This window comes from Ursus arctos, unplaced genomic scaffold (assembly GCF_023065955.2).
Source record: "Ursus arctos isolate Adak ecotype North America unplaced genomic scaffold, UrsArc2.0 scaffold_18, whole genome shotgun sequence".
Taxonomy (NCBI): Eukaryota; Metazoa; Chordata; class Mammalia; order Carnivora; family Ursidae; genus Ursus; species Ursus arctos.
This window is the reverse complement of record NW_026622852.1, coordinates 54,567,823-54,620,430: the sequence shown is the minus strand read 5'-3', so window position 1 is coordinate 54,620,430 and position 52,608 is coordinate 54,567,823. Positions and strand designations below refer to the sequence as shown.

Sequence of the window (52,608 nt, the reverse complement as noted above, 5' to 3'; positions counted from 1 at the left end):
CAGTGCTTCTGCGGTGTGAACTAAGGGTTAAGAAGCTCTCTAACACACTCTTTGCAATACAGAAAAGAGTTACTGATGACCACAGATCTTCAGGACCTGGGGGACCGAGGGTGCAGTCACAGCTCAGGAAGGGGGCCGCTCCCTCACAGGGGACACGGCGGGGAGCAGGCACATTTTCTGTCTTTGAAGAGCTCTTTATGCAGTTGAGACACTGCACTGGCCTGCTCGCTCTGTTTCTCTATAAGGTTATTAGCCACAGGACAGAAAATACGCAGACGAGCGGATTGCAAGCCGCGATGAGCATTTAAATTATAATATTTACATTTGGGTTTGTGTGCTTCCCAGAGTTTTCACATTACATAGATGAATGTCTGCTAAACAGCTCAGCACATACTGGTGTTCCCCCCCAATGTTGGATTCCTTCTCGAAGTGGGGCTTTGAGATGGAATTACTGGTGACAGCATGTGAACGTTTTCACGACCCTTGGGACATTTTCCGGAAGGCTTGTGCCCATGTTGACGCTGTGACCCCTGCTGGTGATTTGGGATTTGCTCGTTTCTTCGTCTTTCGAGAGAAGGCTGGGTCAGGCGCGGCAGCGAGGCCGGATGGTCGCCCAGCTCTGCGCCCAGCTGTAATCCCACAGCGCCCTCCAGGGGTGGGTGACAGAGGTGCAGGGGCTGGGCCTGCCATTTTGCTGGGGTGCTCGCAGAGTGTGGGCACCAAAGGGCCCCTGAACTGTGTGTGCTGGGTTCTCGGGGCAGGAGATGTGCTCTTGCACCCCAGGACGGGAAGTATTATGACTTCCTCCAGCTCCAGTCTGTGCCTCTCCACCGTAAACACCAAGCGCTCGTTTATAGAAGGTGACTCTGTGCCCACAATCCCGGGAAGCGGCTTCGGTTCTTATTACCCGTTGTTAGCCCCATTTTACAGAGGAGGACACTGAGGCTCACAGGGTGCCTTGCCCCAGGTAAAACTGGTCTCTATCTCTCAGGTTTGGGGTTTTGCGAGAGCCCAGGCTGCCTTTTTTCTCTTTCTTCCAATCAAGTTCTTTTATTTTGCACAAACAAACAAAAAACCAAACAAACATTAGCAAAGGCAAGCAATGGCCTCTCCCAAGTGGGCGTGGCCAAATGGGCAGAGAGAGTCGGAAGGAGAAAGATTCCAAGTTCTCCCAGCCTGGGACGGGACCTTGGATACCTTATCCTCATAGAAAATTCTATCCCAGGACGGGGTGCCCAGGGGCCTGCCCATGCAGCTCTGCAATCAGGGGGACACTAGCGACAGCCTGTTACAGGGAGGGCTGCTGTGCCCCGGAGCAGCACGTGTAAACGATTAAGCCGGTTTGTTTTCTCTAGCATGCTTGGGAGGAAGTGACGTTGACATCCTTGTGGCCCAACGGCACTGCCAGTGCCTCCGTGGGAAACAGGTCTCCAGCTTTTTCTGAAGCTGGTGTTCTTGGGACCCGCCTTCTAGGCCCCAACCAGAGCCTTCTGCCCAGTGTGACCCCGTCTCTGCTGTGGGCCACCCCAACCTGGAGATGCTTCATGGCACCCTCCTTTTGGATGAGAAATAGAAAGACCGCCATGCCTCCATCTGAGCACTGGCGCTCTGGCCGGTGCCTGGGCTGGCCTGTCGCCTGCTTTCAGCTCAGTGCTTCTGGGGAGGAAAGAGGCCTGCCTGCCTGGCTGCCAGGAGGGCACTGCTCTGGTCCCCCATGGGCCACCGGCCTTCTGCTGGTGCGGATTCCTGGGTTGGGGGGAAATGGTAAGCTCCTCACGAGGGAGGAGGCTGCTCAGGCCAGGACGGCCCCCAGCTCTCGTCTTCATGGAAGAGCAGGCCAGCATCTTCCCGACACCCCTACCAGGCAGTTCCTGGTTCCAGGGTCTTCTTCGTCCCGGGCACTTCCATGTGCCTAAGCCAAATCCTGGCCACCACCTGGCCCCCCTCGTCTCCCTCAGCCCATCATCCGGTCCTTAACCCCTGCCCCTGCTGTGTTTGGGACACTTCCCAGACCTGCCCACTCCATCCCCATCTGGCCCAGGTGCTGCCGCTCCTCCCTGGACATCTGTCCTGGCCTCTGCAGGGGCCTCCCTGCCTCCACTCTTAGCCCTATGGCCACTCCTCCACACAGAACCCCGGGGGGCGGGGGTGTCCCTCCACCGAGCCAATCCCCTCCATGGCTCCCCACCACCAGGATAACATCCAAACTTCTAGATCTGGCCACACCGGCCCCACCTGAGCCAGCTTCTGCTTCTCTCCACCTTCATCCTGCACGGGGAGATCCAGCCCTGGAATTGTCCCCGCTGGCCCAAAGACACAGCTTTTGGCTTGACCCAGGGCCTTTACACAGAAACACTTCTGTGTAACATTCTTCACGGTTCCCTTAGCCAGAAACACTCTTCTCTCCCACTCTCTTTGTCTGGCCAACTCTTCATCCTTCCAGGACACCTCTTCCAGGAAGACTGCCCAGATGCCTTAGACTAGCTTTGGGGCTCCCTGTGTTTGGTGTGGCCTCTGCAGCAAGGGACCCCATATCAGTTCTCTGCTCTCTCATCAGGGCCCTGGAACACAGCAAGTGTGTCCTATTCATTCAGTGAATCAAAGGTAAATGGAGGCCCAGAAATCACTTAGCCAAGGCAGAGGCCAAACTGAGCAAGCCAAACCCCCCCCCACACACACACACCGTCCAGGGCACAGTTATCTCCCCTGCTCAGGCTCTCGTAGTTAGAGAATGCCCCCTCTCCACGCCTTCAGCCAGAGCCCCTGCCTCCCCCACCGTCACCGGCGCCTCACACTCTCCAATTGGCCAGCCACGAGGAAGTCACACGGTGAGCGTCTGGGGCTCGTGTGCACATGGGAAAAGGGCAAAGCTCAGTGCCCAAGAACCCGGTATTCACGGTGAAATCCCAGACAAAGTATGGGGAAGAAGATCTCGGGGTGAATGGGGGAGAATGGGGAGGGGTCCTCACCTCACCGAGAGGTGTAAGTACTGTACCTTCTAAAACAAAAATGGGGGTTGTCTCTCACGCAAGGGTTGTCACGAGGCTGTGACCTGTTTGAGGTGATCTAGGAGACGAAGCCACGGGGGGAGGGCTGACACTTTGGGGCGCTTTGCTGCAGCATGGGCAGGCAGACTGTGGGAGAAGAGGGCCCCCCGATTGGCTCCATTGGGGTGTGATCGCTGTGTCACAATGAGGGCCATCACCAGGAGGGGCTGGTCATCTTTGTGCCCTCTAGGGGTCGGAGAGTGCTGTCCTACTTGCTGGGGGCTGGTTGAGGTCACTATCCACAGAAATGCCTCTGAACTTCCCAGGAGAGTGTGTCCCACAGAAGGGGCCGTAGGGGGCCAGGCGGAAGGGGCTGGCTTCAGACCACTCCCTTCACCCCGGTTTCCTGCAAACTCCCTATGAGTGATGTCATTAGCTGGCGGTACGTGTGTCCTCTGTCACCCCCAGTTATCATTTTCAAAAGGTGGGTGAACTTGGATAAGGTCTTCTGGTGCCCTTGCCTGTTAGGACCACTCTTCTGTCTTTCGAAGCCGCGTGTGACCTCCACTCTGCACCCCCACTTCCTGGGCCACTTGCCTAGTAGGCCCCTCTACGATCAAATGCCCAGGAAGGTCCCATACCTTCTGCATGCCCAGAGATAAGGCGTTTAATTCCAGCATCTGCCCCCCCCCAGTCTGGCCAGCCCAGGAATCCATGGTCACCCACCCTGCCCCTCACCGTAGGGCAGAGGGGACACTCCCTGCCCAGACAGGGAAGGGATCCTGCCCAGGGTCACACAGCAGGGTTTCTCCTAAACACCTAGGTGCTATGGGGTCCAGGACAAGCCTCTGTCCTCCTCCCCGAGTCCCCACCCGTGGGGCTCTGCTGGATGATGGACGGCTTCATTCATAAAAAGGCTCAGACATGACGGCATCTGGCCCCGCCACGCCTGCTGGTCTGAGCTGGGCCCAGGGCGGTCCCTGAGCCTGCCGCAGGCCAGAGAGGCCCCCAGAAGGCCATCCACTCAATTGCTTTGCTGCCCTTATCCGCCCTCCCTCGAACTTTTTGGGGCTTAAAATTTTTTTTATTTCTTAAAGACGAAAGCTTTTCGGTTTTAAAACACAAAATAAATGCAGTCCTTCATGGCCTCCTGCTCCGCCTCTGGCCCAACCCCCCCGAAGGTCATGGGCCAAAGTCTCCCACGCTGTAGACAAGGAGCTGCCGGCATCTCAGTTGCCTCTTGGGCCCAGGAGTCCGGACTGGAGAGAGGGGCCAGGAGAGCCCAACCCACCTGTCCTGGAGACAGCGGACAGGAGAAGGTCACTTTCATGTCTGCCCTCTTTGCCGTTGCTCGACCAGGGAAGCAGCGGGGTCCTGGGGGGCCGGCCGTCAGTTCACCGTGGGCACCTGGCTGTGGTGCAGGCTGAACTCCTTGGCCTTGAGACGGAGGCTGGCGATACTGTTGGCCATGTTGACTCCCGGGGTCGCAGGGCCTGAGCCTCCAGGGCTGTAGGGCGGCACCGTGCTGGTGGCGACAGAAGGCACGAGGACATGTAGCTATGGCTGGCATGCTGCCCCAAGCTGACCACTTCTTGCTGCCAGCCCTGGACCCCAGCCTCCCCTCCTCACCTGACTCGCCTGGGAAGCCCTCCCCCCAGGGGCCGGGCATGACTGGGGCTGCAGGATTCGGGGAGGAGTCAGAAACACCCACAGCCGGCACCGGGACGCAGAGCAGCCTCTGTGCGCTTGTGGGCATCCCTCCCTGGATCAGGGGCTCCTGAGAGCAGAGCCTGGGTCCTGCCCACCCCCAGTGCCTGCGCTGGGCCTGGCACACAGCGGGATGCAGGTGGCGGGAACACACACCTGTACAGAAGGGTGCCTGTTCGTTCTCCTGCTCCAGGTAAGGACAGGGGGGAGAGCTGGCCACCACAGGCATCAGGAGGTCTCTGACCCCACAAGCCGGCCTGCTGGGTCTCGCCTCCCCCAAGACCGGGGCTCCAGCAGAGCGCCTCACACAGACTAAGGGGCAGGTGGCGCCCCCTGGCGTTGTGGGTACGGAAACATATCTCCCTGGCACATCTTCCCTCTTCCCTCCTGCCCTGCCTCCTTTTTCCAGCTTTGATCAGGGCAACACTGCCCAGAAGTTAGCACTGGACCCCGGCCAGGACCCCTGGGCTAGGGAGGCCATTCCCTCAGCCCTCCCAGCTAGGGAGGTCGACCCAGGGCCCTGGGGCTCTCCTGCCAGCCCAGAAATCTTCCTCCTGGTTTCCAGCGTCCTCAGGGTGACAAGGGTTCTTCCTGCCCCCTCCGGACGGGCTTCATCTTCTTGCCTCTACACATTCATGCACACAGGCGTGCACGCACAACCGTGCACACGCGTATCCCTACACACCCACACCCACGCAGGCACACTCATGAGCATGTGCACCTACTGATGTGGAAACACTCGTGTGCACACGTGCTCACACTCATGCAACACTCACACGCACACGCACACTGACTCACACACTGAGGCCGACCCGGGCTTCAGGGTGCCTGCGCACCGTTCACAGCTCCCCGCAGATCCTCAGAGGCATCTGGGCCCCAAGAGGCCCCGCCCCCTCCCGACCGGAAGGGGCTCCTGCTCTCACCTGTAGGGGGACGAGGCTGTCCAGGAAAGATAATCCGGACTCAGGGCGGTGGGCCGGGGAGCCACGGGCTGCTCGATGGCGGCCTCCTGGCTGTAGGACTTGAGCAGCGAGGCGGAGCGGTTGGCCAGCATGGCCCTCTCGTTTCGGCGGAACTTGGCCCGGCGGTTCTGAAACCAGACCTGGGGGCGGGGGAGGCGTGCTGAACCGGGTGCAGCAGGCGGCAAAGGGGACCCGCATCCTTTGGGAGGCAGTGCGTGCCCGCTCTGCCACCAACTCTGGGCTGGCAGCTTCCCCTCTCCGGGTCTCGCTTTCCTTGTCTGTAAAATGGGGATCTTCTGCTGCGGGGGGCGGGGGGGCGGTAGTGTGCGTCGGAGAAAGGGCGAGGGAACGCGTGCAGGAAGGCGAACACGAGCTCTTCGCTGTTACAAGGTGGTAACCAGAGAGGGGCGAGCTGAGCACTGGGCTCCGAGCCGGCACCGAGCAGCCCTTAGCCCTTGAACACGACTGTTCCGTATCACAGCCTTTCACACCAGGCACTGCTCTCCGTAAGCCCTTGACAAATATGTTACCTCCTTTAATTCTCCTAAGAGCCCTATAAAAGAGACCCACGTGGTCCTCACTTTCCAGGGAGGCACCTTCAACACAGAGAGGTTAAGTAACCTGCTCAAGGCCACACCGCTAAGTGGCAGGGCTTGGATTTGAACCTCAGTCCTGGCCTCAGATGCTCGGGCTCTTCCATGCGTCCCCCCCGCAGCTCCGTAGCCCCAAGTGAGAGGTGGCCGCGCGCTCTTCATCCCCACCCCCACCCCGCCCCAGGTGCGCCGAGCTCACCTGCACGCGCGCCTCGCTGAGGTTGACGCGCCGGGCCAGCTCCTCCCGCACGAAGGCGTCGGGGTAGTGCGTGCGCTCGAACACGCGCTCCAGCGCCTGCAGCTGGCTGCTGTTGAACGTGGTGCGGTTCCGCCGCTGCTTCTTCTTCCTCTTGGCGCCGCCGCCACGCCCCGGGCTGGGGCACTCACCTGCGGAGGGGCCGAGGGTCAGCAGGTGGGCGGCCGGCCGGCAGGGGCCCGCCCTGCGCCCGGAGGTGACGGTGCCCAGAGGCTCGGGACACAGGCAGTAGCTCGGCAGTTGGCACGAGTGCTTCCTGGTGTGTCCCCCTCGCGGATGGATGGATGGATGGCCCAGCCCCGGGAGCAGCAGCAGATCCCTTGAATCCACACCTCCCTTCATCCCTTCCACTCGTATTAACCGAGCACCTACGATGTGGCAGGTGCAGTGCCCACGGGAAATAGAATAGTGAACAAAAGCAGCCGGACCCCTATCCTGGAGCCAGGGCACAGGCTCCCGCTGCCATAAGGGACAACGGACCTGTCCAGGGAGGCCCAGGAGACCCCTGAGTGTCCTCGGCACCAGGCCCAGGCCCTGGGGCACGGTAAACCCTCCGCGGATATTGGTTGCGGACCTCGAACCCATAACCAAGAGCAGTAAGAGTCACAGTTCCGCGGGCCCACCGCTCACAGGCTCTTTAGCACCTGCGATCTTTGCCGGCAGCAATCCTATAGAGACAATGGCTGCCATCCTCATCACCCCCCAACTTACACGGGACGAGGGAGGGGGGTTCAGGGAGGCCAAGGTCTCTGGCACGAGTTCAAGCACCCAGTCAGTGGTAGAGGAGGGATTTGGACCATCAAGCTGGCACCAGAGTCCTGGTCCTATTCACCAAACCCACCTGGCCGGCTGCTGAGAGCAGCCTTCTAGAAGGCCCCCAGTGCAGAAGGGCATCTTTCTGCACCCTGAGCACCTGCTGTGTGCCAGGGGCTGTGCCGGGTACTGGGGAGAGATGGAGCAGACGGAGGGAGACAGGCCCCAAATAAGATGCCCAGTGCTGGGGGACAAAGGTTACACCAGGATGCAGGAGGGTACTCAGCTCTGGCGGGTGATGGGGAGATGATCAAGGAAGGCTCCTCAGAGGAGGTGATGCTTGAAGTGGGTTTTGAAGGACGTACAAGAATTTTCCAATCAGATCAGAGGGAGGAAGGGAAGGCATCTGAGGCAAGGCACAAGAAGTGGGAATGACGGGGGGGGGGGGGGGGAACAGCCACTATTGCCACATTTCCATTTTATCGGGGGCAGAACTGGACTCGACTATTTGTCCCTGAGGGCCCAGTTCATTGCCCACTCCTCCAGGGAGCCCTCCTGACCACCTGAGTCCACGTGGGATCCCCTGCAGCACTCATCCCCCACACACGCAACACCGCCAAGCTCAGCACTTCCTTATGTATCTGATTTTATTAAAAATGGATATTTTAATAACCAAGTAATGTCACTGCTTGTCACAGGAATAGATTCAAATACCAGAGAAGGCTGAGACGTAAAACAAAATACTCCCCTCTCCCCAGCTCCACTCCCCACGCTTTACAAGATTACAAATGTACATTTTTAAAAAATTTACAAGCATGAGATCATGCCGAACACCCTGGTGCTTCAACCTGCCTGTTTTGACCTGGTAATAGTCAGATGCCATTCCATCTCGGCACAACAAACATAACCCTCTTTATGGGGATTGTTCCCCACACTCTATTTTCTCTCGCGTTCCCTCCCTCCACCCGGAGGAACATATTTTTTATTTTATTTTTTCAAAAAATTTTATTTATCTGAGAGAAAGAGATATCACGAGCAGGCAGGAGGGGCAGAGGGGGAAGCAGGCTCCCCAGTGAGCAGGGAGCCCGGACGCAGGGCTCGATCCCAGGACCCTGGGATCGATCATGCCTTGAGCCAAAGGCAGACGCTTAACCCACTGAGCCACCCAGGCGCCCGGAACTTATTTTTTAAGGCAGTTTTTGCCTTATCCTTCCGGCATTGCTTTTTGCAAATATAATAAAATGCGTATAATATTTTCTCCCCCTCTTCTAGCAAAAAGGATAGCAAGTACTGCTCCACACCTCACTTTTTCCCACTTAGCAGTAGAACCCGGGGATCCCTCCATCCAGTGCGTGGAAATCATTCACACTCCTTTCCACAGCTCCCAAGCACTTGGCTGGGGGACTCCCCTGTGGTTTATTCTCCTGGAATCCTATCGATTGGCCCCTGGAGCGTTTCCAATCTTTTGCCACTAAAAGAATGCCACGATGAAGAACCACACGCAAACATGATTTTCTATTTTTGCCAGTGCATATTTGGGACAGATTCCTAGAAGCGGGATCACTGGGCCAGTGAGAAAAATGCCAGAAGTGGCCAGACTCCCCCCGCCCCCAAGGCTTCCCACCAGTGGTGTTTGGGAAGGTCTGTTTTGCCCAGTATGGACAACAGACCATACAGTCAACCTTTGGGCGTTGAGTCCATACTTTGTATTTTTGCCTCCCCAGTTACACATTCCCTTAACACATCCAATATTCTTCCAACAATGCTGGGTATGTGCTCTGCTGAGCATCTAGAATATTCCAGACCCAACAACAAATACCACTCAGTCCCTGTTTTCAAACAAGCTCCCACGTTAGCCGGGTTTATTGACTCTTGAGCGACAAGCTGATTCGACTGGAGGCCGAAGCGTTCCATGAGACTGGTAAATAATGATCGTGGGAGCAGATGGGGGTCTTGTCAGGCAGGATGCAGGGCGGGGCCTGGGGAAAGATGACCTTACAGCTGAGTTTGGACGGTAGCTCTCAACGGAGTGCAATTTTGCCTCCAGGGGACACCTGACAGTGCCTGGAGACATTTTTGATGGTCAGGACTGGGGGTGGGAGGTGCCACGGGGGTTGAACGGGTAGAGGCCGGGGCTCCTTCAAGACAAGGACAGGCCCCCACACCAAAGAATCGTCTCGTTCACAGTGCTTACGGCGCTGGTCTAGCGGGACGTTCAGGGCTGTTGCAAACATAGGAGTCACATGTGGGGGCAGGGGGGTGGGAGCGGTGGCAGGGAACCCGAGTGGCCCCAAGGGAGCCGCCTCGTCCCCTGGCCGGGCTCCAGCCTTCTCTCCTCACCCCTCTCCTCCAAGAAAAGGCGAAGATGGATGAGAATGTCTGGTGCCTGAGAATGTCTCTCTGCCCCGCATCCCTGCCCCCTGGAGCGGGAAGAAATCTAAACCAAAACAACAAACTGAAAACCGGGTGGTGATCAATAGCCCGAAAGCAGGATGGAAGCTTCTAGAACACCAGCCATCCCAGAGACGATTTCCGTCCCCCTCCAGGCAACACTGTTTGGGCACACGCCCAATGCAGAAAGCATTTCAGCCAAAAAAGGAGACTTTTTCGAGAAGTTTCTGAGCAATTCAAAACGGAGGGTGTTTAAATGAAAACCATTTTGCAGCTTTCGCCCCGCCAAGCGGGCGCCGGAAGAAACAACTCGGCTCTTTCGCCAGTTAAACTGTGTGGTGACTTGGAGCCTAAACCCTCACGCAGAGGCATTCAGCGCCGGGCCCCCCACAACCCCAGACCTCCCACACCAACACCAGCTGCTCTCCTCGCGGGTCTGGGGTCTGCTCTCTCCGGGGTCACACCAAGGGCGCTCCGATGGGGCACGCTCAGCAAAAGCTGGTTTGGCCCACGAGTGGTGACAAGCGTCGCCCATGCTTCCACCCACTGAGTCTTTGGGCCCGCAGGCGTTACCCCACTTCCCGCACAGGGAGACTGAGGCCGAGGTGGTACCTCTAGGTTGGAATTCCTGTTTGTCAGAAGGCTCCGCCGGCCCAGGCTGTGGGGGTCTCCTCCCTCACCCACCTTGCTCCTAGGGAAGGTGACACAGGGGTCTGTCGCAATCTCAGTCCTGGCTCTAGGAAGCCTACAGCCTCACGTCACCTCCCTGGTGTGGAAATGCCCCTGGATCTCCATCCCGGCCTGGGGCGGGGGGGGGGGGGGATAACAGAAGTAGGTCCCTCGTCCCTCGGCACCTCTTTGTTCCAAAGCAAGACCTCACCTCTGGGAGCTGTGAGGGACAATGGCTTGCCCAAAGTCACACAAAGTTCCCATGAGGAGCAGAGTTTAACTGGGTGCCAAGAGCAGAGGAATTGCTCGATACATGGTCACTGCCCTTAGCCTTGTTGCTTCTGTGCAAACGGCTTTGTGCCCAAGGTCAAGGGTCTTTCTCCCCGGCCCTTTGGTCCCCTCGCCCTAGTCCGTGGTCCCCGCTGCGCGCAGAGGCTGAGAGGCCGCCAAGGACACCTCAAGCAGCGTCCTGAAGGTGACCCAGGATTCGAACCCACGGGCTGGCCTCTGCTTCCCAGCGAATGTGCTGGACATTGGTGACCCGACGTTCCTGAGCCACCTCCGGAGAAGCGGATCGTGGTGGGCGTGTGTGGCCCTCGGGGGTGGGGGAGGCCCAAGTGAGGCCTTTCCAGCATTTGGAAAAGAAATACTCACTAAGCCTCCGGCCAGCGATTGCTGGGGCCCTGCTCTTTCCAAGTCGGGCTGTGCCCCAAATCTCCTTTTGTTCAGTAAAAGTCCTGCTTTTTTCCGGGGTTCAAAATTGAAGCCCGAACCCGCCCGCGGTTACAAGGGCTGCTTAGGTGCCATCGCGAGGGGCCGGATCGGGCGGGAGAGAAATGTATTCGGATGGGGGGAGGCCTGCCGCACTCTCTTTCCCTTAAAACCAAATTACTTCGTCCCCGATTACATTAGGATACAAAAAAATGACCTGTGCACAGTTTTCTGCCATTAAATTATTTCACACATACCATTTATTTGGCTGACTGCGGGCCAAAGACTTTTAAAAACTCTGCTTTCAGCCAAATGATCGAGTGTTCCTGGCTCCTCTCCCCTGCACCCATGGTTTTTCTTATTCCGTGTAATTTAAGGGTCTAAATAGTCTGGAGGGAATTAACTGCAAATTCTTCCTAAGACAAATAAACCCAGGCTCTTCGTTTCTGCCTTTCTCAAGCTGTTGAGAGACACTCTCTGTTTGTTTTTGCTTCAAATAGTCAGTTTGCGCCTGACCCCGGGGCCGCAGCGAGCTCCAACCCAAATAAATAACTTTTATTAATTAGCATTTATTCTGACCAAATAAGCAGCCCCTCTCCCCCCTCCGATGTGATCTCTGCCAACACGTTCACAAAAATAAACAGCGGGTCCCCAGGACCTTGATGTGGATTTAACAAATTAACACCGGGCCTTGGTCAAAGGAGCTCCAAGCTGCAGAAATATTTACAGCCAGGAAAGTCGGAGGAAGGAAGTGGAGGTGGAGGGCCCGGAGGGCCTGCAAAGGCTTCAGCCCCCACTCCCAGGTCTCCTGGAAGAGATGAGGGTTCCTTTGAAGGACCCCTGGTTCTGCCTGGTCGGGCTCAGACGGGAATTCTGGAAACTGCCCTGAGCTGTCACTGAGTGCCACTAGAGGGCGCTGAGGGTAACCGCTCACCTCCTTTGGGGGAGAAGGGAGAGGCCGGACTGCCCAGTGGTTGAGGCTGAGGCCCGGCTCAGCTCCCCAGCCGAGTGGCTGAGGGCAAACCTTTGAACAGCTCCCAGCCTCGGGAATCTCACTGAAAAATGGGAATAACAGGAACTACCTCTCTGGGTTTTACAGATAAGGAAACTGAGGCTCCCCGGCTTAAGCAACATGCCAAAGCCATCTGACTAGGAAAGGCTGGAGCTGGGATTTGAACCTACAGGTGGGCACAGAGCCCAGGCTCTTGGCCCCTTTGGCATGGGGCAGCCGGCCCTAAGAGAGCCTGCACCGCCATCCCCCCCTCCCCGTTCCTCCTGCAGGGGGGTTCTGACGGTCTCTCCACGGGCTTAGGGTGAATGGTACAGCCAGGAGGAGGGAGACTGAAGGCCGCAGAGGTGTTTCTGGAGCTGGGTGGGGTGTGTGCGGAGCTCCCGGGCACACAAGCTGGGGCCTGGAGTAGCACGCCGGAGGGAAAGGCATGCAGGCTGCCCAGCCGGTAAGACCTAACAGGGCAGGGCCAGGGTCAGGCATGGCACTGAGTCAGGCCAGCAACATTGGAAGGAAGAAAGGAAGGAGTGACAGGAGGAAGGGGGAAGGAGAAGAAGCATGGTCCCTGGAGCCCTTCCCGAGGCGGCCAGCCCCACTCCAGCCAGGATCCCAAGCAAGGAACGTAAGAGCTGGTTTCATGTCCAGCCAAGCTGGCCTTGGTCCCGAACACTGAGAGACCAGGCCTAAGACACAAAGGAGGGGCTCAGGTCCTCTGGGGAGATCACACAGGCAGACTTCCTAGCATCACCTCCCTGGGGGCCCCCAACAGCCTCCAGAGGGGCAGGCAGGGCTGTCTCTGTCTTAGAGAGAAGACAGAGGGAAGCCCAGAGAGGGGCCAGGACCTACCCAGGGTCACACAGCAAAGAAAGCCCATTCCCCTGGCCCTTTCTTTTCTGGATACATCCCTGGTAGCCCGTTTCCAGGGAAAATGGAGAGAGGAGGTAGGTCCAGCCTCCAGCCCAGCCCTGGGCATGGTGAACACAACAGACTGATGGAGCCTTTCTCTAGAAGGCCTTTCTGGCTCTATCCACTGGATGGGCCCGGTGCTCAGGAGGGCTCAGGGCTGCTGTCCTGGGTTTGTGGCCTCCTTGAAGTTGGCACTCACATTGGACATACACAACCCTCACTTGCAGACCCCGTGTATACCGTTCCTGGGCTCACAACCCTTCCTCTCTCCCTCCCTGACTCACCTTCATGTCTCAGCAGAATGCCACCTCCTCCGGGAAGGCCTCCCAGAGCCCCTGTCGTAGCTGTGTCACACTGTAGAGTAAATGTGGGGTCATTTGTCCAACAGGGCCTGGAACTTACTATTTTATGTCCCTCTGGAACCCAACACAGGGCCTGGCTTAAGGTAAACATTTCACAAATATTTTTTGAGTGTTGAGTAAATGAATGAATGAACAACCTGGGACTCTGACACCCAGACTCCCCTCCCCGCCCCCAGGCCAGTGACCCGGGTGGTTACCAGGGGACCTAAGCAGGCGTGGGCTGACCCTGGAGTCTGGAGGAGACTAGAAACCATGTGTTTGGGTCTCTCTGGGGTCTGGAGCCTGTCCCTTCCATCCACAAAGGCCACGATGTGCTGCATACACTTCCACAGGATGACCGGACCCCCTCAGAAAACCCAGTGGAGGGGCCAGAGCACCAATGGGATCTGCCTTACCAGACGGCATGGGCTCCTACCCACCGCAGGGCCTTTGCCCAAGCTCTTCCCTCTGCCTGGGGCACTGCACCAGTTCTGCCTGGCTCAGGCTTACCCAGTCTTTAGTCTGAGCCTAAATTCCCCGCCCTGAGAGGCTTTCCCAGCCCGCGGGGCAGGCCAGATCTCCTCGCTACAGGCTTCTGGGCCCTCTCCCTCTCCCACACATTTTGTAACAAAGTCGGTTTTCTGTTTTGGTTTATCTACCTCGTGCTTGTCTCTTCATTTAACTCAGCTCCAGGAAGGCAGGGACTGGGTTTGCCTTGTCACCTCTAGATTCCCAGGACCGGGCAAGAAGTTTGGTTTCAAACAATATTTCTGAATGCGTGATTCTTTAAATGAAGGAATGCCTCATTCCAGAAAACAACGGGAAATCCCAACATCCAAAGCCCGTTTGCCTTCCCCTCCGAAAGGCCGGACAACGGCTACTTAGATGTGACGCCCAAAGCACATGCAATTAAAGAAGGAAAGATGAATTGGACTTCATCCAAATTCAAACTTCAGTCAACACCAGCAAGAAACTGAAAAGACAACCCACAGAATGGGGAGAAGGTTCCCAAATCATATGGTTGGTGAGGGGCTTGTATTCAGATGATGTTAAGAACTCTAAGACTCAACAATAAAAAGACAAGTCACCCAATTAAAAATGAGCAAAGGATCGGGGCACCTGGGTGGCTCAGTCTCTTGATTTCGGCTCAGGTCATGGTCTCAGGGTCGTGGGATCGAGCCCCTTATTGGGCTCTGCTCAAGGTTCTCTCCCTCTCCCTCTGCCCCTCCCCTAGCTCATGCGCGCTCTCGCTCTCTCTCAAATAAGTAAAATAAATCTTCCAAAAAAGCGAGCAAAGGATCTGAATAGACATTTTTTCCAAAAAAGATAAATAAATGGCCAACGAGCATGTGGAAAGACGCTCAGCGTTAGTCACCAGGGAAATGCAAATCGAAACCACAATGAGACATCCCTTCACACCCAGTGGGTGGCTAGCATCGAAAGACAGATAATAACAAGTGTGGGCAAGAATTCGGAGAAATTGGAACCCTCGAGCACCGCTGGTGGGAACATAAGATGGTGAGGCCACTTTGGAAAAGAGTCGCGCAGGTCTTCAAAACGGTAAATAGAGAGTTAGCATCTGACCCAGAAATCCGGCTCGTGGGTATATACCCAAGAGAAGCGAGACACATATCCCCACGAAAACTTGAGTACGAATGAATGTCCCTCATAATAGCCCAAACCTGGAAATGACCCAAATGTCCATCAGCCGATGAATGGGTAAACAAACCGTAGTCTGTCCACACGAGGGAATGTTTCTCGACTGTGAAAAGGACTTAAGTGCTGATTCATGCTATGACATGGATGAACCCTTAAAAACATGACTTATGTTTAAAAATATGATACCAGGTGAAAGAAGTCAGTGCCGTGCATGAAAGACTGCATCATGTATGATCCCAATCTTAAGAAATGTCCAGGGGCGCCTGCGTGGCTCAGTGGGGGAAGCGTCTGCCTTTGGCTCAGGTCATGATCCCAGGGTCCTGGGATCGAGCCCCGCTTCGGGCTCTCTGGCTCAGCAGGGAGCCTGCTTCTGCTTCTCCCTCTGCCTGCTGCTCTCCCTGCTTGTGCTCTCTCTCTCTCTCTCTCTGTCAAATAAATAGATAAAATCTCAAAAAAAGAAAAGAAAAGAAATGTCCAGAAAAACTAAATCTATGGAGACAGAAAGTAGGTCAGTGGCTGCTAAGGCCTGGGGGCGGGGAGGGTTGGAGTGGGGAGGGAAGGAGGATGACTAAGGGGTGCAGGGGTTTTTTAGGGGCTGATGGAATCGCTCTAGTGATGGTTGCACAATTGAATATATTAAAATTCCCTGAAGGGCCCACTTTAAATGGTATGTGAATTATATCTCAATAAATTTTCTTTAAAAAGAAGTACACAGGAAAAGGCGGAGGGGCAGAGAGAGCCACTGGGATTAGCAGAGAGTGGCAAGGAAAGGAGCCCATCCCTGGACGTGTGAGGGGGCTCTGGGAGGGGCGTGAGAGTGGGGGACGGGGCTGGGTAAGGCCCAGACGATGGCTCCCCCATCTTTGCGGAAACCCTCAGTGGAAAGCTGCACAAAGCAGATTCCTGGGACAAAGCGTCTCCACAGGGGGGCTGCCACGAGCCAGGGGGCAGGTACAGGTGGGGCCAAAGCTTCTTTGGCCCAGGAGCTTTTGAAAAATGGGATCATTGGGCCCAACAGGGGGAGCAGAGACAAAGGTACAGGATAAAGAGTACCCGTGTCCCATTCTCAGGCACAGAAGAGGGCCAGGAGGTCAAGGCCAGCTACAGCTGACCATCTCAAAGGCTCTGGGTTTCCCGAGCCTCCCCTCGTGCCCCCCAGGCATCTGGGTTCCACCTCTGGCTTCAGCAGCCCAAGAGCCCAAGAATCCAAACTTCCAGGCTCCTCTGGACACATCTGTGGTCGGCCCAGGCTTCTTCACTCCCCAGACCCCAAAACCACCTCCAGAAAGTGGGGGCACCTGGCTGAAGTGGGGCCCCAGGGGGGTTGGGAGTCAGGAGGGAGAGGAGCAGCCCTCGGCTCAAAATTAGGTCTGAGAAGGAGGTTAGCGTCTGTCCGTCTGGTTTTAATCTAAGGTTGGTGGCCAAATGCCAAATTTATTGTAAGACCTACATTTTAATAAGGGGTTGGTATTTGGAGGAAAGCTGCCCCCGTTAACCATTTCCAGACCAGGGTGAAGTTGTTGTTCAGGGGCCAGCGTGGGGCTTTTGCCTCCCAGTTATGAGCCCGGTTCAGACGGCCTCTCGAGACCTGGGACCAGCACGTGCTGGGAGTCAGGGTGAGCGCTGGTGGCCGGGAAGCGAGATGTGCTGACTTCCCATAGCTTGGTTCTAAAACCCGCCAACAGCTCTTGGTGCTCAAGCCTGTGACTCTTGTTTTCTCAAGGACCCAGACCTGAAGGGACCTCACAGATCATGTGCCAAAACCCCTTATTTTTGCAGATGGGGAAACAGAGGCAAGGAGGAGGGGGCACTCCCAGCAAGGCAGTGGGATCCCAAGTTCTGCCCACTGCAGTCCCACAACTGAGGATACACATTTGTCTCCTTCCTGCTCCCTCTGTCCTGGGTTGGGGTGGCTGTGGGGGTTGGGGGGGACTTAGGAGCTGACCCTTGACCCAGCAATCGGGCATGCTTGGGGGCAGTGGGGGACAGGCAACCAGCAGCCCACCCAGAGAGCAAATGACTGCCTCCCCCTGCCCCCACATCTCGGAATGAGGAAACCCCCCTCCCTTTGGGGCCTCAGTTTTGCCACCTGTGCAGTGGGGTGACAACAGTGACTACTCCTCCCAGTCAGGGCGGCACAGACAGGACGGAACAGTCTAGGGCTTTCCTGAGAACGTGCTAGACGCGGTGGGGCTTTACACAGACAACCGTTCTCCCTCTAGGATTCTTCCCAAACGAAACCCAGGTCCTGGCTCGCTGGTTCTTCCCCTCTTTCGCTGCTGAACCCCTTGAGGAATCTGAGGAATTCTATGGGCCCGTCCCCCAGAAAAACACAGGTGCACACACCATTTCGCATGGAACGTTCGGTGATTCATAGACTCTGAATCCTGTCGGCAGACCCCGCCCTGTAAAGTCAGGTTTCTTTGGCCCCAGAAGAACCTGTCCCTCTGTCCCTGTTCCATCTGGGGGTCCCCAGCAGCTCCCCCCCAGCAATCAGCCAAGACTGAGGCCAGGGCCATGGGCCCCTCCTCGGGGCTGGCGGGAGCTGGCGGAACCCTGGCTCTGGGACCACGCTGTGCTCCCCGAGAGGTTGACCTTTAAAGCATCGCTGGAGGGTTTTTATGACCCGTTTGTGAGTTCCAGGCGCACTGGAAAATGTGTTTGAGGCTCGGCTCTGAGGAGCTCCAAGGGCCGTCTGGAGCGTTCCTGCCTCTCTCCTCACCACAGCTGGGCCTGCGGGTGAGACAGAGGACTCCTTCCCCACCCTTTTTTTTTTTTTTTTTCTGGCTTGGCCTCCATTTACTTGACTTTATTACGTGCCTGGCACTGGGTTAGAAAGTCCTGCCTTCTGAAATGGGGAAGGCACCGTCATTAAGCCTCGTTCTCAGCGGGGGACAGTGAGGTTCAGAGAGGTGAGGCAAATGACCCCAGGGTCACAGTCATGCAGCCAGGCGGTCCGCAGCTCTCTGGGGGAACGCGGCTCTGGTTAACCATTTCGAGACCAGGGTGAAGGGTGACGCAGGGCCCAGTGTGGTTCTTCTCTGCCGTGGTAGAGCCCGAGGGCCTGGCAAGGCCTGGAGCCAGCACCTGCTGGGGGTCAAGATGAGCTCCACTGGCCAGGCGCGGGGCTCTGAGGTGCTCCAGATTCCTGCAGCTCCGTGGGCCTCTCTGCTACGGGAACAAATCTGATCCCTCTGCCCACACCCGCTCACCTCAGGGGCCCTGGTGCCCGCAAGGCTGCCGATGCCCTGCCATGTGTCAGCGGGGCGCTGCCGGCCTGCACCCCAGCGTCCGCAGGCCTCACCAGCAGCGGGCACACTCAGCACCTGGGTGCAGAGCCACCTGCGACACCCCTAGCGTGTTCCTGGTCCCACCCCCGGACAGCCAAGCCTGACTCTAGAAAGTTCTCTGCTATGGTGCGCCGTAATCCGTCTCCCTGTGGGTCCTCCCAGTTGTCCGGGGTTTATGCACGTGGGGGCTCTTCTCCAGAAGGCTGCTAACCCTGGAAGGCAGTTTTTCCAGTGCCTTCACACATGACTCTGGGAACCTGCGGGCCCCTCCCTGCCGGGGTGCCCCGGGGAGGGGCGGCAGACGCCAGATCTTCCTAATTTCTCACAGGGGTGCCCGCTGACAGTTTGTTTCAGAACTTTCGGGAAGCTTGTTAAAAATGGACATTCCCAGGGGCACCTGGGTGGCTCCGTTGGTTAAACATCTGCCTTCGGCTCAGGTCATGATCTCAGGGTCCTGGGATCGAGCCCCACATCAGGCTCCCTGCTCAGCGGAGGGTCTGCTTGTGCCTTTCCCTCTGCCCCTCCCCCACTCATGCTCGCGCGCGCGCGCGCGCGCTCTCTCTCTCTCCCTTTCTCTCTCTCTTCAATAAATAAATAAAATCTTAAAAAAAAAAAAAAAAAAAAAGGACATTCCCATCCCATCCCACGAGATTCCAATCCAGCAGGTCCCAGTCCAGCTGGGAAACTGCAGCAGACTTTCTCTCACCCATGAGGTTAGCAACTGGGGACTTCAGGACCGCAAACGGGGAATGACACGGCCCGACATGAAAGCTACGGATTCAAGCTTTAGCTCTGCACTGTCCCATGCGGTAGCTGCTCCCTGCAGCTGTCTAAATTTACATTGATCGCATGATGACCGCATAAATCCCGTTCCTCAGTCTGCCTAGCCCCATTTCAAGGGTTCAATAGCCACAAGTGGCTAACGGCTCCTGCACCGGGCAGCGCAGATAGGGAATATTTTCACCAGTACAGAAAGTCCTATCGGATGGAACTGCTCTAGAATTCCAATTTTCCTTCTTCTTTTTTTAACGGAGAGGAAACAACCACAACAAAGACCAGCATTGGAAGACATTTGAGAGGAGAAAAATCATCCCTAAATCCGAAAATGTTGACACATCTGCTTAATTTTTTGTGGACTTTTCGGTCCATGTCCACATGTATCCAGCTTGCACATGAGTCTACGAACAGTGTGCATGAATATCATTTCCTTTTTTGGATGGGACATTGGTGAAAAGGCCAGCATTAAGATCAGACATACCCAGGGACAACATGTATGGTTGCACAGGCTGTGCACTGCACAACTCCAAGGGCACCATCTGCACAGATGATACTGTAGCTGGTGCCCCCTCTAGTTATGCAGTGGACAACCCTTTAGACCATACCTGCTTTCTGGAAATACCTGCATTCAAGTTCTGGCCTCATGTCCCTCCAGCTACGTGAGCTCTGCGGACAAGTGGCTTCACCTCTCTAAGTCTGGTTTCCTCACTGTAAATGGGGACGGCAGTACCTGCAGTGCTTAGACAATACCCGGCGCCTAGGAAGCACTCGAGTCTCTTCACTCTCATGTTGGTGACTATTACTACCTCACGATTTTTTTTAAGATTTTATTTATTTTATTTGATACGGAAAGTGAGAACACAAGCAGGGGGCAGAGGGAGAAGCAGGCTCCCCACTGAGCAGGGAGGTGATGTGGGCCTTGATCCCAGGACCCCAGGATCGTGACCCAAGCCAAAGGCAGACGCTTAACTGACCGAGCCACCCAGGTGCCCCTCTACCTCACGGATGTTATGGACCAGACCAGCGAGATAAGGCAGGTGCAATGCCCTTGGCGGGGAGTGGCACGGACCAGGGCTGAGCCCATGTTGCCTGATGTTCACTTAACCTCCACCGTCTTCAAGCCTCATCTCACCTGGGGGTACCAAAACTGCTTAACCGTCATTCCCCTCCTGTGGCCGTCTACGTTCTCTACAACTTTTCTCTATTGCAAACGATGTGGAAATGGCTGTTTCTTTGTCCTTCCATTGGCTTCCCAAACCCCACCTACTTTAAGAAGTTCTCACGGCCACATCCTCCTCTCTGCCAACACCTTCTGGCTCTTTCTTGCCACCGAGTCAGCCAGAACAGGCTCCCCACACAAGTATAAAGGCTGATTCATCCAGCACAATGGTTAAGAGCCGGACTCTGGAATCAGCCTGCCTGGGTTCTAATCCCCGCCTCACTGCTGTGTGACCCTGGGTAAGTTACAACCTTTCTGTGCTTCAGTTTTCCCATCAAGCAAATGGAGAAAATAACATAACCCTCATAGAGCTGGGATGAGGATTAAGTGAGTTAACGCACAAAGAATTCTTAAAACAATGCCTGGGACCTGGTAAAGGGCTAAATCACATTAGCGTGTTTATTTGGAGTCAGATGGGTCTAGGTTGGAGTCCCAGACTTGCCATATATTGGCTGTGCAACTTTCAGCAGGTTGCTTAACCTCTCATGTTTGTGTCTGTGAAGCGGAGTCTTTGGCTAATGAGAGGGTCACAGGCAACCGTGTGCCTGGCACACTGAAGTCTCACTCCGTAACAACAGCGGTAGGACACCTTTTCCCCAGAGCCAGTGCACACACACGCACACACACACACAGAACAGAGGCTGCCCTGAAGCTACCCCAGGAGTCTGTCCTTCGTGGATGCTTCCAGAGAAGCTGGGCTGGATCCAGCAGGAAGCCCTGCCAGTCACAGACTGAACTGGCACATAGTAGGTGCTCAATAAACACTGAAAGAAAAAATATATGAATGGCTGACTGCATGCATGCATGCCTGAATGAATGAATGGAATTTGGGTCCCAGGGGAGGTAATCCCAATTCTGCCCCCCCCAATACACGAAGATTTTTATGCACTATAGATTGGGATTACGTATTATAAGATTTCCCACTTTCTTGACCCTTCTATCTGTAGAAACTAATTTACTGAGTTTTTCTAAATGTAGGAGCCAGAGCATGATCCAGAGAACCCCACCCCCCACCCCGCCAAGGGAAAGGCTTCAGCCTGGCTTTGCTGGCACTCAAGGTCAAGGGAACAGGGGCATCATTCTTCTCATAGGGGAGGTGCGTAGTGGGGGGCTGCAGCCATATCTGCTTGCCCTGAAAGGCAGAGACAGCGGGACTGGACTGGAGGGGCAGGCAGCTGGCTATCCCGATGCCCTCTCCAACTGGGTCCAGCATCCTCCTTTCCTAAAATTTGGAGACCACCTTGTTCCTTGAGCCTCCAAACACAAAGGAGATTTGATCCCGAGCCCCAAGTTTGACCTCCAGAGTCCAACAGGCTGGGCTGGAATCCCACCTCCACGTCGCAGCTCTGTGGCCTTGAGCTCATCACTGCTCCTCTCTGGGCCTTGTTTTCTTCATGAGTGACGTGATGCGTTCCAACAGGATGGCAATATTGCACAAGGGAACGTCCACTGCAGCACTGGCCAACAGCCGGAGCTTTGGCCCTCTAGGTCTCACCCCCTCCACACCATCCTGAGCCCCTGGAGAGGGTGCAGGAGTCCCCACCCCACGGGCACGTACAGGGGATTCGCCTTCCAGCATTGATGGGCAGGGGCCTGACACTCCCTTCCCCCACTCAGCATCCCAGCTCCCCACTTCCAGAACAAGGAAGGCTGCAAGGCCTGGAACATCCACTCTTTCCACGTATCTTCAAAGGTTTTCTATGAAACACTCTTCCCACAAGTCCGGGAAGGACTGCAAACCAAGGGGACCACCCCAAACCCCAAGGCCCTGGGTGAGGCTGTCTCTTCTGCCAGACTGGGCTGGCTCAGACAGACAGCACCACCCTGTCCTGCGAGACCTCTCTGCTCTCAATGCGGCCTCCATCTAGGGGGACTAAAGTGCCCCCTTCCCATCCCCCCCTCCATCGTCCTAAACCCCCCTCCCCCCCCCCCCCCCCCCCCCGCTGCTGGAAGGGGTCCTCTCCTGCTGGGAGGGGTCGCTGCCAAGGCCCTCCTGGGAGCCCGCGGGGTGAGACTTGAGAGCTCTGAGCCCAGCTCCCTTGCTCACCACAGGACCCCAGAGGAGGCCCAGGGAGGGAAAGTGGTGGTCCGGAAGAGCAGGGCACCCCAAGCCGCCCCGAGAGGGGTGGGGCAAGGGCCTGACCCGCAGCCGGGGCTGAAGACCGTCGTGTATTTGACGCAGATTTGGTGCCAAGCTGGGACAGGCCTCGGTGAAATCCTTGTATTTACCCCGGTGGGTGAAAAAGCCCCCTTGCGAATCCATGCGTTTAAAAGCCGCCAACCCCTACATTTTCTTTGCCCCATTTCCTGCTCCCCTCCCCCTACTCTGGCATTTCTCAGTATGGCCCCAACTCCTCATCTTAAGGGAAGCTCTGACTCAGAACTTTAAAAATCTTACACACAAACTTAAGAAAACAAACTTGGGGGTGGGGGCGGGAAGAGTCCCCGGTCCTCGGGGGTGGGGTGGGGTGAGGGGGTTGGGCTGGGCTTTCCAAGAGGCCATCCTTTTCCTCCCGGGGATAAGGCCAGCGGGCTGGGCGGACCCCACCCGGGGAAGCCCAGCGTCCAGGGGGTCCGCCGGGGCGCGTCGGCGCGCTCGGCGGGCGGGTGGGGCCCAGGGGGTCGCTTGTACGCACACGCGGGTCGCGGGTCGCCCCGAAAGCCAGGGGGTGCCCGGCCCGGCGCGCCAGCCGCCGCCCGCCCCGCCCGGCCATGTGCGCGCCAGCCCGTGCGTGCGAGCGCGCCGCGCCGGTGGCGGCCAGAGCGGCGCCGCGGCACATCTGGTTCCAGGCGAGCCCCTGGCGCCTGCCTCGCCGCAGACCCGCGGCCCAGACACACAGACGTTAATAGATCGGCGCGCCCAGCCCCGCGCGGCCCGCGCCCGCCGCCGCCAAGCTGCTCAGTGGGAGTGCGAGGCGGCCGCCCGCGCTGGAGGGTGGGCGCGGGGCGCGCGGGGGCCGGGGCGCTGCGTCCGCCCTCCCTCCTCCTCCCTTCCCAGCCGCGGGTCTGCCCTCCAGCTCCGACACCTCCCTCCCACCTCCGCCCTCCAGCCTCCGCTAGGTCCCGACTTGGAACCGGGGCTGCCCTTTCCCATCCCGGGAACCCGAGTTCGCGGAAATCCACGCCCCGTTAGCGACAGGCATTGCCCGCTGGCCCCGCGCGCAAGGCGGGCCGAGCGCCGGGCCGGGCGCGGCGAGGGCGCATCTGCGCCCTCGATGGCCCTAGGACACAAGCTGCTGCCGCCATCGTCCACCCGTCTCACAGTCGGGAAGACTGAGGCTGGAGCGGCCACTCGCCCCGGGTCACCCAGCAAGAAGGCAACAGAGCTGGCCTTCAACGGGGCGGTTGGACTCCAGCCCCCCAGGCAGATCCGCTCCGGGTTTTGCCCTCTCCTCAACTCCTAACGCACACACCTGGAACTCAAGGTCACTCAAAGTCGGTGGCAACTGTAGGCCCTTACCTGGGGCTCCCCCCCACCCCTCCCCAGAAAACCTCTCGTCAGCTGCATCCCAGATCCTTTAGCTGAGGTCCCCCGACCCGAGCACCTGGAGGCGGTGAGACTGCCGGGGGACTCCCCCAGCAATTTAGGTGGATTCTTTCTCTTGGCAAGATTCCAAGACGGTTCGCATTCAGAATTGCTCCCGGGGCATCAAACCCTGCTCCGGAAGGGTGCACTCCAGGCCTACCTTGCCCTGGGGAACCGCTCTGCTTTGGAACCTCCTTTTTTATTACTCAAGGGTGTATGACACGACATGTTTTGCTTTTAAAGGAAATTCTGATCTTTAGAAACTGTCCGGGTACTAGATTAAAGGATCTCCATCTGAGTGGGCTGAAGGGGCTCAGTGAGTGGGTTTCTCTCCGTCTTTATACGAACGTACATACTACGCCTTTAGCCCCTAGGGGTGAGCACATGTGCTTGCAAATGGCAAGTAATTTGTTGGCTCCAGGTTAAATTTTAGCATTTCCCACCCCTCGGAGGGGACTTTATAAGAAAATGGACCCACATCAAAGGACCACACTCACCCTTAAAAGAGGAGAATAGCTTTTTTTTTCTGAGCTCCTTACACCATGGAGGAGTTCTGTTCAGAACTTTCCCATTAATACCTTCTGAATTCACTTGGGGGGCTTGTTAACTTGGGTCATCAGAAATTCTAGGATTTAGAAGAAAACCACGCTTTTGAAAAAGTTCCCAGCCGGAAGGTAATGGGCTCTATGGCCTTGGTGAATGTGTCCAGGCGTCGGAAGCCCGTCTGTTTTTACTTTCCAGCCAATTCCCATGTTAAAGTTCTGGGCTGGTGGGGCTCCCGCCCCCCACCCTCACCACCCAGAATGCGGGGCCAGGAGAAGAACAGCGTGGTGCAGGAAGGGGAGGTTCCAGCCAACTGGGGGCTCCTGACCCAGCTCCCAGGCCTTACTTCCCCCTCCGGTGGTGAGACACCCCCCCACCCCACCCCCCAGCCCCTGGTAAGACATGCTGAGTGGGCCTGGGAGCCGGCGAAGGCCAGGCCACTGGCCAGGACGAACCAACACTGCTTCCAGGTGTAAAACCCAAACCAAACAAGCAAACTGGCAAAGTAGGGCCTGGAAAGTGACAGCTGATTTGGGGGGAAGCTGGTTCTACCAAGCGTCTGCCCCCTCAGCGCCCTGTCCCTCCACAAACGCAGTTTCTCCTGCTCCTAGAGCTGGTGGCGTGCTCTGGTCACAGAACTCTGTCCCTTTGCCTTTCCTTCCATCTGGTCGCCTCCCCTTCCTCCTCCTCCGCCCGAAACCTGTGAAGGGGATGCCCCTTGCAGGGGCTCGGTCCATACTCCAGGGTCAGGGGTGGAGGTGGGAGTTCCAGAACTTTCAGGCCCTGGGACTTGGTGAGGCCCTGGCCCCAAGCAAGCCCAGCCAGCGGTCTGTGAGGTGTTGCGTTCCCCCCGGACTGCCGGGTGACCCCAAAAGATTTACTGTGGGACCCGCGGCCCTGCGCCTTGATTTGTGTGGCCTGTAGCATACCCCATGTCTTCTGTATGCTGAGCCCCTTCCATCTGGAAGCTGCAGGCACACAGAGGGTGCGGGGGGGCTGGTGGGAGAAGGAGGGTGTTGCTGGCAGTGGGGGAGGGGCACTGAACCTCCCCAAGCCAGAGGCTTGGCCCAGCCATGAGGCCTTTGCCTGACTACCAGAGGCTTCCCCAGACACGATACTAGTTATCACGATTCTGGAAGGGGCTCCCCAGCTGCCCTCCACGGAGACCCCGATGTTGCAGCTACTTTATGCACATGACATGGCAGAGTCCTCACACCCGCAACCCCAGGAGACAGATCCTTATCACCGACCCATCCTGCAGATGAAGAAACAGGGTCTGAGAGGACTAATAACTTCACTAAAGTCACACAGCCTATTAGTGGGGGACTAATCAGGCACTCACACCCCCCTGATACACCAGCCATCAGCACCCCAACTCCTAACCCCTGAACCACACTGCCTCCTGGTGGGACACGGTCCGTGTTCCTGCGGAGCACGGGTGAGTGTGCCCACACGTCCTCCCCAGGCAGCAGCCCGCACAGAGTCAGGGTTGCAAGGGGCTTCGGAGAGCACTCAGACCAGGGCTGACTCATGGTGGTGTCATCCCCACTCCCCACCCCCGGTTCTGATCACCTGCTAGTAACCGCTTGGAACACTGTGTTAAGGAGATTCGGAGGAGCCCTGGTGGGTCTGCCTGGTTTGCCACGGGCTCGGGAAGGGGGTGTTCCAACAAGAAGGTGAGTATTTGTCAATCCTGAGCCTGGTTCCAGTGTCCTGGCTTTATAGACGCAGAAGATGGAGCCCAGAAAGGAGGCACGACTTGCTCAAGGGGGCTGGGAGAGTTCCGAACAAAGGGGGGCATGGGTCTTGCTCCCCTCTTGGGGCTCTTTCCACCTCAAGAACAGTGTTACAAAGTGCCACCATCTCGCTGCCCCTTGGCCCCTGACACATTCTTTTGGGAAGTTCCACGTAAGTTGCAGAAGTACATTCGAAGAGAGAGATGTTCAGTTCTGCCTCTTTAAGGAAATAAACGAGCAGCAATCTGGCATCTCCAGGAAGCAAACTCTTGTCCGGGGCCTCCGTGGCGGCAAGAGAAATCATCCTACCTCCTTTGACATATTTATATGAGGGACAATATTCTGCCTCTCGTACAGAAATATCACACTGCTAGGTCACGTTGGCAAGGCAAGTTTTGCCCGGAGAGAACAATTATTTTTAAGATGCTACCATGAGAGGGGCGCCTGGGTGGCACAGCGGTTAAGCGTCTGCCTTCAGCTCTGGGCGTGATCCCCGCGTTATGGGATCGAGCCCCACATCAGACTCCTCTGCTATGAGCCTGCTTCTCCCTCTCCCTTTCCCCCTGCTTGTGTTCCCTCCCTCGCTGGCTGTCTCTATCTCTGTCGAATAAATAAATAAAATCTTAAAAAAAAAAAAAGATGCTACCATGAGAAAATCTTTTTACAAAACTAAATTAGAAAAAACCCGATTTTTTTTTTAATGGGCCAACGACCTTAACAGACACCTCACCACAGAAGGGATACAGATAGCAAATACGCGTAGGAAAAGATGCAGAACATTACGTGCCATTAGAAATCACAAGTTAAAACACCACCACCACCACCACCACACACTTACTAGAATGGTCAAAACCCAGGACACTGACGACATCAAATGCTGGCAAAGACGTGGAGCAACAGGAACTCTCGTTCATGCTGGTGAGCTTGCAGAACATACAGCCGCTTTGGAAGGCGGTTTGTCAGTTTCCCTATGAAACTAACCCTACTCTCGCCAGCAGTCATGCTTCATCGGTATTTACCCAAAGGAGTTGACAATGTACGTCCATACCAAAAGCTTCACGTGGATGTTTATAGCAGCTTTATTCATAATTGCCCAAACTGGGAGACAACCAAGACGTCCTCAGGATGCGAGCAGATAAACCGTGGTCCAGCCAGATAATAGAATAGTATTCAGTGTTAAAAGAAACGAGCAACTGGGGGCCCGGGTGCCTCAGTCGGTGAGCATCTGACTCTTGATTTTGGCTCAGGTCATGGTCTCAGGGTCCTGAGATCGGAGCCCCTTGGTCGGGCTCTGTGCTCATCAGGACGCGTACTTGAGATTTTCTCTCTCTCTCTCCCTTCCCCACCCCCGTTTGTGCTCTTTCTCTCTCTCTCTAAAAAAAAAGAAAAAGAAGAAGAAGAAAAGAAATGAGCTATCAAGCTATGAAAAGACATGAAGGAACTTTAAGTGCATGCTATTATGTAAAAGAGGCCAATCTGAAAAGGCCACGGGCCGTTTGATTCCAACTATATGACGTTCTGGAAAAAGGAAAACTCGGTAAACAGTAAAAAGGGGTTGGCAGCAGGGGAAGGATGAACAGGTGGGGCACAGGATTTTTTAAGGCAACGAAACTATTCTGTACGATACTATAATGGGGGATGTCTGTCATTATCCATTGGTCCAAACGCTACGGCCTGGGTGACAATGATGCCCCAATTTAGGTTCATGAATTGTTAACAAACGTGCCAGTCCCCCGCAGGGTGTTGATAGTGGGGCAGACTGTGGGCGTGAGGGGAGGGGTTATGGGAACGCTCTATACTTCCTGCTCGATTTTGCTGTGAACCTGAAACTTCTCTAAAAAAAATAATAAAGTCTATTTAAAAGGGAAAACAAAAAGGGGAAAAAAATTAACCATAGCCTGTGGTGTGCTGCTAAATGTTTAGCAACAGGTTCTCTATGAGGAGGGACCCTGGATTTATGTTTGCCAATTCCTGGGTTAGAAATACTTCCACCACAGCCAATTTCTAGCTACAGCGTGACACCAGTGAAGGCTAAATCGGGAGGACATGCGCAGAAGCACCCCAGGATTTAGTATTTGCACCGTCCAGATACCATAAATGCAAATAACCCCAAGCCTATAAATCATAGCAAATGTAGTAAAATGGTTAAGAGGTGAGTTTCCAGTATATATCGCCTTTGTTTCAAAGCTTGTGTCATGTAAATTTATATAATTTAACTTTTGATGACATCTGTATTTGACAACCAGCTTCCAAAATCCCACACGCTTCCTAGCGGGCACGCCACTGCAATTTTTTTTTTTTAAGATTTTATTTATTTATTTATTTGACAGAGAGAGAGACAGCCAGCGAGAGAGGGAACACGAGCAGGGGGAGTGGGAGAGGAAGAAGCAGGCTCATAGCGGAGGAGCCTGATCTGGGGCTCGATCCCATAACGCCGGGATCACGCCCTGAGCCAAAGGCAGACGCTTAACCGCTGTGCCACCCAGGCGCCCCGCCACTGCAATTTCTGAGCACCCAAGGGAGGTGGTCTCAGTTTGGCCGGTTTCCGCGAATCCTCGTCCATGCGCAGGCGTGTTTTGTCGGAGATGGCATCAGGGTGTGCAGCCCATTTCGGATTTGGAAACCAGGTATCGTATGGGTGGTGATAGCCGTGTCTGTCCCCCCAGAACTGCTGCCTTGGGTGGGGGGCTGTGATGCCCCCACCTCCTGCTTATAAGCTCGCCAGGGTTTAGAACCTTCCCACTGACCCGACGCCACCTGTGTGCCTAACGTCGCCTGCTCTGAACACCGAGGTCTTTTTTAAGTGACTCATTACCCTCAAGCGTGTGCCCAGAGGGCTGAAAAGTTCTTTCAGAGAAAACTCAGGTTTCATGCCAATTATCAGGGAAAGAGGATGCACCCCCCAAAACAGGGAAGGGGAGGATGTGCTGGGTAAGGCGGGGGGAGGGATGGAGACAGCAGGGGGGACCTGGGGTCCTCATGGTAGGTGCTCAGCGCAATCCCTAGGTGGGGATTCAAAAATAATATGCCAAGCCCCGCCCAGCCCTCCACCCTCAAGAATCTGACTCAGGGCTGCAGTCTGGCCATGAGCATTCATCCAGCATTCTCCAGGTAAAGTTATCGTGCAGCCGGGGGGGTTGAGAACCACTCACTGACAATGCCAAGTGCATGGTCTTGGGGCATCAGACTAGCCTAGTCGAGCCCCAGCACTATGGCCACAGGCCAATTGGCCAAAATGAGCCTATTTCTCCATCCGCAAAGTGGATCGTCACAGGCGGTAACTCAGGTTACCGAGCACCACGGGGCCGGGTATAAGGCGGGGAACGAGCAGTGATGGAATCTGTACGCGTGTGAGGAGCAATTCCCATGTGCAGGGCGCGGAGCCAAAGGCACCTGGGAGATCGCCACTATCATTGATGCCCCTTTTACAGACGGGGAAACCAAGGCTCAGGGACAGTGAGGACCTGCCTGAGGTCACCCAGCTCGCCAGTTGGCAGAGTCAGGATTCAGACCAGAGCGGGCAAGCTGATTGCTCTAGACGTGAGTGTCTTGGGAGGTCCGAGAAGACGGGGAAGCTGCAAGAGGAGAGATCTAGAGAGGCGTGGGGGTGTGGTGAGGTGTGCCACGGACCCAGCACCCCTAAGCCGTGGGCCTCTCAGAAAAACAACAAGGTGGAACATTCCTGCCCTGTGCACACTTCACCTCCTTCCTGGGAGACCCTCACTGTCCATCACTTCCGGGGAGTCTCGGCAGAGCGGACACTTTCTGTTCCGTTCTACGCATGAGAAGGGGGGGAGATGGTCTAGATCCAAAGCCACGGCGGCGGAGAGTGGTGTGGACCATCTACTCATCTTGTAAGAGTCCACATGAAAAGCGCCCCCCCCCCGATGCCCAGAACCCCTTATGCATATGTCGGCTTCAGCCTCTTCATGACTCGTTTCTAGGCTTGCGCCCCTGTCCCAAGTCCTACGAGGCTGTGAGCTCCCAGCTGCCTCTGTGGGTCCAGTGTGATTGAACGGAGCTAGGCGGAGCAGCTGAAATGTGGACCCAGGGAGCCCTCCCGGCCTTTCTCCTTCAGGGTCAGTTAGACCTCGTCCTGACGTCGATGGTGCTCCTTAGAGAAGACATGAGGTTGATGTCTGGGGAGGGGGCAGGAAGGCACAGAGGGAGGGGCAGAGCCGGGGGTGGGGGCAGCTCACCGTCTGGGCCCACGGCCTGGGTGGAGGCTCTCCAAACAACCCCCCTTCACATCAGGGGGCCCTTGAGCCCTCGAAACCCTCTCTCATCCACCCTTAGAGACGGTGCAAGGGGGATACAGTCATGAGCTTGCTTTTCCAGAGGGGAAACAGGTCCAGAGAGTCCCTGGGGCCTGCCCAAGCTTGCCCAGCTGGGATCTGTGCTAGAGTCTCCCTGCCCTTAGCTCCTGGGCCACACTACCTGGCTGCTTCCAAATCTTGAGTGGGGATAATACGAGGATACCCTCCCCACGGGGTTGCTATGAGGATTCCATGGACTCGGGTACAGTGGCCAAAAGGGGCTGCAAATCAGGCTGCTGGGTCTGTAACCTTGGCAAATCATTTCACAGCTTTGTGCCTCAGTTTCCCTGTCTGCGTAACACATGATTCATGGATTGTTGTGAGGATTCCGTGGGATGACGTCTGGAAAGCGGTCAAGATACAGGACCCACAAGTGTCACTATAGCTGACAAGCATGAGGTGGGCCCTCTGTACACCTCACCTATCCGGAGGGGGTGGGCTCTACAGGCCAAGCTCCCTGCCAAGCCACGAGGCCCATCTTTGCCCTTCCCTGCCACGAAGCAACCCTGAATGCCCGATATAAGCCACATCTGGCAGGCTCCCAGGAGTGAGGAAGCAACCTGCTCCCCCACCCTCAGTCATATGTCCCCATGCCCCCCTGCAGGGGGCTGCATTGCAGGGGGGGGGGGCTGTCCCCCAGCCAGTACCAATCAAATATGGAAAAGAGTGCCACGGGCTGGACACATTTGCTTAATTCTACCCTAGCCAGGGCCTGGCCCCCACCTGGGCAGCTCTGATTTCATTAGCATTCTGCTGAGACCCTCCCCCCCCCACCAGACCCACCAAGGCCCCACACTCACAAAATCAGGACACTGGAGTGTTCTCAAAGAGGAGGGGAGGGGAGGGGGCTGGGGAAGGGAGCAGGGGCTGCTGATTGTGAAGACAGTTTGAGGCTCCTGAGCCGGGGTGGGGAGCCCGCTCAGACATCCGCCCTGCCCTGGCTCAGCCCTGGCAGTGAGCGCCTCCTGATATCTTGCGCCCTGAGTGCCTCGCTCTCCTCACCCTGGTCCTGAGCGGGACCCAGGGAAGAGCCAAAACGCCAGACCAGTCCGGATCCCGGTCTCAGGACCTGCGCCCCCCCTTCCTGAGGCTCATCTGGTTCCTTGCCCGCCCCCCAGAAAACTCCCACCAGCCACACTCTGTCACTTCCTGTCTTTGTTCATGCTGTTCCCTCTGGCTAGAACACTTTTCCACCTTGCCTTGAAGCCCAGCCCAGTCTTCACCTCTCACCTTAGGCACCACTTCCGGTAGGAACCCTCCCCTCCCCACTGCACAAAGGCTTGGGGGTCTGTCTGCCTCCCCCAGACACGTCTCTATCACTGATTAAACTCCCCCGGACCGCACCAGCCTGTTTCCCTCCATCCCTCTCCAGGGCTGTGTTGACAGTGGTGCCTGACACAAGGCAGGTGCTCAGCAAACACTGGACTGAATACGGGGGTGACTCACAGCCCAGCTCTGTTTAGCCTTTAGACCCACAATGCCTAAGGCCCAGGAAAATGGAAGACCAGAAATACAGTTTTTTTATGGGTTCCAGAATACAGTGTGGGAGGGTAATGAACAAACGGGTAATGACATACCGATCACACATGATGGCATGTCAGCTGCACGACCCAAATCCACCAGTACTCCTGGCTGTGGAGAAAAATGTATTTGCCACGGAGAGTTTGATGTAATGGGAGGGGGATGCTGCGACTGGAAGGGGGGCCCATGCCCAGCAAGACCCTAAGGTGCCCAGCTCCCAGGCAAGGGCAGTGATCAGCCCCTTCTGAAGCTACCTCCATGGCTTCCTGCCACCAGCCTTCAGCCCAGGACACAGACTGCTCTGACTCTGAGGGAGCTGGACAGACCCGCGGGGCCACACCGACACACTCTGCCATGCGGGGCCTCAGTGACATAGCTGCCTGCCCTTGCGGCAGGGGACAAGATGGCAGAAGGGTGGTCCCAGGGCCAGCTGCCCAGATCACCTGGATGGGCGTTGGTTGCTTTGGAGGTCATGGTTGAGTTACGGCTCCTCCACCCACAAGCCAAGTGACCTTGGGAAAGTTACTTGACCTCTCTGAGCCTCGGCTGCCTCATCTATAAAGAGGGCATATAAAGGTCCGTCTGTGTTTGGTGAGATAATACATGTAAAGCACGTAAAGCAGTCCCCGGTGCTATTTGGGGGAACCCTTCCTTATAAACGTAAGCTCTGCGACGCCAGGCAGCAACCCCTTGGAGAGCAGCCTCTCTCTGTCCTGTGGGTCCGAGGGGTTCCGCTGAAGCCCAACCCACACAGCGCTGCCCTCGGCCAATCAGCACTCAGCTCCTCTGTGATTGGCTAGGGGATGGGCAGGGACCCAATCCCGGCAGAGCAAGAGATGCCGGCTGCCCCAATGTTCAACCCTGGATCGAGTAGCGCCTGAAGTCCCGCCCTGGATTTTTTAGGGATGCGCATCATTATTTTACTTTTGCTTAAGCCACTTGGGGCCGGTTTTCTCTCCTTTGTAGATGACAGCACTGACTAGCACACAGCTGGAGCCTCACCCGCACCTGGACCCTCGTCCTCACCCTGGCAGAACTAGAGCGCTGCGCCCCCCACTAGGGGAACCCCTCCCCCAAGTACAGCACCTGAGGGACTTGTGGACCCGCCTTTGGGATGCTGTCTCCTCTGCTCCCAGCCCTGACCCTGCCACATGTGCTGTCGTGGACCCCTCTCTCAACTAATCTAAGATGTGGATCTTTTCAGCTTGCTGGGAGGGGCTCTCATCAGCCACAGCGTGGCACCCCACCGTGGGGAGAGCAGGGATGGGAGGGCTCCGGGGTCTGATTTCACCTCTGCCACGTGCTGGCTGTGCAGCCTTGGGATGGCAACTCCTGTCTCGGAGCCCCAGGGGTCCCTGTGCTCCTCAGCTTGGTGGAATTTACTGGCACTGCAATTCATTACCCGTCTGTGTCATTATCAGCTAATCACCTGTCGCCTGTAACCTGGGAGCACCTAACGGCTGATGGGTGGGTGTCTGCCCGGTGTCTGCATTGAGTATGGGGCTCAAGAAATATATGTTGAGAAGAGGAACCTCTACTTCTCACCTGTGAAATGGGGATGTTGATGGCCTTCTATAAAGATCGGGGGGGGGGGAGATGTGTGCCCTGGTCTTAAGCCCAAGTGGGAGCTTCCTCGGGAGATGATCTGTTACTGTTATGAAAGGAGTCCCCACAGGGGCTCTCTTCCAACAGTGACTTCACCCAAAGAAGTGGCCTTAATGGGGAGCAGCGGGTGCTGGCACAGGCAGGGGAAGAGGGGGAAATGCAGGTAATGGGTCTCCAGAGGGGGCTAGAAGCTGTTACCCACCCCCACCTCCCTCCCCTGGCGCTGCTCCTGACCCCGCTGTGGTGGCCCAGGCTTCTGGTGGTCTGCTGTGTCCACAGCCGGGTAGCGCTGGTCCCCTGGGATGGACACAGACCCTGCTGAGAAAGGCGTGGAGAGGCTGCCCACACCCCCTCCCCTCCACCTCACCCCGAGGTGCCAGCAGACAGTGGGAATAAACAAGCCCCCTCGCGCCCTGCCCTGCCCACGGTGGGGCTCAGGGTGGAGGGGGCGTTGTTGCCTTAATATGGAACTAGTTTGGGCTGGGACAGTTTCTGCCCCTTGCGGGGGAGATGAGGGTCCCTGGGGACCAGCAGCTGCCAGGGGTGAGGCTGGGTCCTCGGCCCATGCTCTCAGGGACCCCCACGGGAGTCGCTGGCTATAGCCACGGCAGTAACAGTCCCGGGCCAAGGGCCTCCTACTTCTGCGTCCTCACAACCCACGTGTCACTATCCTTCCTTTGCGGATGAGGAAACTGAGGCCCAGGGGCACCTGGGTGGCACAGCGGTTAAGCGTCTGCCTTCGGCTCAGGGCGTGATCCCGGCGTTATGGGATCGAGCCCCACATCAGGCTTTTCTGCTGTGAGCCTGCTTCTTCCTCTCCCACTCCCCCTGCTTGTGTTCCCTCTCTCGCTGGCTGTCTCTATCTCTGTCGAATAAATAAATAAAATCTTTAAAAAAAAAAAAAAAGAAAAGAAACTGAGGCCCAAAAGGGGAAGCCCTTTGCCCCAGGGAGCCATGTGAGCTGGGTCTGACTCAACCGGCCCCACTCTGGACCTCCTCTCCGTGGGGCCCTTTGGACACACAAGGCCACCAGGCCCCAGCCCTTGGCTATGAACTCCTCAGAACTGCTGCCTTCCTAACGGGGGCCGTGCCCCCTCCTCAGAGGCCTGCCTGTAGCAGGGGAAGGTAGAGACAGAAATCTGCTGTGCAGAGGACACCGGTTTGAAGAGAGCAGGGAACACTCGCCACCATCTGCAAAGTCCAAGAAGCTGCTACGGAGCTCTCCAGAACCCTGAGGTTCTCCTCTGAGGATTCCAGGCCGGCCCCTGGGGACCAAAGGACACACACCCCACCTCTGGCCTCTTTGGAACGGGGCTTCCTCGGCTTTTCTCCCCCCTCCCTGCCTGGGGCCCCCTCCCACGCCATCTACCCTGTCCACGGACCCACCATTCACTTAGATTTCCATCTGGTTCTGGTTTTGCAGAGGCGGAGGGAGGAGAGGGTTTAGGGAGAAGCTGAGAGCTGGCACCCAGTGGAGGTAAACCTGATACCTTCCCTTCTTTTCTTGGCGCCCCAAGCTCTGTGCATTTCCCCCTGCCATCTGCCTACAAACCCAGATCCACCCGGAACCGGCTTCTGATGGCCGCTTGGACACTGGGGTCCTGGGCAGAGAAAGGAGCCAGCATCAAGATCAGCTTCCCCATGAGCGCAAACACCATGTCGACACCAGCTCTGCCGGAGCCCGGGATCAGTTGAGTGTGTGTGTGTGTGTGTGTGTGTGTGCGCACACTCATGCACACGGAAGTGTTCCAGCTATGTGGCAAGAACCCATCTGCAACCCCTGAGGGAGCATATCTGAATATCTCAGCCCTTCTCCCTGAGCCATCTTATGCACAGAACTTCTAGAAGTTGCATTTAATCGCTAATTTGAATTTTTAACCTCAAATGCCACGTTATAAAAATAGTTGTGTTGTGTTTTATAGGCGGTATTTGTCATGAAATTATACATGGTGACAGTTCGTGCCACAGAACATAAAGCAAGATGCTCGTTCCGCATGGGAGAAGCGGTCAGTACCAGCCAGGCTGGGGCTGCAGCAAACCCACGCTGTCCTTCCAGAGAGCGGACCCCAGGTCACCAGGCGGGGTCCTGCGGGGGTGGGGGAGGATGCCCAGGGCATCTGTCCCTAATCTGTCCCCTCTTTGGAAAGCAGAGTTAGGTACCAGCAGAGGCTGCTAGAGCTAGCTCGTGGGACCCGGAACTCTGTTCCTAACCTCAGCTGCTTTTCCTGTGGAGCCTTGGGAAGCTTCGCTCTCCTTGGTTTTTCCATCTGGGGGAGGGCCTGGCGGTCCGAAGCTGGGCATCTGGCCCCTCCTCCCAAGCGTCAGAGAGAGCAAAAGAGAAAACAAATTGGCCATGTGGGCGTAGCACTGAGCCCTTGCCTGCCTGATTTCATCAGCTCCTCTGAACAACCCAAGCTCCGGGTGTTATCATTACACCCATTTTGCAGATGCAGAGAGTTGAGGCTCAAGGAAATAAGGTGCTTTCCCAAGATCATCAGAAATCAGAGATGAGGTTGGGGCCAGAATCCCACGGCCAAGCCAGGCCCTAAGAGCAGCATGCCCTGCCCCCGAGAAGGTGAGGGACCCACTGGAACTCTCTGGGGCCAGCTCCGTTTCTATACCAGTGCCAGCACTGAGCTACACAGGGGACCAGGGAGACTGTCCCTATTCCAGGATCCCAGCCCCCCTGCCCGGGTCGAGCTGGAGCATCGGCTCCAGCATCATGGTGCCCCTCGTCCATCCCTTCCTAAGCAAGCCTGGAGAGTCCGGGTGAGGTTGGAGTGGGCGCAGCCCCGGAGGCTCTGGGCCAGCCAGGCTGAGGAGCGTGCCGAGGACAAGGGCCTCAGACCTGGCACCCCCATGTCCTCTCTACAGAGCCTGTCTTTCTGAGCCTCAGCCTCCTCGACTGGAAAATAGGGCCAGAGGACTACTGAGCTCCTGGAGTACCTGGGAGGAATCAATGAGATGAACCGTGGGCGGTTTAGCACGTATTAGCTGCACAATAAAAGGTCCTGATTGTTGGGATCTCGGTGATGATGACGATGAAGGTGAACAGACCTGTAAGTCAGCCAGCTCCACTGCCCCGACTCAGCCCCGAGCACCCCACATTCCCTCCATCCCTCCAGGGATGCGGGATTCGCAGCCAGGGGCCTGGGCCAACCTTCCTCGCCTACTTAACAGGTCTGCTAATGAAGCTTCCATCTCGGGGTCATCGTGCCCTGTGGCATGAAGCTCCAGTGGTGGGTCCATCCGGCAGATGGCAGGTTGTTGAGCCCGATGCTGGGAATAGGACCCGCCCCGAGTCTGGTTCTGAACGGCTCCTGGAGCCGCTCCTCCCCACCTTGGGATTTTTAGATCTCAGAGCTGCTAGCCCAGGGCAGCCAGTGAGGGCTTGTGATCAGCTTCTTTGGAGACAGGGGCACCCTGGAGGCTCTGGGCAGCTAGGACACATGCTGTTGCAAAGTTAGCCACCCATTTCCCACACGACAGGGAATACTGGCTCAGCGAGAAGCTACTGGGGAGGGTCCGGCTGCTCTGGACACTCCAGACACCCACAGACGAGCAGAAAGCACTCCCACTACTCTTAATACAACAGTGACAAGTCTTGGACCAGGCCTTGCTCATTGGCTCACTCCCACGGTGCTCCCTCCCACCCCTCTGCTCCTGGAACAGCCAATCTCTTTCTCACCTCCAAGCCTCTGCATCTGCTCTTCCCGACACCTGAAGCACCCTTCCCAACCTCTTCTTCTTCTTCTTTTTTTTTTTTAAAGATTTTATTTATCTATTTGACAGAGAGAGACAGCCAGCAAGAGAGGGAGCACAAGCAGGGGGAATGGGAGAGGAAGAAGCAGGCTCCCAGCGGGGAGCCCAATGCAGGGCTCAATCCCAGGACCCTGGGATCACATCCTGAGCCGAAGGTAGACGCTTAACAACTGATCCACCCAGGTGTCCCCCCAACCTCTTCTTTTGCCTCACTCATCCTTCAGGTCCCATCTGAAATTCCACTTCCTCCAGGAAGCCTTCCCTGAACCTCCAGACCAAGTAGGGGGCACCATTGTCTGTTCTCATAGCAGCCAGGACATCTCCTTCATGGCAGGGACCACACCTCCCTGATCCCCGCTGGGACCGCAATCTCCAGCCCACACCCGACACGGAGTAGGTGCTCAACGAAGCTCTGTGGAAGGAAGGAAGGAGGGCAGCGTTCATGGTGTGCTCCCCCATTCTTTCCCCCGAGATGGAAATCAGCCCCTTGAAAAGGCCGCTGTCTTGGGAGCTCTGCTCAGCCCAGACCTGAGTTCACGGCAACAGCAACAGTTGCCTGAAACAATGACCTTGCTTTCGGCCACGTTAGATCTTCGCCTTTCCTTTATTCCTTCCCAGTGAAACCAGAGCAGTCCGTTTTTCCTTCTTGTCTCCAGCAATTTCCCGCTTTGAGCCCTGACACTCTCCCCGCCCGGGGTTGTCGTGGCTGGGCAGCCGGGGGAGAGGCTGGCCTTCCAATTAAAACACGATGTCTCTGGAAACACGAGCTTCCCAAAGGCTGGGGTCCCTCCCCAGCCCCCAGCCCCAGCCCCTCCGTCACCGCACAGCCCCGGGGTCCTCCTGCCTGACTGCTACGGGGCAGGCTCTGAAAGACGGTGTCCCTGGAAAAGCAGTGCCTTCCTCGGGGCACCGCAGAAGTTTCTGGGTGAGAATAGGGAAGATGGGAGGCACAGTCCCTCCCTGGAAGGGCCTGGGATGCTTCCAGCAAGAGGTCACTGCGGCTCCTTGGCCATCTGGGGTCCTGGCATGGGGTGGCCAGCTTTGTCTCTAGACTCTGGGGATCACTGCATATTTCCTCAGTGGCTTTGGGCAAGTCACTTTGCCTTTCTGAGCCTCAGTTTCCCTATCTGTAAGGGGGAGGCAGGCAGAGAGGAAAGGCTGGACAGGACGGCGGCAGCAACACAGCCTTCTTGGTCCACTCCCTGGTAAGGGGCCAGCTCTCGCCTGTCCCCTGGTGTTTTCCCAGAACGATGTCTCAAAACAACACACGTGTGCACCGAATGAATGAGCAAATGAATGGATCCCATCCAGTGTTCTTGGAACCCCAAGGCAAGGTGTCTCTTGGAGGGGGAGGGGGACAGGGAGGCATGGGGTTGAGCAGTCTCTCAGGGAAGGCAAAAGGCCTGTTTTCTGTAGCTTCACCATGAGGAAAAACAGGGGACCGAGTGCCAAGCGGTCTTCTCTCCCACTCTTGGGATGTTTTTCTGGATGGCCGGCTCCTAGGGTGGGAGGCAGCCCTTCCTTCTCCAGGTCTGAGGCCAGAGGATGGCGCTCCAGGTCCCGGAGAGGCGGCCAGGTCTCCAGGCCCCCATCTGGGAAGACGTGGCGTCTGGAGGCCCCTTGGGCTTCCAAGCCCATGGGGTGAGTGGTGGGGGCTTTGAGGGGATGTGGGGCCTCAGTGAGGGCAGGGTCAGCCCGTGCTCTCAAGAGAAGCTCGTCCTCCACCATCAGCTGTAGGGAGGGGGTCGCCTTTCATCTGTGCGTCTCAGCATCGTGAAAAGACGGTGGACTCGGAGGCTCTAAGCCTCGCTTCTCCACCTACCATGTAACTCAGGCCAGTCCCTTACCCTCCCCGAGCCTCTGTTCCCCCCACTGGAATCCTAACCACAGATACCCTCGCTGAGCACAACTCCCGCGCCCACCTGCGCTCAGCCTCAGCAACCCCCTAAATCTCTAAATCCGCCCTGCAAGGAGGCATGGGCCTTCCCCTCGGGGATGCCCAAGGCGCTCAGAGAGGGGAAGAAGCCCGCCCAGGTCACACAGCTGGTGCGGCACGGTCCCCACGCCAATAGACCCTCGGATGACTCACTGTCATCAGCAAGAAGAGAGTCGAGTCAGAGCGGAGAAGGAGGCCCCTGGGTGCCGGCGGGCGTGGGGGCAGGAGGCCCAGGGGAGATGGGGGAGGGTGCCGGGTGCTCCCGAGGGCCCCGCACCCACCCTGGGGAGGGGGCGGCCAGAAGCTGGGCCCTGCGTGGCCCGGCTGCCCGCTGCCTGGACCGGCCGCCCGCAGCACCATCTTGAGAGCATTAGGGGCTGCTGTTAACAGATGTTTTCTGTTACGTATTATTTGTTAGTCTAATGAAAGGAGGTGCACTGGCTTTCAAGACCTCGGCATTCTGCGGGGGGTTTTATACGGGAGGCCCGCGCGGAGCTCTGGTGGAGGAGAGGCCCGGGCCCCTGCCAGGCGCGCCCGGCGGCTCCCGCTTTGATTCCGCGGGTTGCAGCCATCCGCGTGGTAATTCCAGCTCTGGTTAAATGTCACTTTTAATAACGCCATCCCGGGCGTGGAAATGTCTCCGCCCACGGCAAGAGGGGAGGACTGACAGGGAGGTGGGATGGGGGGGCCGGTGGGCCGTCCCTGGGGCCGGTGGACAGCCCGCCCCTGGGGACCCCCGCGAGAGAGCAGCAGACCGGCAGGATGCTGGCAGGGGGCTTTTGCAGTGACAGGAGAGGCACAGAGCCCAGCTCCGCAGTGAGGCTTCTGAACCTCCCCCCCACGCCCCACCGCTGGGACGCTTCCAGCAAGAGGTCACTGACGCTCCTTGGCCATCTGGGGTCACGGCATGGGGTGGCCAGCCTTGTCCCTAGACTCCGGGGATCATTGCATACTTCCTCGGTGGCTTTGGGCAGCTGGAGGGAGTCAGGATGCCTGAGAAGGAGAGAGGAATCTTCCCCGGTGGCCACACCCCCTCGTTCCAATCCCTCAGGCTGCCTTGGGCTGGTATTCAGCAGGTGCTCAATGAATGCTATGGACTGTCCGCAGCAATTGCTCCCTCCCGGACTCAAGACTCAAGTCGGGTCTCTGGAGATGCCCCGGCAGCTCCCTCCCCTCCTGGACACTGGGCCCTTCCAGGTGCTTCCTCCGGGCTTCCCACGGCGGCTCCACCTGGCCTCTCGTCCTCCGCGAGGACCATTTTCCACTCCGGCAAGCCAAGGAGAGTGGTAGAGGTGCAGGGGCCGTACTGGAAAGGACCTGTGAGAGTCCAGTGCTGCCCACCCTTCAGCGCACACTAAGATGACTGGGGAACCTGTTCAATGCAGATGCCCAGGCCCCGCGGGGCATCATTCCATGGGTGGGGGTGGAGCCCAAGAACACGTATGTCAACCCGCTACCTGGGTGATTCTCATGCCGTGATTTCTGGGACCACGGGTTGACCAACAGATGGCCCAAACCCCCTCAGACCAGGCCGTGTCTGGGGTCCCACCTACGGCCTCCTGGACAGCAGTGTCACAGAGGAGACACCCCCTCACCCGGTCAGTTCTCAGGCAGCAAGGTGCTTGCTCAGCTCTGGGTGGAAGGGCCCTGTGTAGAAGCTTCCAGTCTCCCTGCCCCGGCCTCCTGCCCTTTCACTGCCACCCACCAAGGACCTTCCCCCAAAGACCACAGTCTGCCCAGCGGCTCCTGTCCACCTCTTGGCCGCCAGGTCCGAGCTTCTCTAGAACTCCTTGGCCCCTCTGCCCGCCAAACCGGAAGGTCCCAGCTGCCCCTCCCATGCACAGAAAAGCAGAATGGATCACGAGAGGGACCAAAAATAATGTCTTCCAGAGCCTGCTTCGTCTTTTAGGATGCCATAAAAAGATATCACTGGTTGTAAAGGACCCCATGTGGACGGCGCCTGTCATCACGGTGGCCCCTTGGAGCCAGGCTGGGGACAGGCAGCTTCCCAGATGTGGAAGGGACACAGAGCAACGGGCCAGACGCGTAGGGGCCGGGAGAGCATCTGGGTTGATCCGTGACCTTGAGATTCCACGACTCCTGGGCGCTGCTCCCTGCCCCCCCCACCCCGTGCCCTCGCCGAGCCCCTGGAGCACCCCGACTGCTCAGCCTGGGAGCTGGCCAGATAACTCCCCCCTCTTTGTCTAAACAGGAAGCCCCCCTCCCCCGGTGCTCTCCTACTCACCACCTCACAAAAGCCACTTAACCCTTGGCCCATTCCAGAGCCTTGCGGCCACTCGGCCACTCACTGGCTGCCTGCGGCCGCCCTGCCCACCCAAAGCCTGGGCTTGATCATCTGGGCCAGGCTGGAGCCCCGACAAAGGGGGGTGAGGGTGTGGGTGTGGGTTCGAGTGGTGAGGGTGTGCAGGGGCGTGTCCGCGTGTGTTGAGGAAGGTGTGTGCGCACAAGTGACTGGCCTTGTGTATGAATGTGTGAGTGGGGTTGTGTGTGTGCGTGGGTGGGTGTGTGTGTGCGTGGGTGTGAGTGTGGGGGGTTGTGTGTGTGAGTGAGTGTGTCAGTAGGGTTGTGAGTGGGTGGGTGTGTGCATGTGGGGGGGTGTTGTGTGTGGGTGAGAGGGTGTGTGTGTGCGTGTGTGTGAGTGTGAGTGTGGGTGTGGGGGCGTTGTGTGTGGGTGAGAGGGTGTGTGTGAGTGTGGGGGGGGTGTTGCCTCTCTGTGTGTGTGTCTGGGAAAACCAGTCCACCATGTGGTTCCCAAACGCCAGCCCATGACAAGGTCTTCACTGACCTACCACAAAATGAGAAAAATAGAGGCAATTTGTGACTTTTTTAGCGAGATGAAGTCGGTTCTGAGGACCAGTGTTGACCCTGAGATGCTGCAGGTTTCTCGGATAAACAGCTGGAGGCAGCAGGACGGCGGTCGTTGGGAGTAAGCGCTTTTCTGGGCAGCTCTTACAACCGGCCCCTCCGTGCTCGTCCCTCGCAGCCCCTGGCAACCTCACAGGGGCCTGAAATCTGAAAGTCTGAGCAGGCGGCAGCAGCTCGAGGCCTGCCGCATAGTCGGCACTCAGAAAAGGATCGTGGAGGGGGCGCCTGGGGGGCTCGGTCAGTGAGGCGTGTGCCTTGGGCTCAGGTCATGATCCCGGGGTCCTGGGATCCAGCCCCACATCGGGCTCTGTTTCTCCTTCTCCCTTGCCTGCCACTCCCCCTGCTTGGGCACGCTCTCTCTCTCTCTCTCTCTGTCAAATAAATACATAAATAATCCTAGAAAGAAGGAAAGAAAGGAAGGAAGAAAGAAAGAGAAGGATCGTGGAGTGAGTAAGTAAGCACGGGAGCTGGGCTAGACTGGGACAGGAGGCAGTCCTGTCAATGTTCCTCAGAGACAGGGACCCTCCACTGCTCTCTTGGGTCCAGGAGGCTGCAGACAGGCCTGTGGAGGGTGAGGGAGGCCATTCTAGATGTTTCTGGGCAGCAGGGGTAGAAGACCCCCCGCTCACTTGACACCTTCTCAAACCCAAGCTGGGCAGCCCCCGACACTGCCAGGCCTGCCCATCTGCCCGAGCCATCGAGGAGACCCCTTGGCTGGCCGCCTCACGGCTCCCTGAGTGCAGCCCACACCTGCCTGGGAGTGGCCATCCCTGGCCAGACCACCGAGCATTCCAGGGGCTCCAGGCATCGCTTCAGGGAGAGGCAGAGAACAGGGGCTTCAGAACAAGACAGAACAGGACAGAACTGGGCTGGGACCCTAAATCCGCAGGAAGATGGGACCTTGGCCAGTGGCTCGTGTCCCTCCGCATAGAACGGGGATGATGGAAGGACCCACTTCCGTCGTGGGTGACAATGGGGCTGAGGCAGGTGGAGCCCTGGGGGGCACAGAGGGAGCACCTGGTTAATGTGCCTGTGAGGGCCGCTGGCCACTCTCCCCCTGTCCCCTGTCCCCTCCCACAGCCTCCAAGCCCAGGCCAGCCCCTGGCCAGGGTCCAACCCTGATGTGCCACTTGGAGGATGCATTCAGGGGACCCACTGGCTCCCCCTTAAGTCACCCCCAAGATGCACTTCCACCTAGGGTCAGCCACCGTCCTTTGGGTCTTGGACACCATGAAGCCCCTCAAGTTTCACCTCCTCCCATCTGACCTCACATTTCTGCCTAGGACAAGCCACCAAACCCTCTCCTTGTCTTCGCCCATTTAGAAACCCTGAACACGGCACAGGGCCTATCCAATAGCCCCACTCTGTGCGGCCCGCAAGGCCTAACCCCTCCTGCCTCTCTCCCCCCTTTAGTTCCCCAACAAATCCCACCCCTCCCTTCCCAGCTGGGAGACCTTGGGCAGGTCGCTTTGCCTCTCTGGGCCTCCAAAAATGAGGGATGGCAGATCACTAGCCCTCTTGTAAGCATCTCAACGAGCTACAGCGGAGCCCCTTGATTGAGCACCCACTGTGTGCCGTCTCCCACACCCACTCAGCGCTCACCATACATATAGGGACATCCCTGTCCATGGTGCCCATTTCGTAGATGGCAACACTGGGCCTCAGGATGCTTTCTGGGCCTCGAGTGCGGTGTGCAGACAGGCATTATCACTACTGCTCCAAAGCTACTTTTCCAGAGTCTTCTGGGAGGGAACAGTGACAGCTCCAGCCCTGTTGAGCTTCTGCCCGTGGGGAAGGGCCCTTGTGGGGTGCTAGCTGACCCAAGGTTCCTGTGCCACACCCCCAAGCTCCACGCAGATGGTCTGCTAGAGAAACAAGACCAGCCTGAAGCCGAGAACAATGAACTAAAGCGAGGGCCCGGCCTGCTGACAAGAAGCCAGGGAGGCACCCCTCCCACCAGCCATCCTGGGGGACCCAGCGGTCCTCTCCAACCGAATTCCCCTGGGCTCTCTGCTTCTAGGCCTGGCTCCTCAGCCTCTCACGCATCTTCCTCTCGTCCTGCTCAGGGCGTGTGCCAAGGGCTGCCCTCGCCAGGCCCCGCCGGGACCCAGACCTGGAGACTCCCCGTCCCTGGGGCATTTTCTCAGCCTGGACCAGACCATGATGAAGGACAGGAGGGGCCTCCCAAACATCTGGGTCCTGCCTCCCATTGTGCAGGTGGGAACTGAGCCCAGAGAAGGGATGTGACATGCTCAAGGTCACGCACACAGGGGGCAGCCAAGGCCAGGGCTCTGCGCCCACAGCAGATGGCTTTGCCCCCCTCCTGCCTTGCCCCCCGGAAATGGAGGCAGGGAAAGCAAAGGAAGAGGGAAGAAAAGCAGGCTCGATCTGAAAAAGGCCGGGCTCTGAAGGAACCCTTCTGTCTTTCCCCCCGGCACCTGCCCAGCTCCCGTCCCCGCCGCCCGCTTCCCGGGCTCCTGCCACCACAGCCCCAGGAGTGCGTGGCCACCTGTCACAGCGAGCTGGGGGTGGGAGGTGGCGGAACACTGCGGTCGGCTGCGGAGAACAGTGTGACGATTCCTCCAAAAATGAAACCTAGAACTGCCACGTGACCCAGCAGTTTCACTTCTGGGCGTAAACCCCAAGGAAGAGAAAGCAGGGCTTTGAAGAGGTCTTCGCACACCACGCTCCCAGCGGCATTAGTCACAACAGCCGGAAGGTGAAACACACACGTCCAGCGACAGATGAATGGAGTGTGAAAACGTGGCACGCGCGCGCACGCAAACACACGCGCGCACGCAAACACACGCGCGCGCGCGCACTGGAATATTACTCAGCCTTCAAAAGCAAGGACATCCTCACACCTGCTGCCCCGTGGAGGAACCCAGAAGACGTCATGCCAAGTGACATAAGCCAGACACCAAAGAACGAATGTTGTAAGCTTCCCCTTCCATGAGGTCCCTAGAGTCATCAGATTCACAGCGACGGAGAGGAGAGGCGTGGGTGCCAAGTGCAGGGAGGGGGGGTGCAGAGTCAGTATTTCATGGCTGCAGAATTTTACTCTGGGAAGATGAGAAAGTCCTGGAGACAGAGAGTAGTGATGGTTGCACAACAGTGGAAGTGGGCTTCATGCCCCTGAACTGTGAGCTTAAAAATGGTGCAAGTGGCCAGCCTTGTGTTGGGTATATTTCACCACAATAACTGTTTTAGGACTTGAAGGCAAGTTCTCTAGAACTCGATGGTCCCTTCAGGTCCTCCACTCAGACACTTGGCCCTTCCCGCCCATCACTGACAAGGGGAAGGGGCAGGTCCCCACCCCAAACCAGGCTCACCCTTGGCTTCCTGGCCCTCCCTTAGCAGATGTGGCTGAGGGAGCAGCTCCGTGAAGGGAGCCCAAACCTCCCCCTGGGGCTTGAGCCACCCTGGCTCAGCCTGTGCCCCCAGCTTCCAAGCCCCGGGCTGCCCCGACTCCCTGGGAAGTAGACCGCTTGGTCCTGAGGTCTCCAAACAGGTACCGGCCCTGCAAAGGCTGGGGAGGCCTCCCGGGCTGGGGGCCTCTCCCGCCCGGCTCCAGGGGCTTGTTTATTTTCCCAGTGTGTCCGCATCCCTGTTTCCGCCCTGCCCACAGGAGGGAATGCTTTAAAGAAAATCTCAGTTATTAATGTGGTTTCTTTTGTTGTAAGTCATTGCGAAGGCAGCAAACGAGGGTTTATTTTCCTAACGTGCTTGGCATAGCTCAGCGCCCGGCGCAGATTTCAGCGTTTGATTTGGGAGGAACGCGAGACCCCGGTTTGCTCTGAGTCACCAGTGAAGCCACAGCCTTCCCGGCCAGTTCCGGGGGCGCCTGCTCTGGGAAAATCATTGGCAAGAAGAGGCTACATCTACTGGTGGCTTTGTGAAAACAAAAGAGAAAAAAAATATTAAAAAAAAAAAAAAAAGTGAGCCTTGCTCCCCTGGCAGATTGGAAAATATCGATTTTCGAACTCATGAGTTTCCCCATTAGCCCTTCCTTTTTAATAGGGGGCTCCCCGTCTCTCTTCCGTGTCAGTTACTTTCTTTGAGCCCAGAAACAGCTCCAGAAGCCACAGGAAAACCCACTTCTGGGCATGTCGGAATCTTCAGCGAGGCGCCAGTGTTCCCAGCAGGCCCAGGACTGGCGGCGGAAGTCCCGGCACCCTGAGGCTTAGCTGCCCACTTAGGAAAGGGGTCCAGTGATGCAGGCCGGGCTCACTGAGATGCCTGGAGGAAAGGTTCCTTGTCCCCCAGTTTGGAGACCTCAAGACTCGGGAATCCACGGTGAGTGTTAGTGGGAGGGGGCACCTGCCTGAGAAGGAAGGCTATGGAAGGAGAGGAAGGAGAGCAGGCAGTTGGCCTCTGCCCTCTCTCTACAGGCGCACACCCAGACAGCAGGCCAAGGGGTTCTCACAGGCCAGGGGCAGCCACACACAGCCCCCGCCTCTGCTGCCCCGCCTGCCTCTCCGGGGGAACTCTGCCTGGCGGCGGGCACCCCTGGAATGCGCCCAGTTGGCCTTGGGGAGATGCTTGACTCTATAAAACATTTGGATTTCATGGACTAGTGATTTGCTTCCAATCTAAGGAATGAGTGTAGGGTTACCTCCTTTTAATTTTGCCAAGTAAGGACATTAACATAAAACAATCTCCAGTTATTATCCCTAAGGTCATAAAAGAAAGGATGTTCTAACACCAAAAGTGAGGAAGAAAGATATAATAACCCCAACACAGAGAATCCTTTACACCGAAATGCATAGCTTCCTGAACTCTCCACATTGTCCTGTTTGCTTCAATTTCCAGAGGCCTGGAGAAAATCTCCCTGTGGGCCAGAAGCACTGAGGGGGACCGCCCTTTCCCAGGCACTGCTGGGGTGGGGAGGGTTCCAAGGTAGGAGGCAGCCCTGAGCCCCTCATTGAGCCTGGCCCCGACTCTGCCTGCAGCCCTTTGTCCCTCACAGATGAGGGAGGGGAAGGAAATGCCCACCTCTGGGGGCAGACTGCTGCTGCTCTCGCCCTGTCCCACCTGACCCCACACCCAGTGCCTTCTCTGTCTCCAGTGCCTGCGTACCCCCGGGGTTCGGAAGCGCCACCTGGGGAAAGGCCCCGCAGGCCTCCAGGGCTCTCGTTGAGAGTGGTAGGGCCCTAAGGGGCTGCTGGGGAGGCCCCCTACCCACTGAGCTGCCTGGGGAGCTGCCAGTGGCCCCCTGTCCAGGCACTTATGTCTCCAGTTGACACGAGTTGTTCTGGAACTCCCCAGAAAAACCCTGAGTTTGGAAACCTTCTACGCTGTGCCCAAGAGAAGCAATGCGTTCCACTGTCTTTCCCCACGGCTGGGGGCCAGGGTGGAGACAGGCGCCCAGCCCCTGGCCAGGGCTAGAGTACAGAAAGCCTGTGCTTCCTCCCTCCTCCCCCCATCACTCCTGCACCCCTCTCTTCTCTCCTTTCCTTTTCTCCCTTCGTTCTTGGCTTCACCTTCAGTTTGCTCCTCCTTCTCTCCCCACTCCCAAGGGGGTCCCCATTCATCAGGGTAAAATCAGAGCCCTCTCCTCTCCCCTTAGGGGAAGCCGGCTCCGAGCGAGCTGCGCCTCCCAGGAGAGCAGAGGTCCTGGAACAAACTCAGGCAGACAGAGCCCCTCTCCTCTTGCACCAGAAGGCACCCCACTTTACCCCTGGTCCAAGCCAGACACCTTCCTTCCACTTTTCCATCAGGGAAACCCCAGTTCCCAGGGGTGGGTCTGCCTGCTTCATGCCCCCCCCCCCCGGAGGGTGCAGAGAGATGCTGGTTCGCTGTGGCTGGGGGGCAGTGAACGCCACTGGGAGGGAGCCGGTAACCACCGGACGCAGCTGGTACCAGCTGGGTGCTGTCTGAGGCGCAGCTGTGTGTCAGGCATGCCTCACGTCCGCACGTGCTCCTGCACGAGGTGTCAGACGAGGCTGAAGTCACCTCGGTTTTCCCTGCACCTCCTCTCATCTGAAAAGCAGGGCGTGCAGCCAGCCTGGACTCTTGTCTGAGACCTGGAGGCTGGTGCAGGCAGTGGGGGTCTCCAGGAGCTGGCGGGAAGGCTGCTGGAGTCAACGGGGTGAGCCTTTAGGGGCCGAGAGCCTCCAGCAGGCCAGGCTGCTCTCCAGAGCTAGGGGACGGGGCTGTGGTCTCAGCCATCCTACCTCCTCCGCAGGGTGTAGGGGAGCCGAGCTGCAGGGACTCGGGTCCTCCCTCTCCCCCCACGAAACCATCCAGGACCCGGGACCTCAACTTTATCTTGGTCTTCTCCTGCTCTAGCTTCCCCTTCCCCCTTCTCACCAAGGCTCAGGCCCCTATGATCCAGTGTGACTTTCTGAAAAAAAAAAAAAGCCACTTGGGTGGGTTGTTTGTTTTTAAAGCTCTTTCCTGATGACCTTTAACCTCAGCAGAGGAGAGAGGCCTAGCCGGCTCCTTGGGCTCGGGCCATTCCACCGAGGAAGCTGCTAGTGGGGCAAACGGGAGGTGGGGGGCCGGCATCCGTCTCCGAGCCAAGGAACCCCTCTTAAGACCTAGCAGTAGCTGGGGTGGGATCGGAGGCAGGGGGCACAGTTCGGAACCCAGTTTGGTGACTCGGAGGCTCTGCCCCCCGGAAGCCTCGGTTTCCCTAGCTGGGCCATGGCGATAATCACACCCACTTCCCAGGCGATGCGGCCGCGCGGCCGCGAGGGCTGCCCCCGGGCCGGGCACAAAGGCGGCCCACCTCCCCGCCCTTCCCACGACTGGCGGCGGCGGCTCCGGCCAAAGGCGGCCGGGCCCCTCCCCGGGTCCAGAGCCCTGGTGCCCGCAGCCCACGCGACCACAGACAGACGCCCTCCACCATCCGCTGCGGCGGCGGGGCCGGCCCGGCAGCCTCACCCTCAGCGGGTCCGGCGCCGCGTCCGCGCCAGCGCCCCGATTCCGTGCCCCCACCCCCCACGCCCCGCCCGGGCCCGGACCCCCGCCGGCCGCGCGCCCCGCGGACCCCGTGCTTCCGTTCCCACGCCCCCGGGCCCCGGTCCCCCGGCGCGGCCCTGCCCGGCGCCCGCACTCACCGTCCTGCGGCGCCGCCTCGCTGCCGCTGCTGCCCCCGGACGGCTCCCGCGCCGCGCCCTCCCGCGCCTCGGCCCTGGCCGCGGGGCGCGCCGCCAGCCGCCCGGCCGCCGCCACCTCCTCCAGGTCCAGGAGGTGGCTCACCGTGAAGTTCTTGCGCGCCTGGGCGCAGTCGCCGGGCCCCAGCGCGGGCGGCGGCGGCGGCAGCCCCGGGCCCAGCGGCGGCTTGTCCAGGGCGAAGGCGGCGGCGGCCGTGCTGTCCATGCCCGCGAGGGCCCCGGGGTCGCCGGCGCGGGTGGCAGGCGCGGGTCGGAGCGAGCGCGCCCCGGCCGCCCCGCGCTCGGCCCCGCTGCCCGCCGCCTCCTCGCCCCCCGGCCGCCGCGGCCCGCCCGGCGCTGACGTCGGGGCGGCAAACTTTCTCCCTCCCCTCGGCCGCCGCGCTCGCTCCAAGTTGCTAAAACGCGAGCTCCTCGGGCCACACGCCCCTTCTTGAAGCAGACCTCGCCCCTGCCTCTCCTCCTCCCTCCGCAGCGCCTCGCCCGCCCCCACCCTGCGGCTGCGGGGAGGGAGGGGGGTCCCGCGCCGTGTCCGGCGGGAAGCTGGGGGCGGGGAGAGGGGGAAGGACGGGTGTCCTCCCTTCACCCTCCCCACCCACAACGTAAGGAGTGGGAAAGTGCAGTGTTTGGGGATTTGTTAAATCCCCCAACAAGTGTCGGGGGAAGGCGACAGTGGAGGGGTCAGCACCCCCCCCCTCCGCCGCAGCTTCCATTCACAAATTCCTCTTCAGGGCTGAAGGGGGGCGACTCTGAGATGGTCGACAGGGAAGAGCCGAACTCCCAAGGCCACCCTCATCCCTCCACGCACCCCAACGCCTTCCTAATCTGCCGGAAAGAAGCCGAGGTCCACCCTGTTCACTCTACCTGGCCCCCGGTCCAGAAAGCAGCTCATTCTCAAGCTTCTGGGGTGTAGGCATCCCATGGCCCCCCAACACACACCCCTGGTAGCCCACCTCCAGGATGCTCCAGGTCCTCCCCAAGGAAAATCAAGCCGGTAGGAACGAGTTTTCCTCCAGAAGTCCTAGTTTACACACAGAGAGGATAGACAGCCAGACGACAGCCAGACTGACAGATGGGGGACAAAGTAAGAGAGAGAGGCAGGCTTGGGTCTCTGCTCTTGTTTTTGTTTTTCAAGGAAAGCTCAGAAAAGATGCCCCTGGTGGTGCAGCTGGGACTGAAAGTCCTCCGGATGCCATGGGCCTTTTCCCAGACAGCTGCTGGGGGACCTGGCCCTGTCCTCCTGCCGTCCCTGCACGGCCATCATGTCCGAGTCAGAGAAACAAGCCCTCCAGGAGAAGGCCTTCGGAGTGTCCTTTCTGGGCTCCTACACAGAAAACTGGCCCGCTGTGCACCCCTGGGAGCCTGCAGCCTAGAAGATTTCGTTCTGCATGAGTCACTATTTTTTCCCCCTGAGACAATGGACAAACCCCTAAAATGAGGCCAAGTGTCCCGCAAGTGGTGTTGACCGGGGCAGTCCATGGAGGTGCACACATGGGTAGCTTGAGCGTTCGGAGCTGATAGGGTTTTTCTTCCTTGGAAAGCTGTCCCCAAGGAGTGCCCAGTGCGAAAAGCTGGCCAGAGAGGGGGCAGTGCACACAGTGCGTGTGGCTGAATGATTTTCTGAGGGACCGAGCAGAGTGGGGCTGCTACTCGGCTCTGGGAACTCTCTGTACAGGCCCCGCCCTGCCAGAGCGCCCAGCAAGCCCAGTGGGGCTCATCCCAGGAAAAGGGCAGCTCAGTGTTCCAAACAGCTTTGGTGTCGGAGACCAGGTTCCAGGCCCAGCTCGGCCGTGCACCCCTGGGTGACCTCCAACAAGTCACCTTCCCTTTCTGAGCCCCAGCTTCTCCCCTGTCAGATGAGCCACATGAAGTGCCAGTCTCTTGGGCACTACGGGGATTCCGCAGGTGAAACCTTGGGTCCATGGCTTAGAATACAGGGAGGGTACTGTCAGTATGGGCCTGTGGAGCTGGGAAGGGCCTGAGGGACCATATATGTCCCATTCCCTTGGATGGGGAAACTGAGGCATCAAAGGCAGAGGCTCTTTCCAGAGCTGGGAGAACCACGGAAATTGTTTGGTCCAAGCCCTTCCATTGAACAGGTGGGTAAAGTGAGGCCCAAGGCCGAGAAGTACAGTGGTTGGGTCTCAGTCTTCCTCCATCAGCTCATTCATTCATTCATTCATTCATGCTACACGTACAGAGAGGTCATGTCCTGTATCTCTGTACGATGATGGTGTTGTGGCCCCACGCTTCTGGGTTCAAATCGAGACCTTGTACTTCCTAGCTGTGGGCCTTAGAAGTCTCCTTAGACTGTTTCTCTCAGTGATCTCATCTGTAAAATGGGCTGTTAGGAGAAGTAAGTTGATATAGGTATAGATCAATGGATCGATGGATCGATAGATCGATAGTTCTATCTATATATCGTGGAGCACCTTGCATGGACTGAACACTCAGTGTCAACAATTACTATTTTTGAAACATTTATTCCAAGAGGCGCCTGGGTGACTCAGTCGACTAAGCGTCTGCCTTTGGCTCAGGTCATGATCTCAGGGTCCTGGGATCGAGCCCAGCATTAGGCTCTCGGTTCAGCAGGGGGCCTGCTTCTCCCTCTACCCACCTCTCCCCCTGCTTGTGCTCTCTCTCTCTCTCCTTCTGACAAATAAATAAATAAAATCTTAAAAAACAAAACAAAACAAAAACTCCACATTTATTCCAAGAAGCGGTACAGGGCAGTGATAATAGGAAAGTCAGACTCTGGAGCTGGGGGGACATGGTTGAATCTTTTCCCTGCCACTTACGAGCTGTGTGGCCTTGGGAGGTCACTTACTAGTTCCCTCTGAGGCTGATCCATCATCTGTACGTAGGGATAATAAAGGGACCGACCCAAAGGAATTCCCGTGAATTTGACATCGTCATCATTATTATTGTTGCTGCTGCTGTTGTTGTTGCTGTTGTTGTTGCTGCTGCTGTTGTTGTTACTACCTTTGCCAATCCGGGGGCCGGGGTGGTACCGGGATGGCAGAGTGGGGCAGGAGCCATAGCCTGCTATGACAAAGCTGAGCCCTTGAGCCGGAGCTCCCAGCCTGTTGCAGCCTGGAAATGCACTCAAGGAAACTCTAGTTAACCCCAAGAGGACAGAACTCCTTACCCCAAAGGGAAACAGCTAGAAAAGAAATAATTTCCATGGTGATTTCGATCGATGATCTGATGTTAACGCAGAGCAGGGAACGAGGGCAAACAGGATCCCAGTTGGGAACCTCAGTTCAACAAGGGCTTACAGAACCAGGCGCTGCTCCGGGCAGTGGGGATGGGGAGGAACAGAGGGGAGCAGAGACGGTCCCTGCTTGCCAGAGAAGATTCCATGGAGAAGGAGCTGATCCTTAATTGGTGGCTCTGTTGGAGGCTGGATCCGAGGTCTGACCATGAGCA

General features: G+C 57.5%; 1 protein-coding gene across 1 annotated transcript; it reads right to left on the bottom strand.

The window, feature by feature from the left end:
• Nucleotides 1–284: 284 nt before the first annotated feature.
• PRRX2 (paired related homeobox 2) lies at nt 285–49,692 on the bottom strand. The gene is made up of 4 exons (XM_048223399.2): nt 49,126–49,692; nt 6,449–6,636; nt 5,618–5,796; nt 285–4,512 (listed from the first exon to the last, which is right to left on the bottom strand). Exons 1-4 carry the CDS (start codon nt 49,385–49,387, stop codon nt 4,377–4,379), a joined length of 765 nt encoding a protein of 254 aa, XP_048079356.1. The 5' UTR covers nt 49,388–49,692; the 3' UTR covers nt 285–4,376.
• Nucleotides 49,693–52,608: the final 2,916 nt, after the last annotated feature.

Excerpts from the sequence above, each read along its gene's own strand:
- PRRX2 (XM_048223399.2), bottom strand. The coding sequence starts at position 49,387 with ATGGACAGCACGGCCGCCGCCGCCTTCGCCCTGGACAAGCCGCCGCTG. Across the intron at positions 6,637-49,125 it reads CGAGGCGGCGCCGCAGGACG|GTGAGTGCCCCAGCCCGGGG; the intron begins GTGAGTGCGGGC and ends GCCCCTCCGCAG. Across the intron at positions 4,513-5,617 it reads ACAGCCTCGTCCCCCTACAG|CACGGTGCCGCCCTACAGCC; the intron begins GTGAGAGCAGGA and ends TGTCGCCACCAG.